Below are 72089 nucleotides of genomic sequence, written 5' to 3' on the forward strand. Positions count from 1 at the left end.
AAGAAGAAGAAGAAGAAGAAGAAGAAGAAGAAGAAGAAGAAGAAGAAGAAGAAGAAGAAGAAAGGAAGGGAGGAAGGAAGGAAGGAAGGAAGGAAGGAAGGAAGGAAGGAAGGAAGGAAGGAAGGAAAGAAAAAAACCTCTCAACAAATCAGGTATAGAAGGACCATATATCAAAATTGTAAAGGCTACATAAGACAGCTCCACAGCCAATATCATACTGAATGGGGGAAAGCTGAAAGCATTTCCTCTCAACTCCTGAATACGACAAGGATGTGCACTTTCATCACTCTTATTCAATATAGTACTGCAAGTTTTAGCAAGAACAATTCGGGAGGAGAAAGAAATAAAGGGCAGCAAAATTGGAAAGGAGGAAATCAAATTACCCATGTTTGCAGATGACATGATTTTTATAGATGGAAACACTCCAAAACTCCAAATACTCCACCAAGAAGCTGTTAGCACTCACAAACCAATTCAGTGAAATCACAGTATACGAAATCAAGATGCCAAAAACAGTGGCATTTTAATACATTAATAATGATTTTGCAGAAAAGAAAATCAAGAAACAAATCCTGTCCACAATAGCTACAAAAGTTAAATATTTAGGAACAAATTTAACCAAAGAAGTGTAAGAGCTCTACATGAAAATTATAAACAATTGATGAAAGAAATTACTAAGAACACAAAAATGGAAAGATATTCCTTGTTCATGAATCAAGGAATTAATACTGTTAAAATATCCATACTACCTAAAGCAATTTACAGATTCAATGAGATTCCTATCAAGATACCAATGGCAGGCCGGCGCCACAGCTCACTAAGCTAATCCTCTGCCTACGGCGCCGGCACCCCGAGTTCTAGTCCTGGTTGGGGGGCCGGATTCTGTCCCGGTGGCTCCTCTTCCAGTCCAGCTCTCTGCTGTGGCCCAGGAAGGCAGTGGAGGATGGCCCAAGTGCTGGGGCCCTGCACCCGCATGGGAGACCGGGAGAAGCACCTGGCTCCTGGCTTCGGATTGGCGCAGTGCACTGGCCGTGGTGGCCATTTAGGGGGTGAACCAATGGAAAAAGGAAGACCTTCCTCTCTGTCTCTCTCTGTGTGTCTAACTCTGCCTATCAAAAAAAAAAAAAAAAAGATACCAATGGCTTTCTTTACAGAATTAGAAAAAACAATCTTAAAATTCATATGGATGGGGCTGGCACTACCAGGCCTCTCAGGGGCCTCTACCTGAGACACCAGCATCCGGTATGGGCACTGGTTGGAGACCCGGCTGCTCCACTTCTGATCCAGCTCCCTGCTAATGCACCTGGGAAAACAGTGGAAGATGTCCCAAGTACTTGGACTCCCAAATACTGGGCTCCTGGTTTTGGCCTGGCCTAACCCTAGCCATTGTGGCCATTTGGGGAGTGAACTAGCAGATGGAAGATCTGTCTCTCTTTGTGTCTTTCCTTCTCTCTCTGTAACTCTGCCTTTCAAATAAATAAAAAAAAACCTTTAAAAAAATTCATATGGAATGGGAAAACACCCAGAATAGCCAAAGTTGTCCTGAGCAAAATAAATAAATCCATGACATCACAATACCTGATTTCAAAGCATACTCAAAGCTATAGTGACTAAAACAACATAGCACTGGCAAAGGAGCCAATACATAAAATCAATGGAACAAAATAGAGAACTCAGAAATTAATCTATGTACATATATCCAAATGATTTTTGAAAAAGGTGCCAAGAACATACATTGGAGAAAGGATGGTCTTTTCAATAAATGGTGTTAGCAAAACTCAACATATGTACATATGCAGAAGAATCAAATTAGGTCCCTACATTTCACCATATAAAAAAAAACAAACAAAGATGGATCAATATCCAGAATACATCAGGAACTCAAAAACTCAACAACATAAAACAATCAATCCAACCAAGAAATGGGCAAATGACCTGAATAGACAGCTCACAAAAGAAGAAATACAAATGACCAATAAATATATAAGAAATGATCAATGTACTAGCCATCAGGGAAATGTAAATCAAAACCACAATGAGATATCACATGTCCCTGTTAGAATGGTTATTATCAAAAAGAAGATAACAGACACTGCTGTAGATATGGAGAAAGGGGAACTCTCATACACTATTGGTGGTAAATTAGTAATGTAAAATTAATACAGCCATTAAGCCCCTATAGTAAACACCATGGAGATTTCTTTAAAAACTAGAAGTAGACTCTTCATATGATCCAGCAATACCACTATGGGTATATATCTGAAAGACACAAAATCATTATATCAAAGAAATACGTGCTCCATCTGTTTACTGTAGTGCTGGTCACAATAAACAAGATACAGAATCAACCTAAGTGTCCATCATCTGATGAACAAGTAAAGAAAATATGGTATGTGTGCACAATGGAATATTATTGTTATAAAAAAGAATGAAATTCTGTTGTTTGCAGCAAAATGGATAGAACTGGAGCACATGATGTTAAGTAACATATGCCAGACCCAGAATGACAAATGCCATATTTTCTCCTTGACAACTTTGCAGGGACTGTGCCCATTGGCTCTCATCTCTTTGTCCAGCAAAAGGCCTTGTGAAAAGAAGGCAGTGACTTATCTCCTGCAGACCAGGGAAGGCAGGACACTCAATTAGAAAGAAGCCAGAGGGGTTTGTCCCCAGTCTTGAGCTCCCAGGGGCCACTAAGGTTTTTTCACTTATTTGAACACAACCTCTATAGCTCATCCAATTTCACATGTGGCCTGGTGCAGGCCAATTGGCTGTGCTCACAAGGAAAGCAGAGTAAGCAACTGTAGGGGCAAAGATATAAACATTCAATCATTCCTGGAAAACTAAACAAAAACCTACTTGAGAGTGTCAATAACATCATGTCCCTTTGGTAAAGAACACACAGCCAAGGCCTCAATTCCCCCATTCATTCAGGATTTTCCCTATTATAAGACGAAATCAGGCAACAGAAGACATTCCCAGAAAGATTGGTATCTTAATCCATTTGTGCTGCCATCACAAAATACCTGAGTCTGGGTAATTTATAAACAATAGAAGTTTATTTCTCACAGCTTTGGAGACTGAGAAATTCCAGATCAAGGCAGTAGCAGGTTTGGTTTCTGGTGATGGTTGCCCTCTGCTTGAACACAGTGCCTTGTTGCTGCCTCCCCTGGAAGGGATGAGAGCTATGTCCTCCTCTGGAGGAAGAACAGAAGAGAGTGAGCCTACCTCCTCAAGTCCTTTGATAAGAGTCCCAGCCTTGTCCCCGAGGGTGGAGCCCTTATGACCAATCCCCTCCCAAAGGCCCCACTTCTAACACTACCATATTGGGAATTACATTTCAGATATATTCATAGAGATCATATTAGCATCTCCAAGACAGAGTATGAGGAAGAATAGCTGTGAAGGTTGCTACTAGGAAGTGCTCCTTGTTTGAAAACTTGTGGGAAACACTGCCTCCTATTTCCTTCTCTTGGAATTTCACAGGACATGTCAAGGCCTCTGAAAAGGCAAGCAGTAAGAAACAACAACACAAACCACACTTAGGCAACCACGGAATGCTTTATTGTACAAAGACATTCTTGAAGATTTGTTTTTCCATAAAACACACCTCAAGAAGAGTAAGTAAACTGAAAATAGATATTTATAAAAATTAAAAGTGGGAATAGGTGAGGGAGGAGGAGGAAGGGTTGGAGCACGGGCGGGAGGGAGGCTTGGGGGGAAGCATCACTATGTTCCTAAATCTGTATATATGAAATACATGAAACTTTGTATAACTTCAATAAAATTTAAAAACACACCTCAAGAAACACCAAACCTCTTCTTCCCACTCAACAGTATGAATTTTTTAAAAGATTTTATTTATTTATTTGAGAGGTAGAGTTACAGAGAGGGAGAGACAGAGAGAAAGGTCTTCCATCCGCTGGTTCACTCCCCAAATGGTTGCAATGTCCGGAACTGTGCCAATCCAAAGCCAGGAGCCAGGAGCTTCTTTCAGGTCTCCCACGCACGTGCAGGGGCCCAAACACTTCGTCCATCTTTTACTGCTTTCTCAGGCCATAGCAGGAAGCAGGATCAGAAGTGGAGCTGCCAGGACTCCAACCGGCACCCGTATGGGATGCCGGCACTGCGGGTGGAGGCTTAGCCCACTAGGCCATGGCGCTGGCCCCAACAGTATCATTCTTGATGCTGAGTCAATCCAGAGGACAATACTCTCAGAGGAGTCCTCTGGGGAGAAGTGGTCTGCTGTTGCGTGATTCTTACTAGACCCATAACCCAAAGCCCTGGTTCAAGAACAAATCAGGAACTTCAGAAAAACCTCAAAACCCTAAAAATATTATATACTCCATATATACTATAACTCAAAATAAATCCAACTCCTAACTGTAACATAAACATGGGAACTATAACAGAACTCTGAATGACAATGTGAACATTTTAAACACCTAATACCAAAATTCTTCCCTAAAATTCCCTATAACCTCTTTGCTGGTGCCCTAAGCACATGTTGAGTCTGTATTAGGTTACTAATCTTGTGACTATTTACATCCCAGGATCTGTCATTCATTGACCTCGCGCTCATCAATTCACCTCTTTTGGCCACAGTTAAAATGGCATAAGAGATTAAACCAGGCTAGATGATTTCCAAGATTACTTCCAGCTCTCAAAGTCTGTGGTTGTTCTTCTTGCGTTAGCTAGTCCTTGGGCTTCACTCTGACCCTGAAGGATTCCCCAGTGCTTACTGAAGTCTATAGCATTGGCTTCTCACCTAAGCAAGCACAGTTGATATTCAGCTGTAATAGCAATTAGATGAACTGATCCCTCCCACATTATACAAAATTCTCATAAACACAGGCAGCAAGGACCCTTTCATATCATCTTCAGTCCTGAAGCTGACAGGTTTTTATTAACTTAATCATAAAATACTTCCTAATTTCAGAAACATTGGAAGAATTTTTAAACGTGTGACTCAGCAATGAGAAAAACTGCAAAGAGCCAACAGCAAGGAAGAGGCCCAGCAAGGGCACTACTTTGCAATGTCAGAACAGTACTCTGATTACAGGGACAGAAGACAGGGGCAAGTGGTAGGAGGGGACACTGATCCCACTGCGGAGGCCTTGGATAGCAGGCCAGTGGTTGGAAGTGGCAAGGAAAGTCAATGTGAATGGTGTGTGAGATGAGTTAATGTGTGAACACGTAGAAGACCACGGCAGGGAGGTTGATTTGAAGGAATGGTACCCAGGGCCAGGGCCACAGCAATGGGAATGAAAGTGAAGGGATGAGTGTGAGAGGTCACAAGAAACTTAACCTGCCTGACTTGGAAACTGAGTAAACAAAGAGAATGTGGGAGAAGCAAGAATCTATGGAAACTAAGAGCTTTTAAATATGGGTGTCTGGAAAAAGATAGTACGTTCAGCCCTCTGTGTCTGTGTGTTCCACATCCCTAGATTCAGCCAAGCACGGATCACAAATATTTTCTTTCAACTGCATCTGTATTGGACATGTACAACCTTTTGTACTTGTCATTATTCACTAAAGAATACAATGTAACAACTATTTACATATCACATACATTGTATTAGGTATTATAAGTAATCTTGAGATGATTTAGAGTATGTGGGAGGATGTGTGTAGGTTCTATGCAGACACTAGATAAGAGACCTGAGCATCTGTGGAGTTGGGTATGTGTAGTGGATATTGGTGCCAATCCCCAGGGGCATAGATACTGGTGGACAACAGTACAAGGCACACAGTGGTAAGGAAGTGGCAAGACTCCCCCAAAAGGAAATGGCACTTGGGTCCATCTCAAGTGGACCAAAGCATGTGTCCCAGGCCAAGCTTCAAAGGACTGAAGGGCAACTGAGGCTGGACACGACAGGCCACATGGCAGGAGCACAATGGGGTCTCTTCTCTGAGCACAGTTCTGCAGAATGCACTCAAATAGCAAACAGCCCCTTCAGGGGTGTAACTCCCCCAGAACCGCAACAAAAATCCACAAGAGAAGGAGGGAACTCAAGAAAGAACCATGCTAGTCCGGGCTGCTCTGCTTCCAATCCAGTGCCCTGCTAAATACACCTGGGAAAGCAGCAGAAGATGGCCTGGGGACTTGGGTCCCTGCCACCCATGTGGGAGATCCAGATGGAATTCCTGACTCCAGGCCATTTGGAGAGTGAACCAGTGGATTAAACATCTCTTTCTCTCTGTTTCTCCCTCTCTCTGTCACTCTGACTTTCAAATAAATAAATCTTTTTGAAAATGCTGATATCTCCCAGCAAACCAGAATGGAAGACTTAAAATGGAACTTAACTTATAAAATGGAAAGTTATATGCTTTACTTATCTAACTCATAGGCTGAATATCTTACCTGCTGCATTTGCCCTGCCATAAAATTAAAACCACCAAAAATGTCAAAAACCATGACAATGTTATGAAAAGTAGCAAGTCCCCAGGAAAATGTTAAGACTCTGTTGAAAAAAAATCCAAAATTTGGTCATGATTCTAAAAGGACTAGTAATCTATATTAAAATTATAGGTATAAATTAATGCTGTATCATTTTTAAATGTGTAATTTATACAGTATTTCTTAAACTGTTTTGCTTAAAAAGCTTTTATTTAACTTAATAATGCATCTTACAATTGATGGCATTTTGGACGTGAGGGAAAATGCAGTTTTTCCATCATTTTCGGGACTTTCAGTTGTCAAAATCTTACTCAGCAGCAACCGAACTGTTAAACAACAGGGTATTTTTAAAATAAAAAAGTGCTACATCTACATAATAGAATGCTGTGCTTGCAAATGGTCTCATGGAAGAATGTTTAATGATATTAGAAAAATGCTGAAGTTGACTAGGTTAAAAAAAATGTATGTGTGTGTGATCTACAGATCTGCCTCCGAGGTATCTCCCAAGATCTGGAACCTCAAAGGTCCGTTAGTCTAATGACCAAATGGCACACCGGAGGTCCCATCTCCTATACCTCATATGAGAGCTGTTCCAGTGCTAAAGTGATCATCCACTTGGGTTTTTCTGAGAGTGAAGGCTTTCCTAGGAGTCAGGACATTCAGAGCTAAAACCAGGGCAGTCCTGGGTGAATCAGTACAATTGATTACTACCATGGTTTGAATGTGCCTCACAAAAGTTCATGTAGTAGAAACTTCATGCTGAAATTCATATGTGGATGGTATTAGGAGGTGGGGCTTTCAGGAAATAATTAGGACTAGATGAGCTCCTAAAGGTGGGACCTTATGATGGCATCTGTGACTTTATAAGAAGAGGAAAAGAGACCCAAGCTGGCCTACTTGCTGCCTCACCACGGGATGCCCTCTGCCATGTCACAAGGCAGCAAGAAGACCCTCACCAGCTCTTGGATTTCTCAGCCCCCAGAACGATGGGCCAAATAAACTTCTATTCTTTATAAAATTCCTGGTCTCAGGTATTTTGTTGTAGCAGCAGAAATCAGCCTAAGACAATCTCAACCAGTGCCTTTCTCAGCGTCTCAGAGTCAGTCCTCACCACAGCAACCCAAAGCTGCTGAGTTCATCTGCAGGACTTAGAACAAGACCTTGAAGTCATAGTGAGTGCTAATAAACATTTTATTATATCACATTGAACCTGGAATGCCGTTTTTAGCACTTTTCCCAGGGCTCTGTACTTGGCCTTGTATCCTTTCGAGTACTTCTATGTTTTTTTTTTTTTCTAACCAACGCATTGGATAAAAGATATGCTTGTGAAAGGTACAGATGACATAAATTGGAATTAAGAACTCTCACATCCAAAATATCTCCAAAGGTTGAAACTAAAACTGAACCTGAGATGTAATTAAACTGGGGGGCGGGGGAGAGATCAAGATCCTGAGTTAAGACTTAAAAAAACATCATGCATGTATAGGCTAAGGACACCTGCTGAAGCAGTTCACATGAAAAATAACTGGAGATTTTAATTTGCTGAAAGCTTATATGAAATAAGAGGCTGATATTCAGCTGCCACAAAAGGAAATATAATTTTAAACATATTAATAGAAATATAATGCCTGAATGAGAAGTGAAATCTAGACTATATCTATCCTTAAGGTGGAGATCAATGAGTTATGTCATTCATCCTTACATACATAAGAATCACTCAAAAGACTTATAAATGCACAGATTGCCGGGTCCCAGCATAGAGCTTCTAGAGCTTCTGGTTGAATAGATTTGGGGTGGGTTCCAAGAATTTGCATTTCTAACAAGTTTCCAGATGAAGCTGGTCCTGTGACCACACTTTGAAAATCACTGAGTTAGAACAGTGGTGGAGAGAGGGGAGGGTCATACAATGGTGAATGTTCTAGAAGTCACTACACAAGGAAACGTTGGAAGAACTGTATGCAGCTCACTTACATAGAGTTACATGACACCTTCCTTTCCGTATGTGAAGACTTTACATGACAGAACAAATGGACTTGTCAGCTATAGTTCTAGAAGCAAAGTTAAAGCCAATCATTGGAAATTACCATATCAGAGTACCTCTTTTTTTTTTTTTTTTTTTTTTTTGACAGAGTGGATAGTGAGAAAGAGAGAGAGAGAAAGGTCTTCCTTTTTGCCGTTGGTTCACCCTCCAATGGCCACTGCGGCCGGCGCATCTCGCTGATCTGAAGCCAGGAGCCAGGCGCTTCTCCCGGTCTCCCATGCGGATGCAGGGCCCAAGCACTTGGGCCATCCTCCACTGCCTTCCCGGGCCATAGCAGAGAGATGGCCTGGAAGAGGGGCAACCGGGATAGAATCCGACACCCCAACCGGGACTAGAACCCGGTGTGCCAGCGCCGCAAGGCGGAGGATTAGCCTGTTAAGCCACGGCACTGGCCCAGAGTACCTCTTTTGAGTCCCAACTCTACTCCTAATTCCAGATTCCTGCTAATGCACACCTTAGGAGGCAGCACATGATGGCTCAAGTAGTTGAGTTCCTGCCACACATGAGAGAGGCCTGCCTTGTGTTCCTAGTTCTCAATGTCAACCTGGCCCTGCCCTGGCAGTTGCAGACTTTAGAGGAGTGAACCAGGAAATGGAAGATATCTCTCTCTCTCCCTTCCTCCCTCCCTCCTTCTCTGTCTCTCTTTCCTAGCCTTTCAAATAAATTAAATAAATAAACATTTAGAGATAAATAAATAAAAATAAACCCAAGAATCATAAGAATATCAGAAATTTAACAATTGTGATCTTTTGGTGGTGGTACTAAGACCCCTTTTTTGGTTATCTGCATACAGTGAAGATGAATAATTTATGTAATAAATAAAATTTTTAGCTGAGAGATAATAAATGAAATGGGCTGCCTGATAGGGTGGATAGGTGTTTCTTGTCACCTGAAACAATTGAGCAGAAGCCACAGAAAAGGTTTAGTACATTGCTTAGAGAAGTGGTTCTTTTTTAAATTTTTTTAAGATTTATTTTATTTATTTATAAGAGAGTTACAGAGAGAGGCAGAGACAGAGAGAGAGGTCTCTCATCCGCTGGTTCACTCCCCAATTGGCTGCAACGGCCGGAGCTGTGCCGATCCGAAGCCAGGCGCCAGGAGCTTCCTCTGGGTCTCCCACAATGGGTGCAGAGGCCCAAGGACCTGGGCCATCTTCTACTGCTTTCCCAGGCCACAGCAGAGAGCTGGATCAAAAGTGGAGCAGCCAGGCCTCAGACCGGCGGCCATATGGGATGCTGGCACTGCAGGCTGGGGCTTCAACCGGCCCCAGAAAAGTGGTTCTTAAACTTTATTGTGCATCAAAATTTTTCCTGGATGCGTTGTTAAAACACGAGGGTGCTGATCCCAAGCTCAGTTTCTGATTTTAGTGGGCCTTGTGTGGAGCTGAAGAACTCTCAGTTCTATCAAGTTCCTAGTGATGTCAATCCTGTGGCTCCAGGAACCCTGATTTGAGCTCCCAATGCTTTTCATCTCCCTATTCATGCTGTAGAATGCTACAGAAATAATGGAATTGCACTACTAAGATGAGGTTAGAAAAGTCTGTGAGGGACCTCTGCTTCCAGAAAGATAGAGTAGAAGTACTTCATCCTACTCCTCCTAAGTACATCTGAAAACCCTGGATATTCTGTATAAACCAGACATAAAAACACAATGGAAAGTTAAAGGAAGACAAAGAGGCTAGGGACCTTGGGAGCCTTGATATGGTTGTGAGTTCTCTACATTTTATTTTTGCCTCATATATTCAAGATGTGTGCTGGAGAAGTTGACAACCTGGAAATGCCAATATGTGGCGATTTTTTAAAAATCCCCAACAAAAGCTATGTCTTTTCCAGCTAGGTGGCTAGAAAAGGGGCAGCCTTGAAAGACAGAAAAAGCTGTGGCCTTACTCCCACCTGTAAGGCCAGAGGAGAACCTAGATGTCTACTCCTGCCAGGCAATAACTCTTCCTTCTCCACTGGGGTGGTATCAGAGAAGGCCAAGAGAGGAGAAAACATTGTCATCCCCCAGGCAGTGACCAGGCATACCCACCTTCCCTGTGTTATCAGTAGAGGCTCACTGGGGAGCCTGAGTTTCAACCAGCAGCCAGTGGTAATGGAGTACCCACTCCATCTCCCCATTAGGGTTGTGTCAGTGGAAGCCTACAGAAGAGTCAGGACTTTCACCACTTCCCAGTAGAAACAAGGCCTCCCTCCGCTTATGTGAGCAGTGGAGATCACTTGTTGCAGAGGGATGCTGGAAAAAGATACCCTCCTCCTGAAGGAAAGACAGAAAAGTGGGCACTGGACTTTGCTCTGGGCCTCAACACAGGGTGTGGCCTAGTTAAACCCAACACTGTACAGGCCACAATAGCCCTCAAGTCCAGGTTGACATCTGGATTGAGCCTGCAGGCCCATCTCAGTGCCCGGCCCCACAGCCCGAGACTTCAAGTTTGCCTAGCACACTCTGTCACCAGACCTGCAATGCCCCTCCTACCAGGATGATACCTGTAGCTCTGAAGCACCAGGCTCACTCCAGCATCGAACCAGCTCTCACTGTCCTACCTCAGGCCAAGGCCTACCCTAGATAGTCCCCAGGCACTAGACCACCCAGCACATAGCCACACTCCATGGCCCTAGGCTTTAGGGTCACCCTAATCATCACATTAGCACCCCAGGCCAGCCTCTGCATGTATAGGCTCCAATATCAATGGTATAAAAATAGACACATAGACCAACAAAACAGAACTGAAGGCTCTAAAATAAATCCACACATTTGCTGTCAATTGATTTTCAACAAGAGATCCAAGAGCACACAATTGACAAAAGATAGTGTCTTCTATACATGATATTGGGACAACCAGACATTCACATACAGAAGAATGAAATTAAACACATTTTACATTATATACAAAAATTAACTCAAAATGGATTAAAGATTTAAATACAAAACCTGAAATTGCAAAAATACCAGAAAAAAAACACATAGGAAATCTCCATAACATTGATCTTAGCAATGATTTTTTTTTTGGATATGATCCCAAAAGCACTGGCAATAAAAGCAAAAATAGACAAATACAATTACATGAAATGAAAAATCTTTCACACAGCAAAAGAAATAATCCACAAAGAGATGCTGTAGTTTGAATAAGACATGGCTCCTCAATTCATGAAGATGTTCAATGTCACCAATCATTAAGGAAATATAAATCAAAACCACAGTGAGACATCACTTCACTCTGGTTAGATTGGCTATCATGAAAAAGACAAAAGAAAACAAGTGATGGTGGGGAGGCAAACAAAATGGAACTCTTTTGCATACTGCTGGTGGGGATGTAAATTAGTACAGTCATTCAGTATAGAGATTCCTCAAAAAACTAAAAATAGAAGCCCCACTACTGGGTATATATCCAAAGGAAATGAAATAGGTTTGTCAAAAGGGCATACGCACTCCCATGTTCATTGCAGTGCTACACACAATAGCCTAAATGTGGAAACAACCTAAGTGGCCATCACTGAGTGAACTATAAAGGAAATGTGGTATATATACGCAATGAAATACTATTCATCCTTTGAAAAGGAAAGAAATGGGGTTGGCCTTGCGGTGCAGCAGGGTAAGCTGCCACCTGCAGTGCCAGCATCTCAATATGAGCATCAGTTCAAGTCCTGGCTGTTCCGCTTCCAATCCAGCTCCCTGCTAATGTACTTGAGAAAACAGGGGAAGATGGCCCAAGTGCTCATACCCCTGACATCTGTGTGGGAGACCTCGATGGAGTTCTTGGCTCCTGTCTTTGATCTGAACATTATGGGAAGTGAACCAATGGATGGTACATACCTTTCTTCTCTCCACCCTCCCTGAACCCCTCAAACTCTGCCTTTCAAATAAATAAATCTTTCAAAAATAAACAAAAAGCACAGTGGCTTAGTCTGAAAGCAAAATGTCAATGACTATTTAAAAAAAAATAAAAAGGAAAGAAACTGTCATTTGCAATAATATGCTAAGTTAAGTAAGCCAAGCACAGAAAGACAAATACTACTCTATCTCACTCATACGTGGAAGCTAAAAAAGTCAAACTCAAGGAAGCAGAGAGTACAATAGTGGTTACGAGGGAAATGGGGTGGAGGGGTAGTGAGATATGGGTCAAAGGATACAACAAGAGAAATAAGTTCAAGAGACCTACTGTATAAAGGTAGTGACTATAGTTAATAACTGTATTACATTGTTGATAATTTCTAATAAAATAGGAAGTCAGTATCCCACATGGACACCAGTTTGAGAACTGGCTGCTCCACTTCCTACCCAGCTCCCTGCTAATGCACCTGGGAAAGCAATAGAAGATGGTCCAAGTCCTTCGGCCCCTGCACCCATGTGGGAGACCTGGAAGAACCTCTGGGCTCCTAGCTTTGGCCTGGCCCAGGCCTAGCCATTGCAGCCATTTGGGGAGTGAACCAGCGGATAGAAGCTCTCTCTCTCTCTCTCTCTCTCTCTCTTTCTGTAATTCTGCCTTTCAAATAAAAAAAAAAATCTTAAAAAAACTACAACATAATTGACAGGACTTGGATGCTGAAATCCACAAAACAGATGAAAACAATCAAAGAAGATCTAAATAGACAGATACAAGGTATCCATGGATTTGAACACTCAACATAATAAAGATGTTTGTTTTCCCCTAAACCTATAGAGACTTAACTCAATTCCTATCTAAATCTCTGGAAGTTTTTTTTTTTTCTTGTAAAATTTATGTGGATGGGTGGGCATTTGGTACAGTGGTTAAGATACTACTTGGGACATCCATATTCCATATCAGAGTGTCAGGGAGTCCATGATCCACTTCTGATTCCAGCTTCCTGCTAATGCGCCCCTTGGAGATAGCTGGTGATGGCCCAAGTAGTCGGGTCTCTGTTATGATGTGAGAGATCAGGATTAAGTTCTAGGCTCCTGTCTTTGGCTTGGCCCAGCCCTGGCTGCAGTCCTTTGGAGTGCAAACCACAGAGTGGAAGATCTCTCTTTGTCCTTCTGTTACTATCTGTCTCTCTGTTTCTATCTCTCTCCAATAAGATGAAAACAAATAAATAAAAATGTAAAAAAAAAAAATGTGGAAAGTTAATTGAACTAAAAGAGCTAATAAAATTTTCCCAAAAAATTGGGAGGAATCACTCAACCCAATTTAAAGATTTATTATGTGATATTATGTGAGTATAGCTATGATAATATTGTGTGGGGACACATGTTTGGATCAGTGCTAAGTGGCCACATCATCCCATATAGAAGTGCCTCTATTTCTGATCCAGCTTTCTGCTAGCGGATGATGGCTCAGGTACTTGGTTCTCTGTCACCCATGTTGGAGAAACAGAGTTCCAGGCTCCTGGCTTTGGTCTGGCCAGCCCTGGCTATTGCAGCCATTTGAGGAGTGAACCAGTGGACAGAACATCTGTGTGTGTGTTGTATGTGTTGTGTTGTGTATGTGTGTGTTTTTTTTAAGATTTTATTTATTTATTTGAGAGGTAGAGCTACAGACAGTGAGAGGGAGAGACAGAGAAAGAGGTCTTCCATCCGCTGGTTCAATCCCCAAATGACCGCAATGGCCAGAGCTGTGCCGATCCGAAGCCAGGAGCCAGGAGTTTCCTCCAGGTCTCCCACACAGGTGCAGGAGCCCAAGGACTTGGGCCATCCTCTACTGCTTTCTCAGGCCATAGAAGAGAGCTGGATCAGAAGTGGAGCAGCTGGGACTAGAACCAGCGCCCATGTGGGATGCCGAGGCTGCAGGCGGAGGATTAACCTACCACGCTACAGCACCAGCTGTGTGTGTGTGTGTGTCTGCCTTCCAAATAAAAGGAAAGTAAAATAAGTTAAAAAAAATTATTATAAAGGCTACAGGGTATTTCCTGAGGAACCGATGCATAGGTCAATGAAATAAAGGAGAGAAGCCAGCTATAGCCACATAGAAGTACAGAAATATGCTCTTTGGTGAAGATGTCAAAAGAGTTCAGTGGAAGAAGGGTAGCCTTGTTAACAAATGCTGTTGAGGGAGCCAGCGCCATGGCTCACTTGGTTAATCCTCTGCTTTGTGGCACCGGCATCCCATATGGGCGCCAGGTTCTAGTCCCAGCTGCTCCTCTTCCAGTCCAGCTCTCTGCTGTGGCCCAGGAGGGCAGTGGAGGATGGCCCAAGTGCTTGGGCCCCTGCACCCACGTGGGAGACCAGGAAGAAGCACCTGGCTCCTGGCTTTGGATCAGTGCAGTGCCGGCCGTAGCAGCCATTTGGGGGGTGAACCAACGGAAGGAAGACCTTTCTCTCTGTCTCTGTCTCTCTCACTATCTAACTCTATCTGTCAAATAAATTTTAAAAAATTTTAAAAAAACAAATGCTGTTGAAAGATTAGGCATCCATTGGCAAAAATATGAACTTTGACCCAGTACAAAAATTCACTCAAATTAGATCATAGATTTAAATATAAAAAGTCAAAGTATAAAACTTTTATTTAAAAAAATATCATAAGAGACTATCTTTAGAACCTAGGGCTAAGCAAACAGTTCTTTTTAAAAAAATTTTATTATTTATTTGTAAAGCAGAGTTGGGGGGGAGAGAGAGCGAGAGAGAGAGATTGTCCATCTGCTGGTTCACTCCCCAGATGGCCACACAGCCAGGACTGGGCCAGGTGGAAGCCAGGAGGCAGGAGCTTCTTCTGGGTCTCCCAAATGACTGGAAGGGTCCAAGCACTTGGGCCATCTTCTGCTGCTTTTCCTAGGCACATTTGCAGGGAGCTAGAATGGAAGTGGAGCAACTGGGACTCAAACTGGTGTTTGTATGGGATACTGGTGTCCCAGGTGGTCCCTTTACCGGCCACATGACAATGCCAGCCCCTAGGAAAAGAGTTCTTACATTTGTTTCAAAAAAAAAATGAATTGAGAGGTCATTGACTGGGATGGCTCTGGCACTTTGAATTCCTACATGGGCAAACCAAAGTACACCTTAACCAGTAAGTTAAAAGTAGAAACTGTAACAATCAGAAACCAGCAACCAACCTCTAACCAGGGACTTTCCAATATAACCAATCAAAATTTTTTTCTTTGTCTTGCTTCTGCAAACACTCTGTAAAAGTTCCCCCTCTTGCCCTTCCCTGTGGTATGCTGGCCCTTTGCAGTCTGGTCCTACCCAGATTTATGAACTGTGGCATGCTCAAATAAACTCTAGCATTTCAATATCTTTTTTTTCTTTTATCACATAACCAAAATCATGACCCATAACTAGAAAAAAATGACCAACTGGGCTTCATCAAATCCCAAAACTTTTACTCTGCAGAATATTCCATTGTGTTGTGGTGCAGTGGGTTGTCAGTGCTTCTGCCACCCTGACATCCCATGTCAGAATGTTGGTTCAAGCCCCAACCACTCTGCTTCCAATCCAGCTCCCTGCTAATACCCCTGGGCAGGCAGCAGAAGATGGCCCAAATACGTGGGCTCCTGCCACCTATGTGGGAGACCAAGATAGAGTTCCTGGATCCTGGCTTTGACTTGGATCAATCCTGGCAGCGTGGTCACCTGGGTAGTGAACCAGCAGGTGGAAGCACTCTGTCTCTCTTTCTAGCTCTACCTTTCAAATAAATCAATCTTTTTTTAAAAAGGAAGACAAGGATGAGAAAATATTGGCAAGTCACATATCCAACAGAAGACTGGGATCCAGAATATATAAAGAAGTCTCAAAGGTCAACAATAAAAACCAAACATGGTGGCACGTTTGATCAAGGAGAGTCTATGGCTGGCTAATAATCACGTGCTTAGTCATCAGAGAACCATGCTGACCCTACTTTTCCCACGCGCCAAATCTGAGCCCCTGTCAGCTTACTCTCATCTCCTTTCTCCCCTTTTTCCCTCTCCACCTTCCCGTGCACTCTCTTCTATTCTCCAACTGTGCCGAGCCCCTGGCAGAAGTCTGGCCATCCACCTTCCCTGATTCGGCCCTCGTGGGTTCTATTTCCAAACCAGCACTCCCATCTAGTGCCTGCTGCAGCCTTTATCTTGACGGGCAACCCTGGAGCTGTTAAATCTTACCAAGCCAGGCTAGCCACTTGGGGAGTGAGGCTGGGTGCTAGAGGCAAGAGGGGCTTCCAGGCAGGGGGGGCAGGCGTGGGCACAGCTGGGCGCAAGAAGAAGGTTCTTTCTGCTGCCCCCCTCATCACATCACAGAGGCCACCAGGTTGTCCCCTTCTTTCCCCTCTGAGATCAGCAAGAGAAGACACACTAACGTGAATTGTTCTGTTCCCTAAGCAGCAAAGAGCCTCTGCCTTTCCAATCAGTGTTAAACATGCGCCTTTGTGGCAGTGAACTAACCTCTGGCTATTTCACAGCCAAATCTGGTAAAAATGGAGCAGGGAGGCGGGTCATGGCTGGTTAAGGAGAATAAATTATCCAGTTGGGAAGGAAAAAAAAAAACTGGTGTGCGTATGTGTGTGTATGTGTGTGTGTACACGTGCGTGTATGAGACCCAGAGGGACAGATGTACCCAGAATTAAAACAGTGGAGGGCGGGGGCCTTCAGGATCCTTTGAAACTCGCAGGTGGAGCGCAGGTCGGACACACATCCTGCATGAACCTTTGCTGCGCAGCAGGGATATCCTGTGTTTGTCCAAAGGACCACACAGGGAAGCCCTGACCATTGTCCTTCCCGAAACCTGTCAGGGTGCCCCTCCCCAGGCCGAGGCAGCAGCCCAGGCAGAGGAAGAGCGCCTCTGGAAACAGCGTTATCAGCATCCTCCATGGGTTTCCTCACCTCCGCCCCTGCCTCATTAGCCGCAGCTCCTCAGCATCCTTAAACAGAAACCTGAGAGGCCTGGCTGGAGCGGTTGGAGCATGGGGCGGGGGTCAATGCCCTGAAGCCAACCCCCTCTGACAGCTTCCTCTTTGGCCAAACACTGAGTGGGCAGCCGAAAGCTGCAGCCACAGCCCAAGAGCCCAGGATGGAGCCCTGGCGGGGGCCTGAGGCTGCCTCCCTCCGCCTGGGCTGGCCTGCCCTGCTGCTGTGGGTCTCCGTCCTGAACTGTTCCTTCTCCTCGCCAGCTTCTCCCCTGCCTTCTCTGGTGCCCCGAGTCAGAACCAGCTACAATTTCGGAAGGGCTTTCCTCGGTCTTGATAAATGCAATGCCTGCATCGGGACATCTATTTGCAAGAAGTTCTTTAAAGAAGAAATAAGGTCAGAATCTCGATCGAATCATTCTGAGGGGCCAAATTCGGTTCCCTTCCTGTGCAGATGGCCAGGAGTTGGTTGAAAATGAATCAGGATGTAACTTATGGGTGGGAGCTGCCACAAAGCTATTGAATTATAGTGGTAATGGCTTGAAGTTCGGGTGGGTAGGAGAGAAAGGTGCAAAGCCAAATTCCAGCTTTGGCCCTAAGTGCTAAATCCAAAAGTTCCTTTTGAAGTGAAAGCTTGAAGTTTTCTGTTCTGTGAATGGAATGGCCTGGGACCGTTGAATTTACCAAGTTCATTTCTCATAGAGGGAGTGGAATAAAATTTATAGAAAGCTTACAATTGACAGGTGTTTGAAACAATGCTGGGAGTTAGTGGCTCACACCCATGATTGAGATGGTGAACTGAGCCATGGCAAGATTAAGTGACTTGCCCAAGGTCACCAACTAATAAGTGGCAGATCTGGGATTCAAACCAGGACATTTTGCCTCTAAGTCTCTGAGCCAGTTTTCTGTTGTGAGGTGTGGCCTTGATCAGACGAAACCAGAGTTTGGTACATTGCAATGCACATGCAAAGACTGGTACCACACTGAAATTCAAGCACACAATGAGCTTTTACTAAGGCCACGACCTAGTAGGTACTGTGGTGGCAGCCTCTCTAACTCTGTCCATTGCCCTCCGAGGCATCAGGAGGAGGGCTCTACATTGCAAACAAGGGGTGAGGGGGCTTGGCAGCCGGAGCATGGAGTATATGTGCAAGGATGGCAGAGGAGACAAGTACAAGGATGGAAAAAGGGATGATTGGAAGGATGTATGGAGTGCGGGTATTGAATGCCATGCCAACGAATTAGAACCTTAATCCATGGGTCACTGGCTTCCAACCTGGTCAATACTAAAGGCTCTTGGTTGCGTACCCCTATTCCTCCCCCCCACCCCCAGGACCTGCTTCATGCTTGCAAGTGTTGATGAAACAAAAGGGGCTAATTAACATTGATTTCTAATTCCAATGTGTATCAACCAAAGACATATTTGATTATTCAACTAAATTAACAGAAATAATAAACACCAATTAAAAATGGTAAACTTCCTTTCTGAAAACACAGATATTTTAGGGAGTCGATATGGACTTTTCCTATGAAGGCTTTTATGAAGGCATTTTGAAGTGTTGAAAAATGGAAAGAGCCACAACTGATCACGGTCAATGGTGGGATGTTAAGCCAGGGAGGAGAAAGTGAGACCTGTGTTTGGGGAAGGGCTCATGGAAAGTAACACACAGCATGGACTGGGGTTGCTGGCAAGGGCTGTGAGACCAGTTCTCACAGGCCAGGAAAGATGCTATCAAGCACAAAATAGGGCAGGAAGGATACAAGTCAGTTCAGCGACAGTCATTTTGTTGACCGGCTCAATGTGAGCAGAAATAAAGATGGAAATGTTGAACATAAACTCAAGGCTGCCGGCACCGTGGCTTAACAGTCTAATCCTCCACCTTGCGGCGCCGGCACACCGGGTTCTAGTCCCAGTCGGGGCGCCGGATTCTATCCCGGTTACCCCTCTTCCAGGCCAGCTCTCTGCTATGGCCCGGGAAGGCAGTGGAAGATGGCCCAAGTGCTTGGGCCCTGCACCCGCATGGGAGACCAGGAGAAGCACCTGGCTCCTGGCTTCAGATCAGCGCGATGCGCCGGCCGCAGCAGCCACTGGAGGGTGAACCAATGGCAAAAAGGAAGACATTTTTCTCTGTCTCTCTCTCTCACTATCCACTCTGCCTGTCAGAAAAAAAAAAAAAAAAAAACTCAAGGTTTCCCAACTAGGACATGAGATGAAGAGGACCCAAGACACAGGTGAGGTGGCACTGATTCCTCAGAGAAAGGGGGCAATGAGAATATGGGCATGTTTTAAGGTGTGTTAAGAGAGGAGGGCGAGAGATCCAAGACTCAACTGAGAAAGAGCATTAGGGTCACATCCCGCTTATTCACCAACTAGCAATGAAGTTTTCTCATCAGGCGGATACTGAAGACATTCAGAAAGCATTTCACGAAATAGGTTTGTGCGCCGTTAGAATTCAGGATATTACTTCATCTCCCTCAAAATTCATTTTCCATGCATGCCTGAAAAGAGAAAGGAAAGTGTGCAGATATAGCAGGAAAACACCAGGCAGGGCAGGTTCAAGTTTACAGCACTCTGTGCCAGAAGGCTCAAACTTGGCACGAAGAGGCAGAGGGAAGCTGCGAGAGGGTCTGAGGACATGGAATTGATAGCCCTTGATAGTCCTTTTCTCTATGTGATAAATAACTTTTTATATATTACAAAAGTAGCACTGTTTAGAATGTTCAGGAAATACTGGTGAAGGAAAATGCAGAACGAAAATCTCCTGCAGTTCCTCCACCATCACCCTCTAGTAAAAATTGTGTTGTATAGCCTCGCCACCCTTTTTCTAAGTATGTATTGGGAAATTTTTTTAATCTAAAATGTGATCAGACTATGCATACCATTTGGGGAAGTTTATTTAATAATATATTGGGAACACCTGTCTATATGATTAAATATTCTTTACATTTTGATTTTTAATGGCTTCATGGTATTCAATCACATCAACCAACCGTAATTTATTTAACCAATCCATCATGATGTGACAGCTGGGATTGGTTTTTGTTTTTTTCACCCTTCAGTGTGATAAACAGAGTTATATTGAACATTCCTGTGGTTAGATTTTGCACACATTCATAGCCAATTGTATATAATAAATTCCTAGAAGTGAAGTATCTGAGTCCAAAAATCTAGCAAATTTTTAAAATATATATATATCTCCTAACTGGAGACTTCTGCCTATAGAAATCACTTCTTGCACATTCACAAATATTAAGTACTACTTTTTTTTGGTCTTGCATTTCTTCTCAGATTTATTGACCATTTTTATTTTGTCTTTGTTAAATTGCATCCAAGTTCACACTCTTTGCCTTTCTTTTTTAAGATTTAGTTATTTATTTGAAAGGCAGAGTTACAGAGAGGCAGAGGCAGAGAGAGATCTTCCATCCGCTGGTTCACTCCCCAAATGGCCACAGTGGCCGAAGCTGGGCCAATCTGAAGCCAGGAGCCAGGAGCTTCTTCTGGGTCTCCCACATGGGTGTAGGGGCTCAAGTACTTGGGCCATCTTCTACTGCTTTCCCAGGCACATTATCAGGGAGCTGGATCAGAAGTGGAGCAGCTTTTCTTTTCTTTTCTTTTTTTTTTTTTTAGATTTTTATTTATTTGACAGGTAGAATTACAGACAGTGAGAGAGAGAGACAGACAGAAAGAAAGGTCTTCCTTCCTTTGGTTCACCCTCCAAGTGGCCGCTACGGCTGGCATGTTACAGCCAGCATGTTGCGGCCGGTGGGCTGCGCCGATCCGAAGCCAAGAGCCAGGTGCTTCCTCCTGGTCTCCCACACAGGTGCAGGGGCCCAAGCACTTGGGCCATCCTCCACTGCCCTCCTAGGCCACAGCAGAGAGCTGGACTGGAAGAGGAGCAAGCAGGACTAGAACCCGGCGCCCATATGGGATGCCGGCACCGCAGGCAGAGGATTAGCCTAGTGAGCCATGGCGCCGGCCCCAAGCAGCCTTTTCAATGCTGTGTTTGTTTACCTTATTTTTGTTGATCTCCAAATATTTCTCCACTGTTAAAATTTATTACTGTGATACCATAGGAGAAAGCCCTTCCAAAACCCTCAGCTATTGGCTGCAATGTTTTAGCCATGTAAGCATGAGCATCCCAGCCCTGGTCCTCAATAGGGATTAGACAATGCTTGTATCCATTCAGCAATAAGCAGTGTGTGGGCTTCCCAGGCTGGCTGTGTATGCTGAAGACACAGGACTGGTAGATGAGCAGCATCTTTCCTTCTTTCTCTTGTCTTGTCTTTGGTGGAAATGCTAATGGCGAATCCGATGCTTTCCATACTCAACCACTGACCTTTGGAAACATGAATGCTTTCTGTAGCAATCTCTCATACATTCTATGCTGACCTTTATATCCTGAATGAAAAAGTTCAGGGAAGCTGGGAAAATGAGTGAGCCTGATTGACATAGTCTTCCTACTAAAACTGCAGCTGTATGTGAAATCAGGAGTGGTCACACCAACTAGTAAGATCTACCGGGCTCTGGCTGATCGGTCTTATGCATAAGTGAAGGGGAGAAGACTACCCAGGGCAGTATCTCTAATCAATTTCATTCCTAGAGGTGCCTGGGCTCTTACCAAGACAGATGCTTTATCTCACAATTCCTTACTGTACTCCCAAGGGCTTAAACAATGCTTGAACACTTTTGATTGAACAGGGGAGGGCTCAAAGTAAACTAAATCATTAGCTTGATCTTGCCTTCCCTTCTCCCTTGCTTCCTGTCTCCTTCACCTCAGAAGATGATAGCAATTACTACCTTGCCCCCACTTCCTCACATCAGTGGAAGCCTTTGGAGCTGCACAGCTCAGGAGTTTATGGCAAAAGTGTCCATCTCCATAGTCAGTATTCTGTACGTGTGTTAATGCACCTATGCCCAGTCCACACACATTCATGCAGGCATCATCCCTCCATTCATTTTTCCTCCCAACCATAACTCTGTGCATTCCACCGTTTAGGCCTCCATGTATCTCTCTACTCACTTATCCATCCATCCACCAACCCATCCATCCAACTATAAGCATTGAGCATTAACTCAGTACCAAGCACTCTACTGAACGCTGGAATTGCAACGTTGAAAGAGGCCCAAGTAATCTTTTTTGTGAAGATTTGTTTTATTTATTTGAAAGGTAGAGAGATAAGGAGAGGGAGAGGGAGAGGGAGAGGGAGAGGGAGAGAGAGAGAGAAATCTTCCATCCACTGGTTCAATCCCCAGATAGCCACAACGGCTGGGGCTGGACTAGTCTGAAGCCAGGAGCCAGGAGCTTCTTCTGGGTCTCCCATGTGGGTTCAGGGGCCCAAGAACTTGGGCCATCTTCTACTGCTTTCCCAGGCCATTAACAGGGAGCTGCCGAAACTCAAACTGGCACCCACATGGGATCCTGGCTCTGTAGGCAATGGCTTAACACACTACACCACAGTCCCAGCCCCAAAGTTAATTAATTTTTAAAAGTAATTTAGCAAACAAAAAAATTTTTAAAAAGTAATTTAGCTTATGCAAGAATCACCAATGGTTTTGTGAGACGAAAGCAAGCTTGTAAGGGGAGCAGCAGGTGATGGGCCTACAAAGAGCACGTGAACTCCACTAAAGAACTATATCCTGACAGCCTTGGGAAGATGCTGGGTGGTTCAAGGGTTTTGTGCAGAGCTAAGGGTTGGAAAAGAGGAAAGAGAGGCAAGAAAGATTTAGGAAGGCATGGCTTTAGTATTACTGTTTGACTAGATACAGCCCTAAGAAGTGTGCAAGGGAAGAGGGAATTTCATTCCAATTCTAAGGCCATCTCCCTTCTCCACACTGCCACCTGTATTGAGGGACTTGGTGAGTTTGGCCTTGATGCATACTTCCAGTCTGGGAAACTATGATCGTGCTTGTCCATCTTTTGATGCAATGAGTAACTTGGCCAGCCTCACTTCAATCTTGTCCATGATCTCAGTTCAGAAGGAAGGTTAGACAGCTGTCTTTGTTTTGTGGTTTTTCTTTCCCAAACTCTAGGATATTAACATTTTAGTGAATCAAAAAGGAGGTTCATTTTCTTACTGACATTCTGCTATTCAATAGTGTGAATGATCAAGGTTGTAAGAATATGCATTTTTTTCCATTCAGTGCAATAAATACATCACCGTTTTGAATGGAAGAGGCCTGGAAACCTGTTTTGTTGTTGTTGTTGTTGTTGTTGTTGTTGTTGTTGTTGTTGTTTGTCTCAGTCCTCTGAGAATGCCCTGAGCCTTCACTGAACTTGCCCAGCCATTTATTTTGGGTCACCTTCCAAGTCAGTGCTGTCATTTTAGCAGAGCCTCCTCAGGAGATGGCGACAGAAAAAAGGACAACGAGCTTGTCCCACAGGGCAGGAAGTCTCTCCCACACCACTCCCACCAAATGGAAAAGCAGGAGCCCTAAGATATGTCCTCCTCTTGCCTCAGGCAAGTCACATACACGGCTGGCCTTCAACTGTCTCATCCTCCAAACAGGATGGGGACAAAATGATCTTTAAGGACCTGTCAGTCTTAATGCCTAATAATGTCATCAATCTGTTGCCATGAGCTGATTCCTAATATGGATGATGGAGGACTAAGCAATGGCAAAGTGACGCAGATTGTAAACTGTGGAACCTGGAATGCCGCTTCCTCCAAATCCTGGTCATGTGACCTTGAGCAAATGATGTAACTACTGTGCCTCAGTTTCCTCAGCTGTACTCATATAGTCAATAACAGTATCAGCTGAATGGATTAAATGAATAACTATACATAAAGTGTTTAGAAAGTGACTGGCACACATAAGTGTTTCATGTATGTGTGTTATGATCAGCATTACCAAAAAGAGCCAGTTGGCTATAAATTTTTAATCCCAGGCCCTTGGGAGTGTTGAAAGTCCATGAGCAGCCTGGAGTTCTAGAACAGTCCTCAGGGATTCAGAGGCCTGGGCCCTCCACCTCCCGGGACAAAGTCCCTTGACCTCTTTGCCTTTGTAAGAATTTGTGTGACTTTCTCTGCCACCCAAACAGTAAGAAAAGCTTGTGGTCTCTTGAGGTAAAACTTTACCATGCAAGTGAGAAACCAAAACAATCCAGGGTTGGAGGCTCATCAGAATGCTAGTTCTTCCAAAATTCATTATCATAGGGTGGTCCCATAATGCCTAGCAATAAGAATTTAAAGATTCTTATTTAGATTAAATATAGAACATATCTCAGCTGATTTTCATTTGCAGTGTGACCCTCAATTATTAATAATAATGAAGGTAAACTTTGCTTGGGTAATTTTTCATACCTACATCCAAAGGAAATTTAACATTCTTCCCTAATGGAAATGTCAGCACACAGCTGGAGAAATAACTCCGGAGAAAAGGGTCAATGTGGGGTCTAGGAAATCAGTAGATGATGATAGGCCATTGCCGCCCCCCGGGGGGATTAAAGACCAACCAGGCCATTATGGAGAATTACAGAATTTGAATTTGGTCACCATTTAACAGTCCCAGTTACCTGAGACTTGATTGGCACTGAGGACTGAAATATTTAAACAAAAAACAAACCTGATGGGGCTCTCTAGGGTTGGATGTGGAACGGCAGTGGTCTCTCCAATGCAGACCCGAGACCCTCTTCAAGAACCCAGGCTGGGTCTGGGTTCCAAAGGCCCAGGCAGTGGTCAGAGGGCAGATGACTTTGGAAACCAGCATAGGGAAGGGGACAGACGAGGGAGTTCGTTGACAGAGAACACAAGGTTCATGCACCTGCTTGGCATTGTACGGTCAGACCTTGGGCAAGATACTGAAGTCTCAGCTTACACACCTGAGAAGTATGGGTGGGGCATTAGGAGAATCAGAAGCCATTATCAGCCCATGGACTACAAATTCAGAAAGCCTGGCTGGTTTCCGAGTCAGCTGCAGGAAGATGGTAAAGTCTGTGTTGGACCCATACTTCCCTCCCCTTTTCTGTCATTACATGTGTGAGTACACTTCCCCAAGCTTCAGGAAGCAAAACCAGGTTTCTCACACAAAGATGTAGGAGCGTTGTAGGCTAAAGAGGAGAAATGGGTCAAGCAAGCTCTTGTCCCCAGTCTCCCTGTCCCTGGGCTCTGCTGGCCTCCAGCTCACAGGCCAATCCTGTGAACAGAGCTGTTCTTCCAACAGGTTTGATGACTCGCTGGCTTCCCACCTTGGACTTTCTCCTGCCCACTTGCCTTCCTACGCTGCGAATTACTCGGATGATTCCAAAACCTGGCGCCCTGTGGAGATCTTCAGGCTGCTCGACAAATACCAAAACGAGATCTCAGACAGGAGGATCTGTGCCTCTGCCTCAGCCCCCAAAACCTGCAGCATCGAGCGGGTCCTGCGCAAAACAGGGAGGTTCCAGAAATGGCTGCAGGCCAAGCGCCTAACACCGGACCTGGTGCAGGTGAGTGTGCGGCCTATGGGGAGTGGGGTGAGGGAGGAAATCCCTTCCCAACTCACATCTCAGCCTGGTCTAAGGTCTGACAAAAACCTATAAAACACAGAGTCCTTGTGACAAGACAGGAGCTGAACAGCGCTTACTTGTAAGGAGCTGTCCTTTTGTCATCTTCCACTCGCTCGCTCTCTCTTTCATGTGACTCTAAGTGACTATTTGAGAAACAGTTCCTGGCTGTCACCTCTGGTCTGAAGATCTGGCAGGATGACTCTTTTTTTTTTTTTAAAGATTTGTTTATTTTGAAAGTCGGAGTTGCACAGACAGAGAAGGAGAGACAGAGAGAGAGGTCTTCCATCCGCTGGCTCACTCCCCAACTGGCCACAACAGTCAGAGCTGTGCCGATCTGAAGCCAGGAGCCAGGAGCTTCTTCCAGGTCTCCCACGTGGGTGCAGGGGCCCAAGGACTTGGGCCATCTTCTACTGCTTTCCCAGGCCACAGCAGAGAGCTGGATCAGAAGTGAAGCAGCCAGGTCTTGAACCGGCGCCTATATGGGATGTCAGCAATGCAGGCGGCAGCTCTACCCCCCACACCACAGCGCTGGCTCCCAGAATGGCTCTTACCAGCAAATCCCCTCCCCTCCCCAAGCAGGGCCTAACTCACCTGCAACTTTCTCCCGGCAACCTTCGCCAACGCCCAGGAAGGAGAGTACCCTAAGTCTTTACCTTTCTCTGTATATGCATTCACTGGTTCTGTTTCTCTGGAGACTCTGACTGACACATGTGGGAACTGCTTTGAAAGCAGGATGAGTCAAGTTACTGGTGACAGGGCCATCATCTGACACGGAGGAAAACTGAGCTTGCCAATGCGATCCTTTTGCAGTCTGAATTCTACAGATTTCCAGGCATTGAGCAGGCACAGAATGTACTAACGGAAGTCATGGCACACCCAGGCTGGCGAGGTGATGACGGAATCCAACAAGAGGGTCTTGGAGGTGGTACAGGAGAAAGGAAGCAGAGACTCAGGTGGAAGAACCCTGTGGCACTGCAGAAGCAGGGGACAGAAGACAGATACGAAGGCCTACACCATGGCCAATGGCCCAGGTGTAATTCCTGTGCCTCTCTCTGTGCTGCACACCACAGACCCAGCACACGCCGGCCTGGGTTCCTGCCATATGCCTTTTTTTTTTTTTAATTTCTTTTCTTTTTCTTTTTCTTTTTTTTTTTTTTTTTTTTGACAGGCAGCGTTAGACAGTGAGAGAGAGAGACAGAGAGAAAGGTCTTCCTTTGCCGTTGGTTCACCCTCCAAGTGGCCGCTACGGCCAGCGTGTTGCAGCCGGCACGCTGTGCCGATCCGAAGCCAGGAGCCAGGTGCTTCTCCTGGTCTCCCATGTGGGTACAGGGCCCAAGCACTTGGGCCATCGTGCACTGCACTCCCGGGCCGCAGCAGAGAGCTGGACTGGAAAAGGGGCAACCAGGACAGAATCCGGCTCCCCGACCGGGACTAGAACCCAGGATGCCGGCACTGCAGGCGGAGGATTAGCCAAGTGAGCCGCGGCGCTGGCCTGCCATATGCCTTTTATAGGCTGGCCACAACTAGTGCGAAGACATGGGAAGGCTCAATAGGAGACCTTCTCTGCTCTGCCTCAAATATGTGTTCAGGAACAAATAAACATCCCCAGAAAGAGCAAAACAAGGGAGACAAGGGATTATTTCAGGAGCACTTGAAAAAATCTAGTCATCTCTTCTTGCCCCTTTCATCGTCAAAGCCCACACTGAAAGCACAGTCCCTCAAGTCCACAATATCGGGATCTGGGACCTGGACAGCCCCGTACAACTTCCAGGTGTACAGACGCACTTGAGATTGCACACTAGGTAGCTAAATTGGCCTTGGGCTTTGAGCTAAGGAAAACTCTCACTTTCTCTTGCCTTCTAGACACTTCCATAATGACAATACAGTGGGAATGTTCCCAAGGGGGCTGACAAGTCCATAGCAACCTGCTGGCTAAATGTAGACACTGGGGTGTAGGGAAAAGATCCCCCTGGCCTAGAAACTGGTTGAGTGCTGCATCTGCCACCAAACATTGTGACAGAATGAGGACAAGGAGCAGGAAGAACAGGGAGCTTCTGGTTCCTGTTTATCCATTCTACAAGTTTCATCAACTGCCCTGCATCCTGAGTATTCTGGGACTAGTCAGATGCAAACTCCACCCCCAGGAGCCTATGGCTCCATGGTGGAGACAGACTAGAGCACAAAACAAAGTGGTTGATGTAGAATGAACTCTACCCAGGGACAAGGCAGAGACTACTGACTGGAGTCCTTCTCTCACTAACTAATTGACCTTGGACTAGCCCAGGAGTTCCCCACTGTACTCTGACATTTCTCCTGGAAAAAATGGGGGAGATCTGGATGATCTCAAAGACCCTTCCAGAAGCGCTGACGTTTGGTAACCCGATATGACTTAGCTTCGTTTATTTAGCAAATAGTGACCAGATGTCTACTATTACCGAGTATTTTCTTGGACACCTTGATTTTTCTTGTTTCTCAAGTGGCAGCAAGTGGCACCTGCTCTGCCCAATTAATTCGTCCTAATGGATTCACAGATATGAGGCTGCTTTAGAAAAAGTCTATTGCTATAGAAATCAACAGCAGGACCCTTGTAAGAAGTGGTCCCTTTCCTTTAATTTGTTGTGCTAAATTTTGCTCTACCAATTTTGTCATCTTGTGTCACATGCAGCTAAATAAGCTCTCATTCTTTCTGTCCAAGTAGCATCCATGAACAGAACCCTGTTAAGATACAGCGCAAAGCAATACCATTTTCAATTTACCTTGGTCTTCCCCTAAACTGTCTTCGCACCTCCATCACAGAATTCTCTCTTCCTTGTAAAAACAGGAAAATAGCAGCAGTCATTTTACAGATTCTGAACAAACCCTATTCTTCGTCCATCCACCAAATTCAAGGTCATTATTAGCACATTTTGGCACAGTCTTTTCCCTCTCTTGCCCTCCTTTTCACAGACCTTTCACGCTTAGGATTCCACAGCCTGCCCACGGGGCTCAGCCAACTCTTTCCTACTCTCGGGCCTCATCTAGGCAGCGCCTAAACTCCTATTCTTTGCTTCTTGCAAAACACACCTATTAGAAAGCTTCAAACGGATTTGTTTCCATCAAAGCTGGTAAGATAAAATAGTCACCTATCTACCAAAGAGAATCAAAAACATGAGTTCAAATAAAAAAATTTGTACATGAAAGTAGATAACAGCATTATTCATATTAGTCAAAAGGTGGAAGCAACCCAATGTCCACCAACTGATGAGTGGGTAAACAAAGTGTGATCCATCCATACGATGGAATATTATTTAGCCATAAAAAGGAATGAAGCATTGATATATGTTACAACATGAAAGAAGCTTGAAAACATGCTTAGTAAAGTAACCCAGACACCAAAAAAACCCATCTATTGTGTGATTGCCTTTATATGAAATGTTTAAAATAGGCAAACCCACACACACATAAAGTAGATCTATGGTTTCTAGGAGCGGGAGGGGTAGGGAGAAAGGGGAGTAACTACTTAATGGGTTCAAGGTTTCTTTTGGGGGTGATGTGAAGTTGGAATTAGATAGTGGCAATGGCTCTACCACCTTGTGCATGTACCAAACATCACTGAGTTGTGCACTTTAAAATGGTTTCAATGGTGGAATGGATGCTATGTGAATTTTAACTCCATTAGAAAAGGAAGAGTAAGCCATAAACAAAAACTTCCCCTATCCAGTGACTTCCTTCTCTCACAACCAATCTAATCATCTCATGCATGCTCAGAGGCTAACAGCTAAGAGCATCGCACTGTTAGCTCTCCAAGAAACCATCTGTGGGCAAAGCCACTATTACAATGCTCCCACTAGCCAGCCTATCCCATGCCTATGTCAGACCTTCTACTCCAGCTGGCCTTCCATGGCCATGGGCACTGCAGCCAAGCATTCAACCAGCCATGGACAGACTTGTTTTTCTTATTCTCCAAACAATACAGTATAACAACAATTTATATGGAATTCACATTGTACTCGGCGTTGTGATCTAGAGTTGATTTAAAACATACATACATATGCAATTTGATATCAGGGACTTGAGTTATGTGTGGATTTCAGTTTCCATGGGGGTCCTGGAAGCAAACCCCTGTGGATAGTAGGGGCCGATTGTATATCCTCACTCTTTCCCCGCCCCCCCCCCCCCCGAACCAGCCCCGAACCCTTCTCAGCAGCGGCCATTTGTTCTAGACGTAGCTGCGCAGCTCTGCCCTATATTTCTGATAACCCTTCCGACATAAGTCCTAACTTGCCATTTGGAAACCATGCTCTTTTTTCTACTCGCGTGAGACTTTCAGGAGCCAATTCGAGAGCCATTCGGCGCTGGATGTAGGGAGACCTGCGTCACCCTTCAACTCATACCAAATGGCCCAACCCCCGCCAGCCCCTGGGATTCTCTTGGCACGTGCCTTAAGTGGGGTTTCCTTGAGTTCCTCAAGAGCCACTTTCCCACAGGGATCGGAGCCAGAGCTCTCACTTGCGCACATCTGCGTGTGGGGCAGAAGGGGGTGGAAAGAGGCCACCAGGAACTCACAACTCACAGGCTTTGCTTAGGGGACCAGCAAGGCACAGATGAAGGAGAAAAAAAAAATCAAAGAAATGAAAGTAAACTGAAGGGAGGAGGAACTGGACTGGTTCGGGAGCGTCAGAACTTGGACTTCAGTCCTGTTTCTAAGTAAGAACTTGGATGAAATAGCCCAGGGCCAAATGCAGCTTTGTGCTGAGGCCACGCTCCCTGGAGCCACAGGCAGCAAGTGCTACAGCCGGGGCTGGCAAGGAGGGCGACAGGACTGAGAATGAGAAAGAGGGGGAAACAAGGCAGTGTGTGTGTGTGTGCGTGTGTGTGTGTGTGTGTGTGTGGCACTAAGGCTAATAAAACGGCGACTTCCCTCCTCTAAAAGCGGCATTGTTCGGATGGGAATGTCCCACAGCCGAAATTGCTAGCCCACAAAGAGAAGCACTGCCAAGAACACCACGCAGAGTTTACCACGATGTGCTTGTCCGCAAAACCACAAAGAAAGCTCTGACTGCTACTATGTCAAGCACAGAGACGCCACGGCCCTAGGCAGCACATGGCTAATCAGAGGAAAACACATATCGTCCATCCTGTCCCCGTCCCCTGCCAGCCCTCGCTCCCATCCCCAGTCCCCTCAACTATACCCTGATATGCTTCTAACATTGTTCTAAACACACACCGCCTTGCTTCCTTCATCCAACGAAGAGTAGACTAGATGGCCGCCGAGCCTTTTCTCCCACTAGATGGCGGTATAGAGCGTTCAAGCAGCTTTGTTTAAACAAGGACGGTTGGCGATTTCACTTCTCCATTCTTTTTTTTTAATAGAATAAGAAAAATAAGCAAACTAACCACAATGCGTTTTTATCATTTAAGTAAAATCTACATTTAGATGGAACTACTAAGCAAGCGACATGCACTTTCACTTAAATTTAACTCAAAAATATTTAGGAGTGTTTACGGGACCCATGCAGGATGTAGGCGTTTCCAGACAAGGTCCCTGCCCTCTGGGAGGGCACACCCCAGTGAGGGTGACAGGCCGTATATGACTGTTTCTGGGAAAATAAAGCCTGTGACAAAGTGTTTTGATGACGATGGAAGTTTTCTATTGTATCCACAGCTGGTTTCCGGTTATAAATATTTTAATCCCTCAAAGGGCACCAGGTCAAAGGCCCTTCAAAAAAATTGTATCTTTTAAAAAAATATATAATGTTACTCTGTTGATGCTGAAACAGAGAAACAGCTGTCTGGTGGCTGTATCATTGTCACACTTACGAACATTGGAGACTAAGAGAAAAGGATTGCTAATGCAAAAGGAAACTTGCCGCGACTGTGCCTGTGTGGTCCTTCGACTGACTGGTCTGCGGGAAGCAGAGACCCTTCAGAGGTAGCCGTGACTATGCGATCACGAGGCATCATTTCCCCTGACCCTTGGAAAGTAGTCACTCTGCCTTGTTTGTTGCCCAGGGGAGCTTGGGAGCCATCTGGAAAGATCTGTGTGGTAAATGCCAACCCCCTGCAGACAATTTCCTCTTCCCAATCACAGAACTGTTGGGAGCTGAAACATCTAAGATTGTGCATCATAGAATTTGTTTGGAATTAGAACCACTGTGTTTGTGGCGAAGAGGTTATTTAGGATAATAGACGCTAACTTGTTAATTTCCTGGTCTCCATTGTATCACAAACTTACAGAGAAAGGGACTAATAGATCACCCAGTCTGTCCACTAAAATGACCCCTACCTCATTCTTCATGGATCTCATGGAAGAAGTCCGGAACAGTCATGAAGGCACACCATCCAAAGCGGGCTTTACCCATGGGGGTCTCAGCTTTCCCCATAGATGTCAGCCAGCCAAACCCCTTTTGAAAGAAATCAAGCCATTCTTTGCTCTTGCCAGGAAATTCTTCCTTTGATATCTCACCCTTCCAATTCTGATGGACGGTAGCCTCCCCTTATCTGCAGTTTGGCTTTCCCATGGTTTCATTTACCCACAGGCATCCATGGTCTGATAACAATACACGGAGAATTCCAGAAATAAATAATGTGTAAGTTTCAAGTAACTTGTATTACGGTTTATGGTTATAATTATTCTACTTTACAATTAGTTATTGTTGTTAATCTCCTACTGTGCTTAGTTTATGAATTAAACTGGGCCATGGGGGCATATGTATATGTATAGCAAGCCCATGGTACATATAGGGTTTGGTACGAGTAGTTTCAGGCACCCACAGAACATCTTGGAATGCCCTGAACCATATTCCCTACAGATAAGGGGGGGGGGGGGCGCTACTGACCTATGGAACAAGTGTTTTTGCTGTAAGTGTGTCTTGGCTCAGAGGCCTCCCGTCTGGATCAGCTGTGTCCCTGTGTACATTCACACAAACTCAGGTCAGCAGAGGTTAAACTGTATTATAAATACCTATTGTCACTTGGAAGAATTAATGATAGAACTAATTAATTAGTTCTGGTTATGCTGCTTATGTTTTGAAAGCTGTTTACTAGACCAGAAAATTCCTTAATAAATTTTTCTAGAGATTTAGAAACTATTTTCTCTAGTCAAAAGTAATAGCATCAGACATGAACAATAAAGAGGGGAAACATATCCTACCAAACAAGGAACTTAAAAACAGTGTCTTTCGAATCACAGAACAAATAAGTGAAATTGTACTTATAGCAAGAAAATAGCAGCGATAAAAACTCTATTTCTCCAATCTATGATTCATCACTGCTCAGAGGAAAGTTGGAAATCAACTCAGTGTTTTTGTGAGGCAGCTGTCAATACAACTTCGGTCATTTGGAGGAATAATACAAAAGGTTATAAAAATCCATGTTGGGGCCAGCATTGAGTCATAGCAGGTTAAGCTGCCACCTGCAACACTGGCATCCTATTTGAGAGCTGGTTTGGGACCCAGTTGCTCCACTTGCAATCCAGCTCCCTGTTAATGCATCCGGGAAAGCAGTGGAAGATGGCCCAAGTGCTTGGGCCCCTGTACCCAATGTGGAACATCCAGATGAAACTCCTGGCTCATGGCTTCAGCCTGGCCCTACTCTGGCTGTTGCAGCCATCTGGGGAGTGATCCACTGTTGGGGTCTTAAGCCTGAGGCTGGCCCCTGACCAGCAGGGAACAGTACAAGCACTCCTAGACAAGGCGAATGGGAAAGGTAAGGTCGACAGGTCAAGAGCACAGCAAGCACCCATGAGTTCTGTCGAAGCAGGAACTACTTTATTGAGGAAGTGTACAGGCTTATAAGGCTTACAAAAAGACATGCGCAGCAGGGGAACCAATCAGCGAAAAGGTCATGCAGGCGTGGGTGGACCACGCACAGGGGCATCTTAAGCAAAGTATAGGGATCATGCACTGTCCACGTGTCCGGAACTAAATCGGACCTATCCCTGCTGGTGGTCTGATCTTACATGGCTTAACCACAGCAGCCACAGACACGCCCCTCAAACATCCGCCAGGCGCCATATTGTAATGGAGGTTTTAGGCAATGCTCAATAAACCACCAGACAGAAGATCTCTCTCTCTCCTTCTTCCCTCAACTCTGCCTTTCAAATAAAAAAAATTTTTTTGAAAATGCACAATAATTTGGTCATAACTCAGGGCCATGTATAGCAGTAATAATTTTTCCAATTGTGCTAGCTCTTATCTTCTGAGGATTACCAAGAGTTCTACAGAAGGCATGATTTGTAAACCTTTTTTGAGAATTAAGTAAGGAAAAAGTATATTTATTCCCTGTTTATATATGAGAGCAGACCACAGAGATACATATTGTATATTGTTAAAGATCAAAACAGAACTATAGACAGTGAATTACACATATATAATACATTCTTGGAGTCGAAGTAAACTTAAAAACTCACCAATTCGAACTTGAAATGTTTGCATCTTTTCTGGGAAGGAAAGGATCAGTCATCCCACAGGCAATTGAGACATGCTACCTTCAGAAACAGCCTGTGCCTTCTGAGGCCAGAACAGATCATAGGAAAGTACATGTCAGATGGGTGCTCTTATAGCTCTCACGCAACATAAATTATTTTTCTTCCTTGCAGTTATACAGTTTACGTGTGACATTTCCCATCCCCATGCATTCACCTCCTAAATCCTGGCTTCCCGTGTCTAAACATTCCCAAGTCCCTTTCCGATACTGAAGCACATTAAGTATTATGTCAGCCAAAGCACTGTCTATGACTAGATTTTGCTTTGCTTCTTAGTGAATCCATACTCTAGCTTGTTGATTCTGCTACTTACCATAGCATGATGCTATCAACCCAAGTACATATCATCTTCAGTTTTGGTGAACAGCTTTTGTTTATGTCCTCATCATTAATAAAAATAACAATAGAATGATCAACAAAAGAGGAACAAAGATAAAGGTTTATTTCCCTATGCAGATTAACCCACTAACTGGTAGGTAAACTCAGTTAACCATTGACTAAACATTGTAATTTTCTATGCAGCCAGAAATCTTACTTCTCCATCTCCTTTACAGCATTATCACAAGAATCACTGTTGACTGTCTCGCTGAAATCTGCTGTATTTCTTGAATTAGAAATTAACCAGGCCAGGCCAGCGTCGCGGCTCACTAGGCTAATCCTCCGCCTGTGGCACCGGTACCCCGGGTTCTAGTCCCAGTTGGGGCGCTGGGTTCTCTCCCTGTTGCTCCTCTTCCAGTCCAGCTCTCTGCTGTGGCCCAGGAGTGCAGTGGAGGATGGCCCAGGTCCTTGGGCCCTGCACCCCATGGGAGACCAGGAGGAAGCATCTGGCTCCTGGCTTTGGATCGGTGCAGCGGTGCAGCGCACCGGCCGTAGCGGCAACTTTGGGGGTGAACCAACGGAAAAAGGAAGACCTTTCTCTCTGTCTCTCGCGCTCACTGTCTAACTCTGCCTGTCAAAAAAAAAAAAAAAAAAAGAACTGGGCCCACAACATGGGCTACTGCACCCATTAAGAAAAAAAAAGAAACAAACAAACAAATTAACCAGGCCACAGAGTGAAAGTTAAACTACTTAGTGTGGAATGATTTGATTAAAAGAACCAGTGACTCCTTAGGATCAACATCTCTTCTAGAGGTTCAGCGGGCATAGTAGTACCCCGTTCTAGAATAGTTCCTATGATCCAAGAGCAGCCCATTAATCACCAGTTTGTGGAATCCACTCTGTTGTGAATATCGGAAACAGATTTTCACGTCTTCTCTCAGCATTCGCTGTCCACGATTCAGCACCATTATTTGCAAGGTCTCTGGGAATCTCCCAGGCTGGGGAACTCGCTCAGACAGTGAAGGCTTCCTTCATCCGGGCTGGCTTTGTATTAAAGCAACTATTAGAAATGAAACTTGGGCTTTCATTTTGCTAGCCACCAAAATTCTCCCCATGGCCCTATTCCAACAAGTTTGTTTTCTTCTTTTTCCTCTGTACTTTGTAAAATATAGCTATTTCCAGGATTTTTAATTGTAGTATAAATTGCATACATAAATCTTTTTTAAACGATTTTTTTTTCTATTTATTTATTTGGCAGGTAGTTATAGACAGTGAGAGAGAGACAGAGAAAGGTCTTCCTTCCGTTGGTTCACTCCCCAAATGGCCACTACAGCTGACGCTGCACCGATCCGAAGCCAGGAGCCAGGTGCTTCTTCCTGGTCTCCCACATGGGTGCAGGGGCCCAAACACTTGGGCCATCCTCCACTGCCCTCCCAGGCCACAACAAGAGCTGGACTGGGAGAGAAGCAAGCGGGACTAGAACCCGGTGCCCATATGGGATGCTGGCACCACAGGCGGAGGATTAACCAAGTGAGCCACAGCGCCAGCCCCGCATACATAAATCTTAAGTGTTGTAACCAGATAAATTTCTACACATGTTCACTAATGACCACCATCCATATCAAGATACCGGACAGTTCTGGCCTCTCCGAAGGCTCTTCTGTATCCCTTTCCAAAATAGTCACCCTTCTCGGGTCACTGACCTTCCGGGTTGGTTCGGAAGTCCTCGAGCTTTAGCATGGAAAGGCCCACACCCAAAGCCAACCAGAGCCTCAGTCCCAGGCCAGTCAGAAGGGTTGGTCACCCTACACCCGCCCTAAGGTAGCTACTATTCCGACCTAAATCATCATGGATTAGTTTTGCTTGTTTGTAAGTTTCATTTAAATGGAATTATATGCTTATCAAGATATACATGCTGTGTTATTATTTATCCATGTTGCCTGAATCAGTAGTCTGTTTTCTTTTTCCTTTTCATTGCAATATAATATTCCACTGTAGGCTGATGCCACAATTTATACATTCTGCTGTTGAATATTTGGGTTATAACTAGTTTGAGCTAATGTGCGTTCAAGTACAGGGGTGACTGTGCCCACTATAAAAATTTGTAAAGTATATATAAATATATATATATATGTATATTTTAAAACCCATAAGAAAGTCAGGAATGAGGGGAATAGCTTATAACCCACCATCCAGAGACAACAACTATTGCAGACATACTGGCATTTTTCTTCATAGTTTTTTTTCCTACTAACATTTAACTTTATTAAAAATAATCTGTTTCTGTAATATTGGATATTCCTTTATGGCCTATCATTGTATCTCATGCCATCCGCCATGCCATTAATAACTTTTAAAATATTTATTTATTTATTCATTCATTTAAAAGTCCAAGTGACAGAGAGAGAGAGAGAGAGAGAGAGAGAGAGAGATCTTTCATCTGCTAGCCCACTCCCCCAGATGCCCTCAACAGCCAGGGCTAGGCTAAGCTATAGCCAGGAGCCAAGAATTCCTTCTGGGTCTCCCACATGGGTGGCAGGAACCTAAGCCCTTGGGCCATCATCCACCTGTCTCCCAGATATATTAGCACAAAGCTAGATTGAAATGCAGAGTAGCCAGCACTCAAACCAAACACTCTGATATGGGATGTAGGCCTAACAGCCTACAGCACAACATCAGCCCCTGTTAACACTTTAAATGCACATTTCATCACATGGATACATCACAATTTTACTCACTGCCATTGACTGCATTTTTTTGTTCTTTTGTTATCGTGCATAAGACTTCTTTAAAAATTTATTTATTTATTTGAAAGTCAGAGTTATACAGAGAGAGGAGAGGCAGAGAGAGAGAGAGAGAGAGAGAGAGAGAGAGGTCTTCCATCCGATGGTTCACTCCCCAATTGGCTACAACAGCCGGAGCTATGCCAATCCGAAGCCAGGAGCTTCTTCTGGGTCTCCCATGCAGGTGCAGGGGTCCAAGGACTTGGGCCAACTTCTACTGATATCCCAGGCCATAGCAGAGAGCTGGATCGGAAGTGGAGCAGCCAGGTCTCGAACCGGTGCCCATATGGGATGCCGGCACTTCAGGCAAGGGCGTTAACCCGCTGCGCCACAGCACCAGCCCCTCATGCACAAGACTTTGATGAATGTCATTTTGCAAAGTCTTTGCCTTTGTTTTATACTGTGACTTTGGGACAAATTTTTTTTCAAAATGACCACATACTGACCTTCTACCGGCCAGGCCTGTTTCGTGCATTTATCGCAGTTCATCTTTACAACCTTATAAGAGACTCCTGTTCCCATTTTCAAGGTGGAGAGTGTGAGAGTTACAGAGATGGATGATAGACCTTGCTCAAGGTCACCCTTTTGGTACTGGATTTGAACACAGGCCAGCTCCTGACTGCATAAGTCACACCCTGTAAATCCTATGCTTGGTGACTTCTCTACTTCCCTGTAGTGGTATTACTATGCCAAAGGGTGTATTCTGTGAATGCATGTTGATAAGCTGAATTTAACTCCCACCAGCAGTTTCTGGGGGTGTCCCTGTTACATGTGAGCAATAGTGTCGGCCTCTAAGATCAAGCATGTTACCTGTGGAATAAAATCGAAATTGCTCAAGCTGGTATTCAAGAGCCACACAGTGTGATCCCAACCTAGCTTGCCAGTCTTCTCGCCAGTGCAGCCATGCCTGCATCCCATATGCCAGACGTGACCTTTAGCTCTGATCCTTGCCTTGGCTCAATGCTGATCCTTCAGCTTGAAATACACTTGAAATACACTGTATTTCAAGTTTCATGCCACCTCTTCTGTGAAGCTTCCCAGACTCCCCTACTTCTCTCTCCCTGGATTCCCGTGGCACCTTGTGTATATCTCTTATACCACTTGTCATAGTGTCCCCCGTATTGAGTTTTGTGGTACCTGCGTCATTCTGCCCCACAAGAGTAGGTGTTATACCCAGTTCAATTGTCTCCAAAGAGCACCAAGGAGGCGCTACTGCTGTAAAACAAATGAGAGTTTTATTGCAGGTCCGGACCTGGGCTCTGAACCATCACCGACTCAGCGGGTCTGATTGAGAGCCCCAACTCTTAGTTAACAGGGTTTTTATAGGGTTTTCAGAGATATTCTATACATTATAGCACCATTCAGCAAATCATCTCATTTCACTGGAAATTCAAAGAACATCTCTTAAAATGGATTAGTGCATCCAGTGGCGGGAATGGACTTAGTAAAGGTGGTTGGATGGCTTTTGGGGTTGATGCTTTTCAAAATGATTGGCTAAAGCACAGAGTCCAAGCCGCTAGGGTGTACGTGCCAAACTGCAGGGTTTGGGGATGTTATCAGTCACCTTAACTTCCTGAAAAGACACCTGGAACTTCAGGTATTTCCCTGCTATCTGCTGATTGGCTGTTGCTAGGGGGACTTATTGCAAGGGGAGTTTATTTCTTTCTTCTTTTAGGAGCTTTTGGCTTAGGATTCAGGGCCCGGTCAGGCCCGAGTTACAGGATGGAGGCCCAGTCTAAAATAGCTGTGCCTTGTTGCAGGCTCAGGTCTCTCGTAGCAGAGACCCTCAGTTGCCTTTGTGACCGCCGCAGGCCCTACTCTAGAAAAGGCACCGTAGCTCATCTAAATCAGGGCCTGGACAAACTTTCGTTGAACAAATGACTTGCAACAACCTCAAGGAGGAGCTTTTCCAAGTTTCCTAACCGACAGGCATGGTCGCAGCTCTCTACTGGGCTTGTGGGAAGAACCTTCTCATTGTTTTTGGGTCTCCTTGCAATGCAGTCACAAGGGGCCACTGAGCCTGGTGACAGTCCCAAGTTTGAACTGCCAGCATCTCTTCCTTAGGGCAAAACTCACTCAGGCCACTTCAAATTGCGATCTCTGTCCGGTGCCTCGTGCGCTACTTGTTCCTACCCACTCTCTAAGAATTTGCCTGCTGTCCTCTCTCCCGAGCCCTTCCCCCACCACAGAAAGGACCTGACAGATGGGGTCCTGTGAAGCCACCCAGGCATGGTTCAGGGGAGTGGGGGCAGTAAAGTGGGGAGAGTAGATGTTGGGGTGGCACATAGAAACGAGACTCCACCTGCCAGGAGCTGCTCTCCAGTAGCAAGAGAGTGCACCCCCGGCTCCTCTCTGAGCTCTGTCTACCCTGGACAGCTCCTCACCCACAACTCTGGCCCAGAAGTGGAGGGCCCAAGCGCACCCCTCTTATCCAGGCTCTTCCCGGGACAGTAAACCTCCATGTCCCAAATGTCCACTCGGAAGTCTGGCCTCAATGAGATAGCTCAGTCAAGTCAGAGAAGGGAAAAGTCACCATGAGCCATGCAAAGACAGCCAAAGGTAATGTGGTGCTTTTGTAATGTTGCCATGTTGAACTACATTTCCCAGAATTCCTTTCCCTGTATGTTTCCGGTTCCAATGGCTCACAGAGAGATTGTACTGGCAAAGCAGTGGTCCATCGGCAGCTCCCCCATGGTGGCTTCTCTGCTGGCTCTCCTTGTTGATGCAAAGCGGCCGCTGAGCCTGCAGCGGCTCCACCTTCCTCCTCTGACTCCTGGGCTGGGTTAGCTCCATACCAAAGAACTCCAGCTTCTGCAGGATCCTGCGCCATCAAGGTTAGGGAAAATAAGAACTGATGTGGGTTCCAGCCAGGCCTCATCCGCTCCAGCTTGTGTACGAGGGCGCAATCTTGACCCCCATGGTCTCCTACTTCACGTCTGTCTTTCCTTCCCCACTGTCAGTCCTGTGGACTTCAAACTTCAACATGAAGCCTTACAGAGACCATATAGTCAGATGCTGTGACTGCATAAGGGTAAAACCGTGTAAAACTAAAAATGTGATTTTGATTCTCTGGTTGAACCCTGACTGACACAGGTGATACAACCTCAACAGAAGGGCTGAGGGGAAAAAGAAGTGTGGCAGCCCCTCTCCCCATCCAAGTATGAGAGTTTCCTTGACAATTCGGAATTCTCTCTGGGCCTTCTGGACCACAGGGCCTTTGCATAGCAGAAGTCACTGAGCTCCTATGGACCATTCTGCAAGCTTGAATGCTCAGATGAGTTGTCAGAAGCACTTGACTTATTGGCTTTTGACTGAAAAAACAAAGCAGCAGAAAAGAGGAAATCAGCAACCCATAGAAAGAAATGGCCCAGTGGAGAATTAGGACCAGCCTTAGCACACCTGAATCGAAATGACAGACCATGAAATAATGTGTTTTACTAGGCGTCAGCAGCGCTGCCTGCCCCAACCACCAGCTGAATTGCCTGCCACAATGATTATTCCATCTGGCAAAGTGAACATCGTTAGCAACCCACAAATGCTTCCGTGGCAAAGCCCTAGGGGCCCTGGAATGGAGGGAGGTGGAGGAAAGACTGAGCTTGCAGTAGGAGGAGACAGCCAGCTACCACGTCCACCAGTAGCGTGAGCCAACGTATTGGTGACCCTACGGAAGAGGGGCCATGATCACCACCAAGTGAGCCTCTGGCTGTTGAAGATTCCACAGCAAGGGGTGCAGGGAGGCGAGAGAAAGCAACCCTGACCAGGGCAATGCTACATAGGTACCACGCATGACATCATGAAGTAGTCAGCTAAGAGGTCACCTACTTAATCACAACAATGCATGGGTCCAAAAGCAGCCATTGCCTTATATCGTAATCTGGGAGCCATAGTTGCAAGGATCAGAAACCTTCTCAGACCAAAGACCATCCAAAGGGGGTTTATTGTGCTAGACGCACATCCACCCAGGCTTCCCAGGAATTAGGGAGTTGAAAAGCATCTCCTCCATCCACTTCTGTCTCTAAGGCTGTGGTTTTATTTATTTTTTTTTCTCATCTCTACTCCTTTCTGGATGTTGCTCCATGACCCCTGGGCAGCCTGGATCTCTGCATTGGCCGTGCCCCTACTCCTCCAACAGCACCTGATGTTACAGTTGTGACTGGGATTTGGGGCAGACACCTCAAGGAAGTTGAGCGTGGCGCATCAGTAGTCTGCAGACAAGGATTGGCTTATGATAGACCTCCTAGGTGCCCGCCCCCTACTAGCTGCTGTGGAAGTGACAGAAGTGTGATTATTCCAAGTTCCTGTCTACAAGGCACAGAACAGCTACAGCAAGATATCGTGCACGCAGCACAAGGCCTGTGTGGTAGACTGCACAAGGGGAAAAAAATGAAGACTGGAAGAGCCAGGAAAGCTGCTTCAGAGGAGATGTGGCTTGCACTGAGAGAGGAAGGGTGGGATAAGGAAAATGTCGGTGGTGGATCTTCTAGACAGTGAAAGGAAGTAGACTGGGCAAAGACATGGAAGTGAGAAGGTGCAATATGGTGGGAAGCAGCGAGGGTCCTGAAGCACCCTGCTGTCGTGGCAGAGAGCACGGCTGAATCCACATGGTCCTGGTGAGGCTGGAGCTGGTGGTCCAAAGCTCGGCCGGCCGCACTCTAGGCGCTGTGCGTCTCAAACTTGGCAATATCCCCAGGGACCTTGTTCATGTGCTTAGCGCAGGGGACAGCCAGCCTGGAGCAGGGTCTGGGAATTTGCATTTCTTTAAAACAATGATCTTTCCACAGAGGGGCCTGAAAGTGATACGCAGGGTGGATAGGCAAGGATCCAGAGTGAGATCAGGGAGACTTCCTGGCAAAAAGTAGGGCAGAGCCACACACACACACACACACACACACCCCAGGCTGATGAGAAAGTAGGGAGGACAGGGCGCATACAAGAGGTGTGGCATCTGCCCTACTCCTGATGATACCCAAGGTTCCTGGAGACGCTTGGGATCCAGTTCCTGCACTTCAAGACAGATTCCCAGGCTGTACTGGAAAGAGAGGCCCACCAACAAGGCTACAAGTTCAACACAAGAAAGCAGTGTGGCCTGGCTTCAGACTCAGGTTGGCCTGAGTTTGAATCCTGGCTCCACCCCTATATATGAAACCCTGGGTGTGTTTCTCAACCTCCTGGCATGCCAAGAAGTGTGAGAATTAATGAAGGCAAAGCATACAAAGCACATGGCACCATGCCCAAAACAGAGTGAGCATGAGATAAGTTTAGCTTTGTTTTTATTGTCATCCATATTGAAGGTTATAATATAGCAAAATACAGGTGCGTCACCAGAAAGGCCCCCTCTTTCTGTTGGATCTTGGTGAATCTTGCAAGCCTGCATTTACCCTGATAAATTCACCACAGTCCAGAGTTGGGGCTTCCATACTACTTGTAAGGCCACCACAAAACACACCAAACACTGGAGTTAAGGGAAAGGTTTATCATAGGGTGGGGGAAACCCGGCAGGCCAGAGGGAGGGGACGAGACAGAGACAGAGAGAGAGAGAGAGAGAGAGAGAGCGAGCAGGAAGCAGGTCCTATTATATACCCTTTGCCAGGGGCAGGGAAACAGGAGCAGCGAATCTTATTAAGGTGGGGATGGAGCTGACACCTGTGGTTGGCCATTGAGCTTAGGACCAAATCTTACTGTGTAAGGTGACCACAGGGGTTAGAGTCCATGATGCCATCCAGGACATGGATGGCGCCGTAGATACAATGGCACCATTTTTTAAAATTTTATTTAGTTGAAAGACAGAGTTACAGAGAGAGACAGAGAGGTCGGTCTTCCATCTGATGGTTCACTTCCTAGGTGGCCACAACGGCCGGAGCTGTGCCGATCCGAAGCTAGGAGCCAGGAGCTTCTTCCGGGTCTTCCACGTGGGTGCAGGAGTCCAAGGACTTGGGCCATCTTCTACTGCTTTCCCAGGTCATAGCAGAGAGCTGGATCAGAAGAGGAGCAGCTGGGACTAGAAACAGCGCCCATATGGGATGCCGGTGCTTCAGGACAGGGCTTTAACCTGCAGCGCCACAGCGCCGGCCCCATGACGGCACCATTTTACTAACACCACTCCCATGGATTTAACAGCTATGTAGCAAGGGGGAACTTTCTACCAGCTGCTAAGGACCCGGTTGTAAACAAGACAGACAAGGTCCCTGCTCTCCTGGAACTCACATTTGGTGGCCTTGCCAGCACACCCTCAGAGGAGCCAGCTCACACTGGCCAGGTCACAGAGCCAGCAAGTGAAATGGCTATTTACAAGGCATTACGGTCCCCTGGAGTGAAGCGCACCTCTCTCTGCGTGAAGGCAAACACAGTGGTAGCCAGAAGACTGGGAGGTAGGCGCGGGCCCAAGAGGGCACTGCCCAGGCCTCGGGGTTTCCTGTCTCGGTGCTCAGTCTGACTAACTCCTTGTGCCTTGTGTCCACTTGGCCCTCCAGATGGGGAGCAAGATAATGACATTCAGTCCTCAACCTATCTCCCTGAACTTTCTTCCAGAATTCTCTGACTAGGGTTTCCAAACGTGTTCCCCGCATTTGAAGACATCCTGGATCAGTCTGTCGTAATGAGGATGTCATTCTGTTTGACCCTCCCAAGACCACTTTGTCTCTTTCTCAGGGTTCCAACTTCTTGTGAAATTTGGGGAGGCAGCATGTCACCGTTGGACCCTCGAACACACAATAGTACTTTACAGTTTCAGAGCACTGCACAGACTACAAAGCACTGCAATGTGTTTTTTGTGCATTCAAGAAGAGGTATCACGTGTCTTGGATGCACAGAGACCAAGCTAGAGCCTGACAATGGGGGGAGGCCGTGGCCTCGGTATAAGCCAAGCATGTACCATGATCCCCACCTGGGACCTGAGAAAACAGAGGTTCAGAAAAGGAATGAACTTGCCTGCACGCACATACCTGGGCCAGCTCCGGGAGAGGAGGCTGAGAGGTCACAGGTGGGCGTGACACAATGCATATGACAAAGGTCACAAACATGACACGACAAACTCCTACAGGAAGTGAAAAATCGGAGAGATCAGCCAGAATGGTAAGGAAGTCACAAATAGCAAGGCACTCCAAAATATTCGTGGAAAATGGAATTAAAATATAAGTTTAGTTTGGCGCCAAAACCTTTTTTAAAAAAGATTTATTTATTTATTTTGAAAGTCAGAGTTACACAGAGAGAGAGGGAGAGGCAGAGAGAGAGAGAGAGAGAGAGAGTCTTCCATCCACTGGTTCACTCCCCAAATGACCACAACAAGCTGGAGCTGCGCTAATCCGAAGCCAGGAGCCAGGAGCTTCCTCCGGGTCTCCCACGTGGGTGCAGGGGCCCAAGGGTTTGGACCATCTTCTACTGTTTTCCCAGGCCATAGCAGAGAGCTGGATGGGAAGAGGAACAGCTGGGACTAGAACCTGCGCCCATATGGGATTCTGGTGCCGCAGGCAGAGGCTTAGCCTATTACACCACAGTTTTGCCAAAAACTTTTGTGATCTATGCATACAAGGGATCTTTGAAATGTTCATGAAAATATATATTATGGAAAAACTACTCATGGTTTCAAGGTTTTCATTTTGTTTCCCATTAAGTGTTAGAGGTACTGTCATAGTTCCACATAGTCTCACATGGAAGACATGGAGAATCATGGGGCCACAAAGAGGAGTGGAGAAATGGCAACAGGGTGTGTCCATGTGGCAACCAATAATGGTAAATACTTCTAGAGCCCTTGCCTTGTACCAGACACTGCTCCCACAAGATCCAACCCTCTCAGCACCCTCTGTGGTCAGTAATTATTATTGTAGCCATCTGTTCAGTTCTGCCACGGATAGCCCCTGTGTATGCCTACCGTCACGGTTTCATTGTTAAACGCACTCCTTGGGGCCGGCGTTGTGGCATAGTGGGTAAAGCCACTGCCTGCAGTGCCGACATCCCATATGGTCACCTGTTTTAGTTCCGGCTGCTCCTCTTCTGGTCTAGCTCTCTGCTGTGACCTGGGAAAGCAGTAGAAGATGGCCCAAGTCCTTGGGCCCCTGCACCTGCGTGGGAGACCCAGAGGAAGCACCTGGCTCCTGGCTTCGGATTAGCCCAGCTCTGGCCATTGAGACCAAATGGGGAGTGAACCATCGGATGGAAGACCTCTCTCTCTCTCTCTGCCTCTCTTTTCTCTGTGTAACTCTGACTTGAAAGAAAGAAAGAAAGAAAGAAAGGCACCCATTTTGCTCTCAGAAGAGAAATCATGGGGTCTCCGTTGTTATGCCTCAGTTACACATGAGGAGACTGAAGTCCGGAGGAATATAAGAACTCGCCTTGGGTTGTGCAGGTGTTAAGTGCCATAGCTGGGATTGGAACCCAGGCAGCTGGACACTAAAGGGCGTGCTTGTAACTTCTTCATCATGGTGCTTCCCACAGGGAAAGAGTTTCTGCTTTGGAGTTTGGGGTGAAGCCCGTCCATTTATCCAGGCAGAGGCCACTGCCCAGGCTGAGGGAATACAGGATATCGAGAAAGGAAGCAGCAGCTGGCCTGGAGAGGCGACCAAAAGGGACACCAGAAGGTACTGGAGAGGCATAAGGGAACTCCATGCTCTCAGAGTGGTTCCTAGCTACACTTCCTTCTTTTTTCTTTTTTTAAAAAAAGATTTATTTACTTATTTATTTGAAAGTCAGAGAGAGAAGGAGAGGCAGAGAGAGAGAGAGGTCTTCCATCTGCTGGTTCACTCCCCAATTGGCCGCAACGGCCGGAGCTGGGCTGATCTGAAGCCAGGAGCCAGGGGCTTATTCCAGGTCTCCCACGCGGCTTCAGGGGCCCAAGGACTTGGGCCATCTTCCACTGCTTTCCCAGGACAGAGCAGAGAGCTGGATCGGAAGTGGAGCAGCCGGGACCTGAACCAGTGCCCATATGGGATGCTGGCACTGCAAGTGGCAGTTTTACCCGCTACACCAAAGTACCGGCCCCCTCTCAGTTACACTTCTGACAACTTCTCTCAACCCCTTTGCTCCTGAGAGAACATCCCATCAGGGCTCAACCCAGAACCACCACAGAGTAGCAAGACTCTAAACAGAAGCCCTGCCCCAGAAAAGGATGTCACGTGGAGTTGGAGAACCTGCCTTACACAGAACCAACTTTGGGAGAGCCAGGACCATCTAGGCATGGTTCACATCCCTTGCCCCACCCTAACAAGTCTACTGAGTTTTTAATTGAATGTGGTTTTAACACCTATTCAGCCCTACGGGGTGTGTTCTCCACACCTAGCTGATTCAAAACAAGTTCCCAAAACCTACGCCCACTCTTGACTCATTTCTCCTCTCTTCGTCCACCCTTTGTGCTTGTCTTTTCATCCAGTAACTGAGTAGCAGGGCCCCTGACTCGATAGGCCTAGGCAAACAGAAACAGGGAGAGATTTCCTGATGGGGGAAGGACCCCGTCCCAAGCCCTGAGAGGTCCCATCTTTCATATCCACCGTATCTTGTGGCTCTCAAAGCAAAATTGAAAGGATTTGGGGTCTGGCACCTGTACAGGGTGAGCTTTACCTGTACAGTGCCATGACTGAGAGTCACAAGGACATTTCTGGATGTCTAAACTTCTAAAATCATCTGAGTAGTTTCCCCCAAAATAATCACTGTGCTGACCAGGCATTTACAGAATGAAAAGTTAACACAACAAAAAGTTTCACATCGTGTCTGATTTCAAAGGAAAAAAATAATGAGAAAGAATGTTAGGGAGAAAGGAGGGGAGGAGAAGACACCCACTGGAGCAGAAAAAGAAGCATGAGGTGTTTCTCTTAATAACATGAACCAAACTGGAGTTGTCATGGTTTTGAAGACAATGCAGCTTGAAGGAATGTTCAGTAACTTCCGGCTTAATTATCCAGAACAAGTGAGACAGTTATTGAATTGCCATTGTTTTAATGATGACACATTGATTAACTATGATACATGATTAACCTAAGCCCCATTTCACAAGCATATTTAACAACTAAATCATGGAAAAGGTGTTCAGATATGGAGCTGGAAGGTAACCCACAGTGTTACTAACACTAGAACTTTCTCCCTGGGTGCTAGTTTACTCAAAGTGAAAACTCATTTGTTCAAGAGTCTCCTCCACCTTCCAAATCCAGCTGGCGAGGGCGGCCTCCTTCCTGAGACTAGATGACTTCTCGTCTCAGAGGGGAAAGCCACGCTTCTGAGCTGAGATTTTCTTTCTAAGAACAGCTTGTGTTCTTTTCTGCCACGCGCTTATTTCTGCTAAGAGAAACAGTCAAGTGCATTAAGTAGCGATAAAGCTTGGGACTTTTGAGCAATATGTGTTTTGAGAAATGGACAAAAGTCATCCAGAACCAAGTAGAACCATTAATATGGGAAATGAACTTGATGATAATACCACGAGCCTTCAGAAAAGTCATGGGGAAATGTAGATTATGAAAAAACTCTGCATGGATTTCAAAAAATATTTGCACCAAAATAAGCTTATCTTTGAATTCCATTTTTCCAAGAACTTCTTAAAATCCCCTTATTGTCTATATAGGAGCCTGGGATGTTGAATGTTTTGAAAAGGCTCACACAAATTATATTCTTTGCCATTCCTGTAAGGTAGAAGAAAAGACACCACCAACCTCCTTTTACAGAGGCAAAAGTTGAGTCTCAGTAGGTCCAGGAGTCCAAGCCTAATGTACTGCTTGCCTTCATGCCTCAATAAAACCACGTCTCCGGGTTGGTAGGCTGTCTTGGGAACAAGAAGCAAAGACTTAGTGAATCCACTTTCTGGAAAAGGAGCTTTTGGTAAGGTCATCCCTGGCCCAAAACTTGGCATGGAAGCTTCCGGTAGCCAAGCCAGCTCTGGCATCCAACAAGCAGGCATCTGGTGCTTCCGCCCCTCTCTCATGAGCCCTCAATCATCATGGCATCATTGCTTCTTTCCATAGCTCTGTCCCATCTCCTCTTCCTCAGATGGATTCCAAGTGTAACTTCAAGAGGAAGCCAGAATAATTAACCTAACTCTTCACCAACATCCCATTGGCTAGAACATTTCACACTAGGCACCTCCTATCTTTCATAGATAACCTCAGGCTGCTTCCCTGAGCAGACAGACATGGGAGAGGAAGCTTCAACTAGAAGGGAACAGAGGGAATCAGAAGTTCCATGGCTGGTTATGGAAGGCAGAACTGCAATGTGGCAGTGACAACGTTCATGTCACCACGATGGTGACAATGATATTTGCCATTTACTGAGTGCAGAACATGAGCCTCTCACCATGCCAAGCCCTTTGCATACAAGACTATGAAGCTTGTAAACTGAGTCTATGATCAAGTGCTAAAAGAGTAGCAAGACAGGCCACGTAGAGAATTCCACCAACTTCGCTGTCCTTCTACCATGCAGAAATGGACTATTTGGTAGCGTGATTTCTGGCATTTTTTCCTGGTCAGAATAACCACAGGGACAATCCTAGTATTTTCCTCCATCCCTGATCCAATATAAGAAGTGTAAAATGGAGGCATTGAGGATTCCACCTCTCCTTTTGTTCTCTTCACCCTGAGTTGCAGCGTGGGGCTCATGGCCCACTGGGGTCGGTAGGTAGACCTTGGACAGTCAATACCTGTCCAGTGGTATCCTGGCATTCTTCTTTTTGCCTGAGCCCTTCCTTGCTGTCTGGTAGAGAAGTTCAAACCTTCTGAGAAGGCAGACCTCTGTGATGTGATCTGAGAAGTCAGCAACTCCATCTCCCCTCCAAGCATCTGCGATTCCCCTCTGAAGATTCATTCAGTTGGTTTTGAAGGCAGGGTGGTTTTCTGGAGCACCCTTATTATATGCTGCATACCTCTGTTTTAAAGAGTAATTGCTGGGCTTTTATCAGCCAAAACCTTCTGGGGACAGATGACAGCTGTCTGAGGATTGATGGTGAAGCCATCACCAAGAGTCTTAGAGTCTTTCCTCTCCCAACACGAACGCACAATCATTTGTATTTGTGTCCAAAATAAAGGGAGAAATTGGCCAAGGAACTTCTTAAGATAGAAAGCCAGATCATCCCTCAATTCCTTATCTCCCATGTTCCCTGGACTTGCCTGATAACAAGAATGTACTGGGACACCTGCCCCAAATGCAGAATTCTAGGCCTCCCAACCTAAGTATCTTGAATTTCCAGGCATACACCTAGGGAATCTGTATTTTTGTAGCATTCTTAAGACTTCAATCCTCAAATCTGAGACACACTGCCCCATTCTAAAATCACTGATTTTTTTTCCCCTCTCTCTCTCTCCCTATTAAATCATTGTTAACGCCCTACTGAGCTTGAGGAGTGAAATGAGCTTGAAGAGCTGATAAACAGCACGGTCTTGAATCAATCACTCCTGGTGCTATTTCTCATCTGCAAAATTGGAGCACTCCCTAGATCGCTTGATAAGTCTACCATTTGCACCTGCCAGTGTGGGCTGTGCAGGCCTTTTTTCAATAAGCCACTTAATTTCCAGTAAAATCTCTTCCATGGCAAGAGAGAACTAAAGGCCCCAAACCCCTGGGCGTGCAGAGGTAACACCTATAAAAAGGCCTGGCATAGGACTCAACTCTTAGAATTCCTGAAAGCTTTAGCCTCCTTCTCCCAATGGTGTTGTGCCAACTATGTTTCCAAATGGCACTCATTGAGGTTTCTACCATCAGCCCCCACGTACAGCTCCCAGAAGTCACCAACGCACAGCACCACCAGCGTGGGCGACTTTTGCACAACACTCTCTGATGGCATATGGTCAACTCCAAAATCCAGATTCTTCCCGGTGCACTGTGATCCCCTAGATGGGGCCATCACTTGGCCTGTCCCCATGGGACAGAACATGAGAAGGAGCTAGGGCAATTCGGACAAAGAGCCACACGACTTTTTAAGTTTTGTTCTGCTCTGAAGGAAACTTTTCTTGCCCTTACTGATAGGCAAATGCTCCTAGCTCTAGCTTTGCGAGAGAAACAAGAGCATAGCTCTTTTACTTTTAAAGGCCTCCATCCAGGTCATGAAATCATCTGTCAAGACAACTTAACTTTTATGCTTCCATTCTGGTAAGAACCCTTTACATGAGGACACTGCTGATGGCTGGTGATGCTTTTTTGAGCAAACACACTTGGGGGTATGGATGAAAGCCAACGGAAGGTCAAATGACTTGTGGGTGTTATGACTCCTGACTCAGATTTCATTAGAAGCTTCAAGGGTGAAAGAAAATCTAGATTTCCATCTCAGCTGGCTGTTCATTTTCACAAGGAATAAGTGTTTTTTTTTTTCCCTCAGCCAGCATATCAGGCAGGATTCTATCAGAAAAAAAAAAAAAAACAGAACCAGTAGGAGATATGAGGAGGGGTCAAAGCACTCATGGAGAATGGAATTAAAATGCAAATTAAAATTACAATTCACAAGCATTTTCCATGAACTTTTTAAAGCCCGTGTATGTGTGTGTGCATGTGTGTGCATGCATGTGTGTAGATTTATCTCAAAGAATTAGCTTATGCAAGTGTGGGGACTGGCAAGCCCAATATCCACAAGATAGGGTAGGAGGTTGGAAATCTTGGGATAGGAGCTGCCACTGCAGCCCACATGTGAAATTTCTTCTTCCTCAGGGAAATCTTGATGCTGTTCTTAAGGCCTTGCACTAGGTAGATGAGGCCCACCAAGATTGTGGAGATACTCTCCTTGACTTAGAGTCAACTGATTGCAGACATCAACCATGTCCACAAAACAGTTTCACGGCAACACCTAGATCAGGATTGGATTCAAAAACTGAACACCCTAGCCTTGCCAAAGTGCCATGTAAAGTTAACCCCACAGCAGCATATCACTCAATTTTACTACCTGTTTTCCAGACTGTTAGGGATTATGATAGAAAAAACATGACAACTATTCTCAGGATCACCTAACGAAAGGCCTGTTAGGTGACATCACTGCAAGACAAGAATCCCAGTCGCTAGCACCTCAGTGAAGACACTGACTAGCTGGCTGGTTCCCTAAGGGAACGATGAGGAAACAGAGCAGAGCAGAGAGAGGGGCAGCAGAGGACCAGGGTTCTTTTTGAAAGGCCTAAGTTAGGCCTGTTGCCCATGAATGCAGAAGTGAGCAATAACTTAGAAACTCCAAGGGAACACATAATCCTCCAAATGGAAAATGGGGATTATTTGAAAAACTCTGTGGGGATTTCCAATATTTTTGCACCAGAAGAAACATTTGTTTCCTTGAACTTTCTGAAGTACCCTTGTATTGGTTTTCAAAATGAATGATGATTTTATTGGAAATGGTTGGTTTCCCGATTCTGTTTGCTGCTGCCCAATATAAGTGTGGACTTGCACTTGGCCAACACACACAGAACACAAGTAGACAGAGCCTCACTCTGTGAGTAGGACTTGGGGAGCAGTCACCTCCTCCATAAAGGAAGAGAGTGGTACAAAACAATTTCTGAAGGCCTTTCTGGCTACAGCTGCAGAGACGGCTCAGAACCTTCTAGCAAATCTACCAATAACAAACCTCTCCAAAACGCAGTGGCCGATAATAACAGGAAGCATCATTTTTCCTCATGAATATTCAATTTGGGCAGGGCTTGGTGGGAAGGGCTCACTAAGCACACCGCATCCACCAGAGTTATTCCAGAGGGCATGGAAAATTCACTTCCCACATGGCTCAATCCCCTCTGTGTCCACAAATAGTCTTTTTTTTTTAAGATTTTATTTATTTATTTGAAAGGTAGAGTTACAGACAGTGAGAGGGAAAGACAGAAAGAAAGGTCTTCCTTCTGTTGGTTCACTCCCCAGATGGCCACAACGGCCAGAACTGGGCCGATCTGAAGCCAGGAGCCAGGAACTTCTTCTAGGTCTCCCACGTGGGTGCAGGAGCCCAAGCACTTGGGCCATCTTCTTCTGCTTTCCTAGACCACAGCCGAGAGCTGGATGGGAAGAGGGGCAGTTGGGACTAAAACCAGCACCCATATGGGATGCCGGCACCACAGGAGGAGGATTAACCCACTGCACCACGGTGCTGGCCCCAACAAATACAGTCTTAATATGGTGTGGTCCTCAGCAGACAAGCTGCAAAGATCGGTGGGTGGGTGAATGAATGAATGAATGAATGAGGGAGTGCCCTGACACAGCTAATGGCCACTCCGCTTGGTTCCACCTACCTCTCAACTCATGTACTGTCGCTTCCAGCTAGAAATATGCACCTTGGAATAACTCAGTCTTGCTAAAGATCAGTATTGCCATCTGTAAAATGAAGCAATAGCAGGTCCTTGAATGGAATAAATGAACAAATGCACCCCTCCTTATTATTGATGTATTTGTTATGGTCAGTTAGTGTCCTGACTTCCCCAGGGGTATCTGCATTTAAGAACTGACTCTTAAAAAAAAAATAAAGATTTACGTAGTTATTTGAAAGGCAGAGAGAGAATCTTCCATCTGCTGGTTCATTCTCCAAATGGCCACAACAGCCAGGGCTGGGCCAGACCAATACCAGGAGCCAGGAACTCCCCATCCAGGTCTCCCACATGGGGGGCAGGGGCCAAGCACTTGGGCCATCATCTGCCGCTTTCCCAGGTGCATTAGCAGGGAGTTGCATGCCAGCGATGCAGGCAGAGGCTTAACCCACTGTGCTACAACGTGAACTCCCAAGAACTGGCCCCTGGAAAAGAGAAGAAGCCATTGCTTACTCCCCCTGTCCTCTGGCCTTCAATGCGCATCTTTCGTGGTGGAATTTCAGGACGTGTCAGACAAGACTGCCAGAAGCAAAGAGGCTTTCTTACAGCCTCAAATCACCTACCATGGTTTCCACTCCATGGGAATGGGGTTAGGAGGCCCTATTACTGAGGAAAAGGCATGTTTAGTGGAGTCCAAGCCACTGGGTTCCAATCCTGCATCCAGCTCTTCAGCCATTACCTACACGGCAAACTTCCAATTCTTCTGTTCTATCTGAGGCTCCCTATAGCACCTACCCTGCCAGGTGCGGGGGAGGAGTAACAGCCACTGCAGGAGAGAGGACACCCTCTCTGTAGACCAGCCCCGGGCCACAGAGACACAAGTCAGTTGCCCGAGGCCACACAGCTGGTGGTTGCCGGAAGCAGGATGAACTCTGGTAGACTGGCCCCGGGGCCCTATTCCTAACAGTCTCCCCCTTGTGGTAGGTTCTGCTTGCATTTGAGGAGAAAGGTGTGGGAGAGGGCTGGAAGAAAATAAGTTTTGTCCTGAGAACACAGCAGCACCCACATAGCTGCTGGGGTAGAGCACCATAACTGTGAGATCAAACCTGGGGGAAGCAATGGCAAGCTATTGGGGGGGGGGGGCATCTGACGCATTCAGCCTGCGAGCAGCTCCCTTGGGAGGGCAGAGTGAGGGGTGCTCCGACCGCTTATTCCAGGAAGTCCACTTTCCCACTCCTCCCTCCCCCAGCACAGTCCCCACCCCACTCGCCAACCTCAGGGCTTCTCCCACCAGCATAACCTGCCCCTGCCCCCTCGTGCCAGCCCCCAACAAGTGCTCAGTACGCTTCCTCCTCTGGGGTCTCCCCACACCCCGTGCCCACAGGGCCTGCCCAGCCCCCTCCTGCGTTGCCCGTCGCAGCGACTCCTGGACCGCGTGGTGCGGCGCTACGCCGAGGTGGCCGATGCCGGCAGCATCTTCATGGACCACTTCACCGAGCGTGACAAGCTGCGTCTGCTCTACACGCTGGCTGTCAACACTCACCCCATCCTCCTACAGGTACGCAGCCACTGGCCCCCAGCCCTCCGGGTGCAGGGAAGTGGGAGGCAGAAGCAGGAAAAACAGAAAGGGTAGATAGAAGAAAAGAAAGAAGAGAGAAGGGAGAGAAAGAGAAGGGGAAAGAGCAAGGTGCAGGTAGAGGAGAGAGAAGCCTGGTGAATACTGGCCAGAGGGAAGCTTGACTGCACAGCCACAGCTATCATTTAATGAGCACCTGCTATGTGCCCGGTGTTGCTGTACATTCAATATCATCATGTCCTTTAAGGTTCCCAGCAGTCTACACGGAATGTTAATGACTGTCCCCTTTCCCGGATGAAGTAAGTAGGACACTGAGATAAGAAGTGGCTTGGCTGACGTCACTTAGTGCCAGGCATGAGCCAGGTCCAACCCAGATCTAGAGCTGTCTGCCTTAGGAGGCCAAGCTCTTTCCGCTCAAACCTCCCTTGTAGCATTGCCATCGGAAAGGCCAGAGGGAGATAGAGGGTTGCTGGCTGTCCTCCACTCCCACTGTTCTCATCTTGCATGGTGGCAGTGGTGGGCCCTCGCGACCCCAGTGCCTGGCTACTGAGACTCCCAGGCTGGGTCTTCCAGTCAATGCCCGGCTCTGCCCAGGAAGAGGTGGTGTGAATCGGAAAAATGGCCGTGCAGCTGCACATGTCCACAGCACCAGCAGGCCTGGACCTCGCTCGGGGAAGGGAGTCTTCCAGAAGCTCTCGGAAAATTCATGCTAGAAAAAAAAAAAAAAAAAAAAAACTCGGCATGGACTTGTATCCAAATAAACTTATATTTTGATTCCCTTTTGCCACTAACTTTGTGAAGTCCTCCCATAATAGGAAAGAGTAGAGAAAACTTGAAGACTCCATGGCTGTGGGCTCCTCCTAATGTGCCAAGCAGCTTAATATGGGCCAAAGGCCACAGAAATTCACCACACCGGGCATCTGGCTTTGATTTTTTAAGGAAGGAAAACAAGGTGTGTGTGTTGGGGGTGGGTGGGGGGAGTCTGAGTATTTATCATGCCTGTTATGTACCCTATAGGTTAAAGAAACACCATTCTAGACAAAAAGCTGCTGCAACAAATAGTCAAGAAAAAGGCCAGCAGGGTTTCCACCCCTCCTTTTTTATTTCATAAATTCACAAAGTTGGAGCTGTGACAAGGAGACAAAGGACAGAGGCTGGAGCTGTGCCCTTCTCTCGGCCAGCGTTAAGCTGCATGGAAAGTTCCAGACCTTTGAGAAGCATCTGTGAGTCGGCAGTTACCCCACCAGGCAGATTCACCCAGTGCTGGCCAAAGTGACACTCGGGGCCAGCGCCGAGCTACCCCAAACTTCAGTCCCTTGAGGGACTGCCCTATTCCAGGTCCGGGTACCTGTACTACTACTTTGAAAAATACTCTTTTCTGTAAATCAGCCTTGAGTTGACCCCGTATTATTTTTCCCATAGCTTCCTTCTAAGCATCTCAAACACCAGTCATGTGTTTTTCAATTGCACAACTCTTAAAGCAAACACGTCTAAAATCTGGGCCAGTCCATTAGTGTTCTCATACCCTGCTTGGAGGTACCCTGTTGCGATGCAGACCACTGCACAGAAATGAGAGCGCCCTCCTCTTCCCAATCTTGCCAGCCACAATGGAATAAGAAAGCAAAAGAGGAGAGGACAGGAGTATTGCCACATTCCAAAGAGTATAAAAAAAGATGGAGAGACACTTGGCCGAGTGTTTTACAATGCAGGATGTCTGTGCAAGGCTGATCTTTCGGTGTGCTCTTGGTGAATAGCAGGGAGAGAGAAAGAGAGAGAGAGAGAGAGAGAGAGAGAGAGAGAGAGACAGAGGCTCCTGAGATTTTTTTTTTCTCTCTGATTCTCTAATTGCCTCCTCCTTCTGCTTGGCAGATCTTCCCCGGGGCCGAGGGATGGCCGCTGCCCAAGTACCTCGGCTCCTGTGGCAGATTCCTGGTCAGCACCAGCACCAGACCACTGCAGGAATTCTATGGTGCACCCCCAGACCAGGCAGCCGACCTCGCCTACCAGCTTCTCAGCATCCTGGAGTCTCTGAGGAGCAATGATTTGAACTACTTCTTCTATTTCACCCATGTTGACGCACGCACGTTTGGCATCTTTAACAACGGGCATCTGTTCATCCGGGATGCCAGCACACTGGGCGTCATCGACAAGCAGGAAGGTACTCAGCATGGGACGGCTGAGCAGCTGTCAGAGAGGAAGTCAGGGTGACAGGAGCTAGGGAAGGGGTGGCCCGGGGTCACAGTCCTGTGCCTTTTCAGTCTCTGCAGCATGGTGAGAGCCACCAAGGTCTGGCCAACGTTGGATGTTGTGTACAACATGCCTCATCCCCCCTTGAATTTGTTCCAACTCCATCTCCAAAGAGGAAATGGACTTGACCTTGTCTGTTAAGGGCACTGCGCCTCGTGGTATAGCCCTGATTGCACCCTCCCAGGGTAGTGCTGTCGTCCAGTCAGGTCTGGGTGGCCCATGTGTGGCCCAGCGACCTACCTTGACCCTCCTCACATACACATACACACACACACACACACACACAGTTCCCCAAGCCATCTCCCCCTCAGCACTTTTCTCATCAGATGAGTTTAGCCCTGATCTAAAACTTAAGTATCGGGCTGATTCATCGGTACATTTTGCAATACATTTTGGCACATTTTGTTTTTAAAAAGCATAGAACCAAATGAGGTACAGGAGTGAATCATGTCTTCTCACTACGTGCAAAGGCCCACCCAGCATGCTAAAACTCTTCAAACATCCCAGTCTCTAACATGCCCAAATTTTCTGAGTCCAACAATAAGACAAAGGATTTTCTTCTTCAGTTTCTGGCTTTGTTTATACAAGAAGGCCTACCGAGACAGACAAATGAAACCGTACTTACTCATTTCCTGATTTGCGTGTATTAAAAAGAATCAAATTAAAACAAATGAGGCAAATTCCAGAATATTCAGGATATGTAAATCATTGAAGGTCGCTCTCACTACAACCATTGAATGCACAGTTTTGATTTCCTGGTGTTTTTTTCTCCTGCTTTGTATTTAAAAAAAAAAAAAGCAAATGAAATCAGTCCTAATAATGTCTTGAGTTCCCTAATTCGGTCAGAACAGCAAAATAACAACAGGCGTGTGACCTCGACAATTATAAACCCAGCTTCTAGAAGGAATAAGTAAGTGGGTTTTCCAGGCTCAGGCCTCAACTTGTTACAGCAGAGAGCTTTGTGTCCCCAAGCCCTACCTCTACTGGGGACAGGCAGATGCTGGGAGAGTAAACCTCTGTGCCCAGCAATGCCCAATGGCAGTGCCCTGCCCCCTGGGGAGAACAGGTTGGTGGGCGTGTCATGATCTCCCTCTCTCTTCTAGGCAACCAAGCCACGGCCAGCGCCGCGGAGAATAAGGACATTTTTAGCTGCCTGGTTTCCGGCTGCCAGGCCCAGCTGCCCTCCTGCGACACCGTCCCTGAGAAGCAGAGCCTGGTGCTGGTGTGTCAGCAGCTGCTGCCGCCACTTCTCCAGGGCAGGTTCCCCTCCCCGGTGCAAGAGGAGATAGACGCTGCTCTCGCTCGCTGTGGGGAGGGCGCCCGGCCTGACCCGGAAGTCCTCAGGGCCGCCAGTCACCTGAAGGAGCTCCTGAGGCCCCTGAGAACCTGTGACCCCAGATTTGCCTACCGATACCCAGACTGCAAGTACAATGAGAAGTTCTGAGGTGCTGAGGCCTCGCGGGTCGTGGGGAGCCGTGCACCGGGCCCTCCATTGCCCCGGTTGGGCCGCTGCAAGGTTGAAGGGAGCAGCAGCATTGTAAACACTGAGAGAGGCGCACATTCACTTCCGGGGCACTGAGGAACTTGACCCACCCGTGGAGAGTGGTGCCATTCCACCCAATTTCCCTCCCCCCCCAACTGGGAGAGGCGCACATTCACTTCCGGGGCACTGAGGAACTTGACCCACCCGTGGAGAGTGGTGCCATTCCACCCAATTTCCCTCCCCCCCCAACTGGGAGAGGCGCACATTCACTTCCGGGGCACTGAGGAACTTGACCCACCCGTGGAGAGTGGTGCCATTCCACCCAATTTCCCTCCCCCCCCCCAACTGGGAGAGGCGCACATTCACTTCCGGGGCACTGAGGAACTTGACCCACCCGTGGAGAGTGGTGCCATTCCACCCAATTGCCTCCCCCCCACACACTGGCTGGACCACCACGGCAGCACCAGGGGAGGGGGGCGCATCTGAAGACCCCAGGGTGGACGGACACTCAGTCAATGTTTTTGAGCCTCAGTTTCTCCTGTTCTCCACCAGACTGTGAGAACGAAACAAGACAAACATGAGGGGCCCGGGACACATGCTCATTACCCCCCCACCCCGCCCCAGTGGTTTACAAAGCATGTTCCAGAAGCAATGGCAAAGAGCCGCGCGTGGGCAGGCCGAGTGAGGGGACGGCTCCCGCCACTAGCACTTGTGATTTAGGCAAGAGGGGCCCCCTTCCTGCTCCCCGTGTGCCCTGCCCACACCATCGCTGAGCGAGGAGACTGCAGGCCAAGGGGACATGCCATTGGGGCTCACGTCCAGGCCAGCCTCTGGGTGCCCTTCACAGCCTGCGGAGAAGCCAGGGCTAAGACAAGCTGGGGGGAGGGGCAGCCGCAGCCAAGGTGGGAGTCCAGGTGCTCTGAGAAGCTAGCTTAAGACAGAATTAAACAGGCCGAGATTTTTAGAGGGGATGCCTGTGGGAACGGGGAGAAGGAGGGAGCTGGTGCAGGCTAGGAGGACCCCCCCCCCCCCAGCGGAGCAGAGAAGCAAGACAGAGAGGAGGAAAAATGGCTGCCGGGGTATTCTCCAGGCGAAGCCAGTCATCTCATGAGGAGACCACCCCCCCTTAGCATCCTGGCCGCGCTCATTGGATGGCGGGAACCTCCCATGGGAAGCTTGGCCCCAGACCACTGGCAAGGATGGATTTCTGAGCTCTGCTCCCTGGAGCAGGGGGTCTGGGAGTGGCAGAACATTCTCCTTGTAGCCACAGGCACAGCTGGGGACCCAGGGCCAGCTCTCTCCACTGTGCGCTCCGGTGCCTCTATGGACTTTCATTCAAACGTGGCCTTCGAGGTGACTATAAAACTGCATTTTCAAGGGCAGCCAATAGGGCATGTTTTACCCGCTGGTTGATCTGTGTGCTTTATCTTTCATGTATGTAGCCACATGCTGGGTGGCTCTTCCTCCGTGTAGGTCATTGGCCCAGCCCTCACACAGTAGAAGGGACTCTTCTGGACTTGTCCCCAAGCTCCTGGAGCACTCTCTCCCCACAGGGACTTCTCGCTGCACGGCCTCTGGTCTACCTCCGAACCACCACCTTTAAGGTCGGATCACCTGACTTCACAGATGGGGGACGCTGAGGTCCAAGGCGGCAGAACCACGTGCTGGGAAAGTTCCAGATCTCCAGCTACCAATGCATGCACCTCTTGCTTTCCTGTTTGGCCTTGTACTCCTCAGTTCTGGCCCCTCCGTCACATTTTAAAATAGAACCCCCCCCCCCAAAGTCCTGCTTTGTGGAATATTAATCAGTTGCTTTGGCATTTGCCCCTTGGCGACTCTGGCACCACCCCCAGGGCAACCATGACAGTGAACTTGCGGAAGGGCAGGCTTAGATCACCTTCTGGCTTGGACGACCAAGCCCGCTTCCCACCGGCAGTGTCACGGGTCCTACCCAGCCAGTACCTGACCAGAGCCCAGGAAAGGGACCTAGGCCTCTAGACCCACCACAGTGCCACTGACCAATAAGGAGTGCCACAGCGAGTTGTTGTGGCACGAGCCAGGTCCCAATGCATCTCTCTGCACCCATATGTTTTTCCATGACCAAAGGCTTCCGTTAATCCTGTGTGCAAAGTTACACGTGATGAGGTCCCTGGGGAATCTGGAAATGACCCCTGCCTGGGGTCACTTTCCTCTAGGCCTTCTCCCACCTCTGTGCCCCTGTGAGTACATCCAGAAGCAGGAGACAGAGACCTGGTGCCCTACCTCCACAAGTCCCAGGAAAGAGCAAAGAACAAAACCACACCGGCGTCCCCTGGGGGGCTGATGGGAGGTTTGTTTTGAATATAAATGATGTCAAAATGCATGTGTGTGCAGCTGTGTCCACAGTGCACTGTGTCCACAGTGCAGGCCGAGAGCTCCTGAGGGCGGATTGGTGGGAGGCTAGGCCTATACTATGCGTGGGAATGGCCTAGAAATGATGGCCCAGCCGGAGGCTTTTCCCAGCCTCGGGAGGTCGCAGTGTCCCCTTTCTCATACACTTTCATCACACACCCCAAGGTCAGAGACCCCTAGGCGGACACTGCCTTCAAGGTACTCCCCGCCTCTTGCTCCCCGTGGTGGACACAGAGCTGAGCCGCCCCGCTCCCCTGTCCAGCAGGCAGCCTCAGCCGTTGGCCCCTGTGGGCTCTGCCTCGGCTATACAGAGCAGCTTCACTCACGATCACACCCGTCCACGGCCAGATGTGACAGCCTTGCCACCCTTCGGTCCTCTGAGCAGCAATTCTGCAGGCAGTTCTCCTCCTGGAACTCCCCCAACAAACTGGTTAACATGGTGTTGGGTGTGCATCGCCTCTGCCCATCCTGCTCCCTCCACGTTCTTTGAATGGAGGTGGATAGCTATGAAACACACCCCACCCTGTAGTGGGCTGAATGGTGGCCCCAGAATGATATGTCGACGTCCTAATCTCCAGAACCTGGGACTCTCACCTGAAAATGTGGTAAAAGCATGATTGGCTTAAGATTTGTGACAGGAGTTGGTGGCTGTACTGGTCCATTCCGGTCGTATGAAGAGGGAGGTTGAGAATGGGGTGATGGGGCCACAAGCCAAGGAACTCTGACCGTCCCCAGATCCTCCGGAGAGAGTGAGGTGCTGCTGACACCTTGATTTCAGCCCAGGGAAAGCAACTGCAGACTTTCAGCCTCCAGAACTGTGAGAGAATACATTTCTGTGGTTTCGAGCCACCTGGTTTGTAGAAATTCGCTACAGCACACCCACAGTAAATTACACTGCAGTGTCTGCTTCCAGAGACCCATAACTGCCCCAGTAGATGGTGATGCAGGAAGGACCCCATGTGCGGGAGTGTGGGATGCGTCCATAGCCAGAGCTAAAGGCTGCCACCCTCCACTTAACAAAGTTCCATGGATGTGGGGATTTCGAAAAGTTTGTGGTGAAATGGAATCCAAAAATAAGTTTATTTTGGTGGAAAAAATTTGTGAAATCTATGCCTAGTTTGCATTTTCCATGTCTTCAAAACACTTCTATGCAAGGATTTCTAGACTTTTTGCACCAAAATAAGCTGATCTTTTAATTCCATTTCTGCAAACTTTTTGAAGAATCCTTGTACTCTTTGAAGATCTGAGTACTATAGCCCAGCCCCCGGTGATATCTTTCTAAATCCTGTCTCTGAACTTCTGGACCACAGGTCTGTGTCCCATTTGAGGCTAATCTCAACAGTATCCCTGAGAGATCTGTGTCCCACCTCCTCATCCAATTCATCATAGCAACCAGCTGGGCATGGAGCAGATGCTGGGAAGATGTTCTTGTTGACAATAACGATTGCATTTCCCAACCCTTTTCACTCAAGGTTGTCCATACACCATACTGGCCATATACATGGTGACTTTAAAAAGTTAGTGGAGGGGCCGGCACTGTGGCATAGTGGGCTAAGCCTCCATCTGTGGTGCCAGCATCCCATATGGGTGCCAGTTCGAGTCCTGGCTGCTCCACTACTAATCCAGCTCCCTGCTTATGGCCTAGGGAAGCAGTGGAGGATGGCCCAAGTGCTTAGGCCCCTGCACCCACGTGGGAGACCTGGAAGAAGCTCTTGGCTCCTGGCTTCAGATGGGCCCAGCTCCTGCCATTGCAGCCATTTGGGAAGTGAATCAGTGGATGGAAGACCTCTCTTACTCTGTGTCTCTCCCTCTCTCTGTTTGTAACTCTGCCTTTCAAATAAATAATAATTAAATCTTTTTTAAAAGATGATAATATAAAAACATAATGCTCTATAATCATCCTGAGACACAATAGATCATGAATATGCCAATCATATACCAAGAATGGGCTCAGAATCTCAAGTGAAGAGATTCCATGAGCTTGGAGGATGCCCTAGACATCTATATTTTTGCTGAACTCCTGAGTAAGTCAGTTCAAAAGATCTCTCTCTCTCTCTCTCTCTCTCTCTCTCTCTCTAACTCTGCCTCTCAAATAAATAAAAAAAAATCTTTTTAATAAAAAGTTAAAAGATTTGTGGAAAATAAAATTAAGTTTGTTTTGACACACAAGAACTTTGAAATCCACGCATCTGTAGATTCTTCAAAAAGTTCATGGAAATTGTATGCTGCAAAAAACTTACACACGAACTTCAAAATTTTTTGCACCATAACAAACTCACATTTTGATTCCACTTTTCCGTGAACTTTTTGAAGCACTCTTACATAAGACACAGCCCCTTCCTAAGGATCAGTGTCTTTCCTTCAGTGACCAGGAGACAGCAGAGTCGACCCCCGAGTGAGTTCAGCCGCGACAAAATCATCATCATGTACTCACAGTCCCTAGGAATTTGATGGCGGTGTTAGAGTACATATTCTGAGTTTTGTCAGCCCCTACCTTTTGGCCTGCAGGACTGGCTACATGATTTGTGAGATCCATAGCAAAATGAAAAAAAATTCTTAACAATCCCAAGACAAGGAGTGGGTGTCTGGCCCAGCAGTGAGGATACCCACTGGGTTTGAGTCCTAGATCTGCCTCCTGACTTCAATTTCCCCCCAATGCAGACCCTAGGGGGTAGTGGTGATGTCTCAGGCAATCGAGTTCCTGCCATCCACGTGGGATACCTGAATTGAGTTTCCTGCTCTTGGCTGCAGCCTGCCCTGGTTGATGCTGCTCTTCCATGTGGGTGACACATAAACACTTGAGCCATCATCTGCTGCCTCCCAAGGTGTGCATTAGCAGGAAGCTGGATTGCAAGCAGAGGCAGGACTTTAACCCAGGCACTCTGATATCAGATACAGGCATCCCAAGTGGCATCTTAACCACTGCTCCAAATGCCTACCCCAAGCCCTCCTTTTCAAACAAAACCAGTTTCAGTGATTTGCTCCTAATTGACAATTTTTAGGTCTCTTGTTTCCCAGTCCTCCCCTCTAGCATCTCACATCTTCCTGTAAAAGATCCCATGAGCCTGAATATTTCCTCCAGAATTATAATAAATACTTCGTTGGATTTACGTCCTTTTCAAAAGAGCTACAACAGTGGAATCAGACAGATCTGGTATCAAATCATGACTGCCATTTACTGTGTACCATTGGGCAGGTTACTCAACCTTTCTGAACCTCACTTTCATCGTCCGTAAAATGGGGACACCAAAGATTCACTTTTGCAGGTTGTGGGCCTGTTTCACCCAATGCCTCTCAAGAGCCTTGCACAAGGGGTGTTCTGTATGTGAAGGAATATATAGGGAAGATATAGACTGTCCCAGCGGAAAGGGTGCCACAAGCAGCCAAGGTGAGCACAGCAGCCTTTTGGAAGTTTGGAAGGGACTCTGATCCCTGCCCCAAGTCTCTGTTCTAGCCCAGAGAAAGTACCAGGATGCTTCAGACAACTAGACAGTCTGCTGTATTTCCTGCTTCCCCCATCCAAACGCCACCTTTCATGTAAGAAAGAAGGGTTGTTCATGACAGTCATCTGGGTAGCCACTATACTCACCTCCCCAGCTTGGCCCTCCACCAGGCTCAGAAGGTAGTCCTCCTCAAGAAGGCATGGTTGGGAGCCTGAAGTCCAGCTGGGCTCAGTCCTTGAAGAGAAATGGGGAACACAGCTTGGTATGGCTGCCAGTTCATGGTGATGTGGCTTTTCTGCCCACTTCCGGCCTGTCACCCACCTGTATTGGCGCAACAGGGCTCCCATGCACACAAGGATGCTCTCCAGTCTGTCCGCAGCTCTTTTGTGGCATTGTTCAAAGACGCTGTGGACTGTATGGGAGGGTCAGTACACAGGCAGGGGACCCCTCTGTGTTTGCAAATATGATGACCCTCCAAGAAAATTATATTACAATAATTCAACAGTAATGGTGGGCTAGGCAGCCTGTGCAAGTGGCCTGGAGTGCCTTGTCACATGTAAAGAGAGGAGAACATCCCTGTCCCACTCAGGTGATCAGGCAATGGTCTCAGGCCTGCACCATGACTCTAGCAGCATAGCAGAGGGAGCATCAACTCTGGAAACAGATACATCTGCTTTCGGATCCTGCACCAGCCCATCTTGCAAAAATCTGTACATCAAAGTGACTCAGCATAGTCACGGTATCCATTGCAATCAAATAAGCAAATCAATAGTTTGCAATGAGTAAGCAAAGTTATTCATTGTAATTGCAAAATATTGGGAACAACCTAAATCTGTTCTTAGGAAAGAGATTGAATCAACAAGGTCCAGGCACACCACGGAGTACCATGTAGCTGCAGGAATGCATACAGAACAGCTCTACGAACTGTTAAAGAGAGATATGCAGGAGACAGTGCTAAGCAGAAAAAGAAGCAAAGCACAAAAGGGTATTGATAGGATGCTACCTTTCATATAAGAAAGAAGGGATATAAGGGAACATTGATGTGTCTGTTCACTCATAATGCTCTGAGTTAAGTGCTATCAAGATGTGAAGGCAGAGGCTGGCGTTTGACACAGTGGTTGATAGTGCCAGGGCTTGTGTCCCAGTTCCGCTTCCAATCCCAGCTTTCTGCTAATGTGCACCATGGGAGACAGCAGTGATGGCTCAAGCAGTTGGGTCTCTGCCACCCATGTGGGAGACCCAGATTAAGCTCTGGGCTCCTGAGTTCGGTCTGTGCCAGCCGCAGCTATTGTGGGCATTTGGGAAGTGAACCACTGGATGGGAGATCTCTGTCTGTCTCTATCTCTCTGCCCTTCGAATGAATAAATAAATAAATAAAGTGGAGGTGATTTTATATTTCAATAAGCCGTATAAAACAGAAGGCATTGCGGGGCAGCATTGTGGCTTAATGGGTTAAGCCGCTGCCTGTGAAGCCAACATCCCTATGGGCACCAGTTCAAGTCCTGGCTGCTCCACTTCCGATCCAGCTCCCTGTTAATGGCCTGGGGAAAACAGTGGAAGCTGGTCCAACTTCTTGGATCCCAGCACCCACGTGGAAGACCCGGAAGAAGCTCCTGGCTCCTGGCTTCAGCCTGGCCCAGCCCTGATCATTGTAGCCATCTGGGGAGTGAACCAGCGGATGGAAGACCTCTCTCCCTCTCTCTGCAACTCTTTCAACTAAATAAAATGAATCTTAAAAAAAAAAACCCAGAGGGAATGAAGCATGGTCAAGCTGTAAGTGGGAACGCAGCAGTGATTGCTCATATTCTCGTGTTAACCAGGATGGGGGAGGTGTGGTCATTTGGATTCAAACAATGTTCATGTTGTTTGTGTTCAGACATGAGGACAGAGTAGCCTTGTTTTGTCTTGATCCCTCTTGGTTACAGAGTGGCCTTGTCTGATGTTGGCATTCTGGAAAATTGTTTACGTTCAAGGAGAACATGAATGTTGAGCTGTGAGAGCCAAGCCAGCTCCGAGCAACGCTGAGGACCAGGCCCAACTGATAACGCCATGCCAGCTCCCAGGTGTCCCAGGGTGAGCTGCTTGTCTCTTTCTTGGTGGGACAACTGGTGAAACTCAAACAAGGGCCACAGATGAGCAAATAGCCTTTTATCCGTGTTAACCTCTTAGTTTCCATAATTGTACTGTGTATGGTTATGCAAGACATCAACATGAGGGGCAGTTGTGTGAAAGGTGTAAAGGAATTCTGTATACTATTTTGGAATTTGTTTTGTAAGTTCAAAATTATTCCAAAATAAGAAGCTAAAAAGGAATTAAGTGCATGGAGCAGAAATTAGCTTGGCACCAGGCGAAGAGGTTGACATGCGTATCAGGGCTATACTGTAGAGAACAAAATACAGATCTCACAACACTTGTGGCCAGATGGTCTGGACTATGAGAAGAAACACATGGAAACTGAATTGGACTAAAAGGAAGATTTGAGAGTCCCATTGGAGGAGTCCCCTAGCGTAGTGCTCATTGAGTGGAAGCACCATTGTTCGTGGTCTTTCTCTCCTCTTTTATTTAATTCCAAGTGGATGTGCCCATGTTGGAACCAGGGCTGCCCCCACCACACTGAATGGCAGCAGAGACCTGGGACTTCCGCACCCTTACGTCTTATTCCTTCCCTTCTACCCACAAATCACAATGCCCCTCGTAGAGAGGATGCATGCGTTGAGATTCACCACACCTGCCACCGCCATCGCTCCCCCGCCAAGTGATATTCAGCACCTGTCTCCTGCCCACACCTGAACTTCTCTCTGAAAATCATTCTTTAAGGGGAATTGAGCCAAAAGTGAGTTAGCATTTGCCTTGCCAAGATAACAAACATTTTAATACTTTATTTTTTTTAATGATCTCACCCAAGGCAGGCAAAAATTCAGGAAAGGAGGCAAGTCATGGGAACTTGGTGAGAATATAATCCTATTGAAAAGCAATTTGGCAAAGATTATCAAGAGCCTCAGGAAAGATGGCACTCTCTCCCCAGTAATTCCACTTCTGGGACGCCATCCAAAGGAAGTAATCAAGAATGCAGAGAGATTTATGCACAGACTGGCTGTTGAAAATCATGGAGTGAACACTTGTAACCCCTACTGAACGAGAATAAGTGGAATTTTTAATAGGCATAAACTACAAGACAGGGGAAAATGAGAGAGGAGAAAAATAGAAGCGTGATTTTGAAAGCTAGAAAGCAAATAACTTAGCAGGACCAAAAGGGATGAATTCTAAGCTGGCAGCAAAAAATGCTGAGCGCCAACCCAATTTACACCATACAATGCCCCCAAAAGATTGAGCAGTTGGTGGCATCCGATTCCTCAGGAAGGGAAACAGGAGGCTGAAAGTAGGATGAGGCTGCAAAGGCTGCGTTAGGAGGCAGCTGGATCCGGAGTTCCCCTTCTCTGCACAGCCAGGTAAAGCTCCTCTAAGACCAACGAAAGACTGGAGGCTCCTTCCCCCAGAGACTCAGAGGGTCTTCAGGAACCGTGTGCAGACACTGGAGCGACAGGTCACGCTGCAAACAGACCAAGGGCTATTGCTGCCCTACCTGCACTGGCAGACTGGCCGTCACCTCTGGGAAGAAGAGAGGAAGAGTGACCCCCGCCCCCCAGGAAAAACCCTGCCCCTCCCAACCAGGTCCCCACAGTGGAGGATGTGGTGGGCAAACCCACTGGCTGTCTAGGGCACTCGGTCATCTTTTAAGTTCCCCATTCTTTTTATTTGCTGTTTTTTATTCTGGAACAAATTTCTAGCCTTCAGAAAAGTTGGGAGGCAAGTACAAATAACTCCCATGTGCTGTGCATCCACATTTCCAAGTATTTGTTTTCCTATGTATGCTTTTTTCATTTTCTCCCTTCCTCTCGTTTCTCTGGCCTTCCCTATATCTCTCTATCTTAGGCTTTCTCCCTTCTCCTCCCTTAGGTTTTCTGGGCCATTTTAGAGAGGTTGCAGGTGTGCCCCCAGAATATTTCAAAGTACCTACCCTAAAAACAAAAAGAAGGCTTACATAACCGCAGTATGATGATCGGAATCAGGAGGCTAACATCAACAGAGCACTATTGTCTAACACAGCCCTTATTCAAACTTTTGCCAACTTCCCCAATGTCCTTCTTAGAAATTTTCTTTTCCTGATGTAGGAGCCAACCCAGGACCACACATGGAATTTAGTTGTTGTGTTTCTCTAGTGTCTTCATCTGGAATAGCTTCTCAGCCTCTGTGTGTGTGCGTGTGTGTGTGTGCACGTACGTGCGCTTCATTGTTTTGACATTTATGAGTTGGTAGACAATCCCTTGATCTGGGTTTGTCTTATGTTCCCTCTGGTGACGCAGTTTAGGCTGTTCCCTTTGGATAGGGATACCTCAGAGGTGATGCTGTGCTGTCTTCATGGCATCCGCTCACGAGATAGGCAAGGTCACTGTATCCCATTATTGATGACGTTCACTGGCTTAAGGTGAGGGCTACTAGGTTTCTCTACTGTAAAGCTAATTCTTACCCATAGAGGAAGTACTTTGAGACTATATGCAAATATCCAGTATTTAACAAACTTCTGCCCATCCATTTTAACATCCATCAATGATTATTGCCTGAATCGATTATTACTATGGCAGTTGCAAAGAGTGATTTTCTAATTCTATTCTTCTTTCCACATCTATTAGTTGACATGCTACTGCAAAAAGAGCTTTGCCTTTTCCCCTTAGTTACATATTTCTTTTTTTTAAATTTTTTTTAATGAATATAAATTTCCAGTGTACAGCTTATGGATTACAATGGCTTCCCCCTCCCATAACTTCCCTCCCACCCACAACCCTCCCCTCTCCCACTCCCTCTCCCCTTCCATTCACATCAAGATTCATTTTCAATTCTCTTTATATACAGAAGATCAATTTAGTATAAAGATTTCAACAGTTTGCACCCACATAGAAACACAAAGTGAAACATACTGTGTGAGTACTAGTTATAGCATTAAATCACAATGTACAGCACATTAAGGACAGAGATCCCACATGAGGAGCAACTGCACAGTGGCTCCTGTTGTTGACCCAACAAATTGACACTCTAGTTTATGGCGCCAGTAACCACCCTAGGCTCTCGTCATGAGTTGCCAAGGCTATGGAAGCCTTCCAAGTTTGCCGACTCTGATCATATTTAGACAAGGTCATAAAAGACAGAGTGAGGATAGTAACCAATGATCCTAAGAGTGGCATTTACCAGGTCTGAACAATTATACAGCATTAAGTGGGGAAGAGGACCGTCAGTACACACAGGTTGGGAGTAGAGCCATTGGTGGTAGAGTAGAGGTTATGATTACAAAGGAATGAGGCCCAAGTAAGCTAGACAGGGTCTAGAACAAAGGACAGAGTCATTATTAGAGGAGCTAAGAAAGGTGCTGTCTAAGCTACAATTATGTTTTCTGATTGAGAGGCAAATAGAACCTGATAGAAGGGGCTTGATAATAATCTGATGGGCTTTAGGCCTTGTAAATTCAGAGGCCCAGACCTATCTATCTCTTCACATGGGGTATATCCTAAGGGAGGTGTGAACCTCCTAAGGGAAGGCACTCTGTTGACTTTCATTACTTGGCTGGGCTGGGAGGAGAGCTGGCCAGGTAAAGGCAGGTGGCATCTCTAACAAGAAATTTACAGTTCTGCCTGCAATGTTGCTGACCCTACTTGACCATCCCCTCAGCTGCAGTGGTCACTTTGGAAGTTGGGCTGAGTGAAGGGCTTTTCAGCTTAGAGCCAATAAGATCTGTGGCTCTCACCTGGGCATCCTTCGACTCCAGGGCAGGTCCATTTCCAGTGATCCAACTCTTGGCAGAGCTGCCAGGGCTCTTCACAAGCTGACTTCTGCTGAAGCCCAGGCTTACCACATTGAAAGCACTGCAGTGGACTGGCCTGTTGGGTCTCCTTGAGGGCAGATCACTGTACGGATCAGCCATTAATAGGCCTGCCACCCATTGCTTCTGATGCCTAGCTTTCTTTTCCTCCTGGTTTGTGTTAAAGCAGACCAGAGGATGCAAGTCAAGGGAGTGCCCGTGTCCCATCTCTAATCTTCGGTGGCCTGAACTACAAGTCTATAGTCACAGGCATGTTCTGTAGTAGTTTTTCTAAGGTAGACAATGCCCATGAGGAAAATTATATTCTCACTTTAAAACTTTCTTTCCCTTTGGTCTGAAAGGGAGGTTTTTTCTACTTACTGTATACTTCACTGATGGCGAAGTGAATCTAGCTATGAGATTATTATTTAAGTTCTTATTTTGGCTATGCTATTACAGAAAAATGTTAGCCATCTCTTTTATAAGGTCTAAAGATTAAATTGTGCGTCCTACAGATTCCTTCATAATAGAATTAGTTTCCTACCTTGAAGAGAATAGAGAAATGAAAGAACAAGTTGGGCTTAGAATAGAGAAATGAGGGAGCAAGTCCTAGATCGCTTGCTGACGATAGCAATATCACATGAATACTTAGCAAACAGTTTCAACCATTAGATAACAACTTAAGAAAACATTTACCAGAAGGTCCAATGCCTTCTATAAATTTTAAGAATCATGTATTTGAAAACACCTCTTAAATATCTAACATGGTGTAGTTTGTTTAACCAGTAAACTTAAGTACAACCATCTAAAATGTTTTTAGTTTCTTTCTACCAACAAGTTGAAAACATATGATACACAGATTCAGGTCACACAAATTAAAATGTATCTTTGATTGATTTTAGCAGCTTAAATTTATGGACAAACTTATCTATAAGCCATTTAAAATAAAACTCTTAATAAAATTTCCTATGTGGACATACAATATGTACACACATATAATATAGCATAATAGACCAATATAGCAATTTTAATAATAGCTTTTAAAATCTTTAACTCTTTTTGTAGATTGCCAATTGATTTGAATTGCTTTTTGTTTTTAGATTACTTTAACACATTGCTTTAACAGAGCATCAGAGTTTAATTCTATGTCAAAGAGAAATTGAGCTTCCTGTGATCTTTTGCTGTGAGGTTTCCTTCCTTTACCTTCTTTCATATTGGTGACCATGTTTCTGTGTTTCTGTGTGTAACACATCTTTAAGCATCTTTTGCAGGGCAGGATGAGTGGCAACAAATTCTTTCAGTTTCTGTTTGCTATGAAAAGTCTTAATTTCACCTTCATTCACAAATGAGAGCTTTGCAGGATATAATATTCTGGGCTGGCAGTTTTTCTCTCTTAGTACCTGGGCTATATCTCGCCATTCCCTTCTAGCTTGTAGGGTTTCTGATGAGAAGTCAGCTGTGAGTCTAATTGGAGATCCTCTGAGAGTAATCTGACGTTTCTCTCTTGCACCTTTTAGAATCTTTTCTTTATGTTTCACTGTGGTGAGTTTGATTACAACATGTTGTGGTGAGGATCTCTTTTGGTCATGTTTATTAGGGGTTCTATAAGCTTCCTGTACTAAGATGCCTCTGTCCTTCTCCAAACCTGGGAAATTTTCTGCTAGTATCTCACTGAAAATGCCTTCTAATCCTTTCTTCCTCTCCGTGCCTTCAGGAACTCCTAGAACCCGAATATTAGGTTTTTTAATAGTATCCTGTAGACTCCCGACAATATTTTTTAGATTTCTAATTTCTTCTTCTTTTCTTTGGTTTGCCTGTTTCCTTTCCTGTTCTCTGTCTTCTAAGTCTGATATTCTCTCTTCTGCTTCGCCCATTCTGTTTTTAAGGCTCTCTAATGTGTTTGTCATTTGATCTATTGAGTTCTTCATTTCATTGTGGTTTTTTGTCACTATCACAGTTTCTTGTTCTACTAGTTGTTTCATTTCATTTTGATTCCTCCTTAATATTTCATTTTCATGAGAGAGATTTTCTATCTTGTCCATTAAGGATTTCTGTAGTTCAAGAATTTGTTTTTGAGAACTTCTTAATGTTCTTATCAATTTTTTGAGATCCGCTTCTTGCATTTCTTCTATCTCATCATCTTCATAATCTTGAATTGGGGTGTCTTTTTCATTTGGGGGCGTCATAGTGTCTTCCTTGTTCTTGTTACCTCGGTTTTTGCGTTTGTTGTATGGCATGTTGGAGATATTTGGTTTCTTCACTGTGGTGTTTTTTCTTGTTACACTATGGCTCTATATTAAGTGGACTGTCTGCTTTCGGTGGAGCCTTAGAGGCTTGAGATGCGTGTGGACTGAGAGCTGTGTTTGGTTCCTCAGGGTTGAGGGTGTGTCAAAGATGACACTCCCAGGTTAGGCGTGGTAAATCTCTCTCTTTTTTTTTTTTATTCAAAAGGGAAGTAATTCCGCACAGCTGAACGTAATTGGAGGTAGTTAGCAGGCAAATGATATACCCACAGGAGCCAGAGATCAGAAGCTCTTTCCCAAGGACCACACAGGGAATCTCTGCTGCCCTCGGTGTGGGCTCCAGTTCTCCTGCAGTGTCCCACTGGGTTGCCAAGTTAGATGCTAATCTCCTGTTATTTCACCCCTCCCCCCAGAGTCAGGTTTTTCTGC

At 46.3% G+C, this 72089-nt stretch overlaps 1 protein-coding gene across 1 annotated transcript; it reads left to right on the forward strand.

Moving 5' to 3' along the window:
- Positions 1 to 17372: 17372 nt before the first annotated feature.
- Positions 17373 to 57693, forward strand: DIPK2B (divergent protein kinase domain 2B). Its single transcript, XM_062184581.1, has 5 exons — positions 17373 to 17605; positions 25370 to 25634; positions 53811 to 53984; positions 55872 to 56160; positions 57353 to 57693. The coding sequence occupies exons 1-5, from the start codon at positions 17373 to 17375 to the stop codon at positions 57691 to 57693; spliced, it is 1302 nt and encodes a 433-aa protein (XP_062040565.1).
- Positions 57694 to 72089: the final 14396 nt, after the last annotated feature.

Source organism: Lepus europaeus, chromosome X (assembly GCF_033115175.1).
Source record: "Lepus europaeus isolate LE1 chromosome X, mLepTim1.pri, whole genome shotgun sequence".
Lineage (NCBI taxonomy): Eukaryota > Metazoa > Chordata > Mammalia > Lagomorpha > Leporidae > Lepus > Lepus europaeus.

Bases quoted from the DNA above. Each gene is read 5' to 3' on its own strand.
- DIPK2B (XM_062184581.1), top strand. From the start codon at position 17,373: ATGGAGCCCTGGCGGGGGCCTGAGGCTGCCTCCCTCCGCCTGGGCTGG. The intron at 25,635-53,810 runs GTGAGTGTGCGG...CCGTGCCCACAG, and splicing joins TAACACCGGACCTGGTGCAG to GGCCTGCCCAGCCCCCTCCT. The intron at 56,161-57,352 runs GTACTCAGCATG...TCTCTCTTCTAG, and splicing joins CGTCATCGACAAGCAGGAAG to GCAACCAAGCCACGGCCAGC.